Raw genomic sequence first — 62,678 nt, forward strand, 5'->3', positions numbered from 1 at the left:
CTTTGGAACTGAAAAAGAATAGTTACAAAAGGCTTAAATAAGTAACAATGTTACAAAGAAAAATTGTACAGATATTGCTGTTAAGAATATTTATTTATTTTAACAAGACAAGACGTGAATGAAACAGTGTCGGAAGTGCTACCAGGTATCTTTTATTCATAAATCCCATTTTACATTGTACATTTAGGCACTTTGTTGCTAGCAGCCTATCACAAAAATACATAAATTGTTCCCATTTCTTTAAAATAAAAAAGGTATCGCGTAAAGCAGGCAAAGTGATTCCTAAAACTCGGCAATGCCAACACTCTCAGTCATGGATTGGCTGCCCCAGAACCTGGACATCAACATAATTGAAGCAGTGTGGGTTCCTCTTGACAGAAAACGGAACAAAAGACAGCCAACATCCAAAGAAGAGCTTTGAATGTCCTTCAAGAAGCCTGGAGAACTATTCCCAAAGACTAATTAAAGAAATTATAATGTTTCCCTAAGAGTGTTCCGGCTGTGTTGAAGAATAAGGGTGGTCATACTAAATATTGACTCAATTTTTTTGTATAACCTCCTTTTCTATTTAAAAGTGTTAGATAAAAATATGAAACTACATTGTTGAAGAATGGGAGACCCCATTTTTAGATTCCTCCATTTCCAGATGCTTGTTAAAGTCCCCCACTGCTTACGCAATTGTTTCGTCAAGTTCAAAAAACACACGAAGCTTTGAAGCTGGCAGATTCCTCGGCTGCACAGAATAATTTCTGAAGGTTAATGCTCAAATAATGCTAATTCTTGAATAGAATCGGAAAACTGTATTTTAAATGTTAGGTTAACTGCAAGATAAGTAATGTAATAAAAAAAAGAAAAGATTTACATTTCACATCGCACATAGAAGAGTTCATATGATAGCATAGAAAAGCTATAAAAGAATGTAACTACCATGAATTGTAAATTGTAAATAGATTAACAGAACTAATGATGAATATATTTACTGGTTGCATGCAGTGAATGGTCAACATTTTACATTATGAGAATTATTTGTCTTTTTATGGGTCCAAGCAGTAAAGCTGTAGTAACACAAATGTAATTTGTTCATTTTGTGTTATCATTATTATTCTTCAATAAAAGCGCAACAACACTGCAAAGACCTGGAAAGATAAAAGTTTGTGACATTGTGCCAAATTCCCTCCTCAACCTAGAAACCGTAACCATAGCAGGTACTATAATAACCAGGTTCATGCTTTTAGCAGTCATCTTATTAACATCTGCATCTCTTTGCAAGTTTTTCTAGTGTCCTTTTAAAAATACATTTTCTGAGTCCACATCATCTACAGCATTTGCTGAGTGTAAGTTGTTTAAGAAAATGTCAGCAAGCTATTAATCCACATGTCCACAACATCTAGAAATGTGACTACATTTCTAATTCATAATTAGTTTCAAAAAATAAATTTGTACAAAATTTGATAGGAGTATTTTATCATTTAGAGTATATATATATATATATATATATATATATATATATATATATTATTATTATAAATGTCATACATTTATATTTGTAGTCAGTGTATATACACACACATATATATATATATATATACATATATATATATATATATATATATATATATATACATATACACATATATATATATATATATACATATACACATATATATATATATATATGTATATACATATATATATATATATATATATATATATATATATATATATACATATATACACACATAGAATTCAGTCATTTTTAGTTTTTAAGAGATTTCTATAATATTTGTACGTGTGTGTGTGTCTTTTGCATTGTGATATGGGGATAAAGGCACGAATATAATACAATATAACTTTTTTCTCGACTAAATAAAAACGCCCATGTGAACTTGCATATGTACATCTGTAACTTGGACTTGAATGACGCAAACATTATTCACATGAGTCCTATGTGACAGTACCTAAAAACACCAGCAGTGGTCACTGGCAAACTTGGAAGTCCATGGCGCTTGTGATCAGAACATGGCATATGGTGTTTGTCAGTCATCCTGTTACCAGAGCAAGTAAGGACAACACACAGCAGGGGTTGAGTTGGGCATCGCTGGATGTCTGCCTTCTCAACTACATCCCGTTATTGCAGGTCCACACTCCGTTAAATGACGTAGTGCGACTGAAGAGCAGATCAGCATGCTTAGATCAGGGTTTTAATGAGAGGACCTTAGGGTTTTCCGCTGAGTATAGCCCTATATGCCTAGGCCCTTTTCATCTTTAACCACCAGCTGCTCTGCTGCACTCAGGCCTCAAACACAGGTAAGGAAGTTTCTCTGTATTCCCTCAAGATTTTCACTGTTAAAATTTATGTGTATAATAACCAGGATGAAAATAAAGTGTGGGCAGAATCTATAATTCAACCCATCTACTGTGCCAAGGAGCCTGGCACAAGGCCGAGAGGGATAGAGGAGTGGCGGACCCGATAGAGTGTTCTGCCAATGCTGTAATGTCTGGCACAGGTGCATTGTTAAAGACACTGTTAAAATGATTTATTTTCAATCCAATAATCTGCAGTACATTATATGATGTCCACAAAAGGTCTATATAGTTTCTAAATGACTGCTAAATATGTTTTTCACCTTGAAACAGAAGCTGAACTTCAAACGTGCAAGAATATCCATCACAAATAGGATTTAACTAATATCACTTCTGTAATACTGGACAAATCATCTCCACTCTTGAGCACTGTAACTGCTAAGCTGGACGGCAAGGTGTGGGCTGACCTTGAGGATACACTGACAGTATCCACATTGGTGATTCTGGGGCATATTCTTTCTAGCTTTGATGGGGCCATCATAAAATCTGGCTCAACTGGGGATAAAAGTAAAGCAAACGGACTGAGAACAAAATCAATTTTCAATCTACTTCAACAGAGGCTGTGCAGAAATAACATTAGGCTCAACTTTGGGTGACTGAAATCTAAAAAAAAACTAAAAAGGAAAAAAAAATATACCTATGAAACTTAGAACATTACAAAAATATTACATTTTTGGGGATGATTTTCTATTTAGAAAAAGATTATCACTATATGTTGCATTAGCCTTGTGAAAAACAGAGTGAAGACCAAGTGCGTCATCAAGATGTAACATTTCAAATGATCCTCTTTTCTCAAACACTGAAAATTTGGAGAATACGACAACTCTTCCACAGATCTTGTTTTTCAAATGGCATTTCCATCAAAGAATGCAGTATTAGCTTTTCCCCCCCTCTCTCTCCTTTCTAAATTTTGAGTTGGGGTATTGCCACGTGCCTCATCTTTGCAGCTATTAGGTAGAATCTCACAAGAAGTTATTAACAGAAAATGCCAGGAAAAGTCATCATTCGGCATCACTTCATGCTCTTTCACTCCTCCAAACCTTCAGGCATTATGTATTAATAACTGAATTCACTTTTACACTTTTCTTTGAAACCCAACACAATAAAAATCTGAATAGCTTTCAAATGTTTGTGTATGAAGTCCTCTTTTTTGTCCTTTGTTCAAGCGGTCTCCCTCGTATGGCCAGGGTATCATGGGCAGTGTCCATGCTGTTACTGCTGATGCTCTGCTCTCCAGGGGGGTCTTCGGTCCCCCTCAAGCATCTGTGTGGTTCCCACCTGGTGGACACCCTCTACTTTGTGTGTGGAGAAAGGGGCTTTTTCTACAATCCGAGCCGGACCCACAAGCGTGATGTGGAACATCTGCTCGGTAAGACCACCGTTCTGCTTCTCTTTTTTTTTGACTTGTGTAAAATAAGCTCTAATTGTCCCCTTGATGGTGGGAGTTCAGAAAGGAACAGCATGACATCACCCCAAGACCCCAGTGGTGCTTTGTGTGTCTAGTCTCTGAACACAGTGTTCAAAGTTCAGACTCAGTCTAATGAAAATGCCAAATTGGATGCTAGCTGGAAGAAAAATGTTTAGGGACAACATGCTGAAAACTTTACAGAACTATATCAATGTATTGAGTCATCATTAGTGTGCAAAGCCTAACTCCAGGCTCCTCTGAGTTCAGTGGTGTAGCCAGGCTTGTGGTTTGTAGCTTTCAACATCTATGCTGTGACAAAACCAGTTGATCAAAATTGTGAAATCGCTAAATTATTCATTATGTTATTTCTAGAAACTTTTTTGGATCTTCCGCATCAAACGCTCTATTGATGTTTCAACGTTAACATTAGGGGTGTAAGCTATGATATGCCTCCATTAGCGCTCCATCATATCTCCTACAGACTAACAAGATTAAATGGATTGGGGAGATCAGATTAACTAGCCATTAAGTCTCCGTTAAAGTGTGAACAGTAAATGGTATTTTGCGGAACTGGAGATTTGCACAGCAGCATCAGGACTTAACACAGGGCTGTGGAAACTTTCTCCACTTCAAAGGGTTCCTGTCTAAAAGGGCCAGACAGGACCAGCGACTGTGGAGGGCTTTGTCGGGCCGCGACGAGCCCAAAGTGAAGAGAGGGATCGTGGAACAGTGCTGCCATAAGCCGTGCAGCATTTACCACCTGGAGGGCTACTGCGACTGACTCGCCACTTCAGGAGCACCACTCATAGCCTGTAAAAAGGTCCTGAAGTCAATTTCTGGCCTGATACTTGCTGGCTATGTCTTATCAACTGAAGGAAATAAAGCTTCCTGACCCATAACCCAAGGCTCTTCTCTGCAAAGATGTGAATTTGTGTTTTTTTTGTCGCTCATATATAGTGCAGCTGAAACATGGGCTGTGGTAGCCTTTTGCTGTACTCCAACCTGTGGCTGCAGTCCTAGAGTGCTCTCTTCTGGCTAAGGATAGACATGGCCAAAATGATCCAAATGAGAGAAAAGAAAAAAGCTCCTTATAAAGCATTTCTACACCTAGCATGTGAATAGGTCTCAAGAACGATTGGGCACAAGAAGAGTATTAAAATTTGTCTTTATTTACAGAATAAGACAGAGCTTTTCCCCATGAGATAATTACTACAACCCTAAGATTAATGAAAAAGATTAAAATTCAGTTAGCAAAATGCACCTTGGATTTTTAGCCAGTTATACTTTTGATCTCCAATTGTTAGCATCTAAGACTTTATTCCATCTTTTACCTCATTAAGTTTAAACAGTTTTTGTTAAAAAAAAAAAAAAAAAAAAAAAAAAATCCAAACAAAATGTACACACTAAAACAAAAGGCTGTAAAACCTCAGTTTACACTCTCATAACCCACAGATACTAGATCTCAGAAAAGTCTCTTGGCAGCACTGCTAGCAGAGTCCTAAAGCCCATAATGGTTTCCTAACAAAACAAACAGAGAATCAGAGTTTTAAAAACACTTTAGGAGTTACATAAAAATGAGACTCATCCACAAAAAAAATGTCATAGTTCATCTCATCATTCCTTCAAGGTTCTGGCCAGATGAAAGTGCTTACCGTCTTTAAGCGGCTCAGACATTTCAGTTTGCCTGTTCTCCTTATCATGTTGGAAAGCTTTGCTGGGGTCAAACCTGCGGCGAGGCGCACCGGGGAGCTTTGACTTCACTTGCTCCAGATCAGTCTTTAGCCAGCTCACCTGAGAGCGAAGCTTAGACACCTCCTACACACACACGAAAAAAAAAGGGAAAATAAATAAATAAAAAGAAGGTGGGGAGGGTGTAGTGTAGAGGCATGTTAGCTTGAAATGATGTCTGCGTTTTGGAAGGCAGGCAATTCTGCATCACGTTTTACCTGTTTCAGAGAGATGTTCTCATCCTTCAGCTTCACCACGTGTTTGATCTTCTGCTTCTGGTTCTGGTGTCCCAAGAGGCGAGCGTAAGCGTCAGCCAGTTTGTTTAATTCCTCCTGGTTTGCCCCGTTCTCATTAAGTAGTGCATTTCGCTCTGCTGCAAAGGCATTGAGCTGTTCCTGCAGACACACATTAATTAGTTTTCACTATTATTCTGATAACTGTGTGTTCACAGAAATGTTATGACATCAACATTCATTTTGATTTGACCACTTGATGAATACACATCTCCACTCTTCAAATCTTCACCAACTTCTGGGAAAAAAAAAAAAAAAAGTCTTGCCTTTTAGTTGCTTAAAAGCACTTCAATCGGTAAGACTAGAAAAGTACTGTGCAAGTACTGCTCCATTCACTGCTAAAAACCTCCACTTTTTTCCTCTCAATCACCTTCTTCACCAACTGTGTCTGTGAGCCATTTGATGCTGGGTGAATAGAGTAAATTGGGATTATTAGAACTCTGGAGCTCCAAAGAGAGTGTGTAGAAGTACTGAAGCTGTTAATTGAGCTGAAGACAACTAAAAGACAGCCTGAACAGCAGAGGTGGGTGAGAAATATCTGCGGGTTCATATGTGGCAGTTTTATTTTGCTGGTAAGATAAACATAAAGTGCATGCACCCTGTCAACTAAACCAATTAAACAAGGAGGGGTTTTGCTGTTATTAATCTAAAAATACTAATTAGTCCAACTTTAATGAAAACGTGTGTGGGTTTCTATGAGTTGTCATAAAAATAAATCACAGACCTGGAAGGGCTTGACTTTGGCAAACAGCTCCTCATATTGTTTCTTCCAGTGCTCGGTCTCTGAACTTGAAGAACTTAAAAGAAAGTATATGATGAGTTAAAAAATGCACAAATTGTAACAGCAAAAACCTCCGGAGGACACACAAAGATCAACCTCTCTCACCTCTTCTCTTGTGCTTCAGTTATTTGTCTTTGCAGTTCCTGCCGCTGCTCCTCCAACTCCCACTGCAGCGTAACCTTCTCCTGAGTCAGTACTTTTACCTGCTCTCTTATAGCTCGTCCGTCTTGTCGCACCTCATCCAACACGAGCTGCAGAGCTTGTGTTTTCTCTTCTGCGAGGCCTAATTGGGCCCGGAAGCTCTCGGTTTCTTGTTCAACCTCATCCAGGTGAGACTGAAGCAGATTTCTGGCCTGCTCGGCCGTGCTAAGTTGATTTTCAAGATCCACCTTAGATTGGTCTCTGAGCTCTACCTGAGACAGTAGACCTTTCCTTTCCTCCTTTAATCTCTCGAGCTCAGTCTGTAGTATGATCACCTCTGACCTTAGCTGCTGGTGGTCTTTCCTTTCAACCTCACATGCTTCCTTCTCCTCCTGAAGGGCGATCTGAATTTTAACCTTCTCCTCTCTTTCTTGTTTGAGCTGTGTCGTCATTTCCTCCTTTTCCCCACTGATTTCCTCCAGCAGTTTCTGGGCTTTTTCCCTCTCTTTTTGGAACTGAGCTACACTCTGACCTCTCTCTTCCCCCAGTTGTCCCAGTGCGTCTTCTTTCTCCTTTTTCTGCAGCTGTACCTCCTGCTGTAGCTGACTGATCTGAACAGCGTGGCTCGCCTCCGCGGCCTTCATCTCATCATCTTTTTGTGCAAGGCAAGCCTGCACCTCCAGCAACATTCTACAAAGTCAAAGAGAAAGGTAGAAAAGTGACAACTTTAGCAAAGGTAGAAATTTTGTTTTAAAAAAAAAAATAAAAAATTTTTTTTTTTAGGATACCTCAAAATCTGCTCGCTGGCTTTCACTCCAGCTAACTGTATCGCCTGCTGCTCTTTTAACCATTCCCTGACTCTCTTGATCTCCTCCTCCTTCTGTTGAAACCCTGTGAGGATCACCTCCTTAATTTCAAGTTCTAGCTCTCTCTGCCTTTCCTTTGCTTCCTTTAAAGCCTCTCTGGTACTGAAAATTAAAACGAGCATCCCGTGAAGCCCACGCTCTGGCAGAAATCCACATTTAAAGCAAGCACAAATCAAACTGGCTTTTCAAGAGACACATCCAAGAACTACAGACGCTTGAGCGCTCACCTTTCCAGCTCCGTGACAGTTTCTGCCATCTTGCTCAGGGACTTTGTGTGCGCCTCTTCAAGCACTCTCACAGCAGCTAAATGCTCCTCTTTCACAGCTGCCATGTCATTGCTTTTACTTAAAAAAAAAAAAAATAATAATAATAATAATAAGACACATTGTCAGTTTACGTTCCTAAAACACCCAATTCACTATAACAATTGACAGAAGTATCAAAAAATATACAAAATCAAATAGCAGTGGTCACATAATGCATCAAGTAACACTGCATTTAGAAAAACAGATGAGACAGTTTTTCAAACTTTTTCTTCCTCAACTTCCTAAAAACATTAATAAATTACTGTATCTTTGGGTTTGGATTTTTTTTAAAAACACATAAATAAATAAATAAATAAATAATATTGGAAGATATAGTGGAATAACTGTGCTCGCAACAACAGCAGGGGTTGTTGCGAGCACACATCTACGGTCTACGTAACGAGGTGATCTGGGGTGAATACTTCAACTTTCATAAACTATTCGCTTCATGTTGCCTTGTGAAAACCCGTCCACTGGGATTTCCTCCTGATGCCACTGACTATCACAACTGGAGGAAGAGCTTACTGATGCTATTTGAAGAAAACTGGAGCTCTATGGTTTAACTTCACTTTTATGTAGTGTTAACGGAGTGAACTTGTACAAATGTAAGTGGAATAATAGGACTTTCTGTTTTCTCATGAAACTGCTCCCTTAATTTCATTCCAATTACCTTGTCGGCTGCAGCGAATATTCTCGTGTTGCCAAACTTTTATTTGTGTTTGGTGCGAACAAACCATAAGAGAATTAGTCTATGGTATGGAATAACCTTGAGTCGTAATAAAATCTTCGCTTGCAGCCCTAGCTACAAGGTGCACATCATCAATATTAAAGTGATGTGGCCCTCCAAACCTCTTACATTTACCAGACTCTCAAAAAGAGAAAAGAAAGAAAACATGGTCACCAAGTGCCCTCCTTTCTTTATACACCAAGGATGAAGTCAGTACATTTGGAAACTTTAAATTGGTCTAAAACAGAGACAGTGACCCACTGACTCCGTCATGCTTGTGATGGACTGATGCACAGCAATTATTTTCTCCCCGCTTTATTTACAGTGCATGCCAGGACATGCTGCCAGTCTAGTGGGTCAAAAATAGTAACACATGGGCAGTGACACCCATCAGTTTGCTTGCCCTTTGGTTGCTCACCTCTCCAAAAGTGCTTCTGTATCACTCAGCTGTCTCTCCAGCTGCCTTTGGAGGGTCTCCCGACTCTCTGTCATTTCCTGATTATTCTGCTCCTGTTCTTCCATAAGGGCAAGCTCTCCCAGGACCTCCTCCATCTCTTCCTTTAGCTGTCTGAACCGATTCTCAGAATCCTCTCGCACCTGCTCCACTAGCACAGATAGGGAGTCCACTAATGACTGCAGGGAGAGGTGAAAAGACAAAAAAAAGAAACAATAAGTTACAGCTTAAAAGTTATTGCACTGAGTTTTGGTTAACAAAAAACAACAGCAAACCCAACAGACAAGAAAAAGTTTGTCTCACCCTTTCCTTTGCCAGTTCCTCAGTAAGCTTGGCATGTTCTTCCTGGAGCTCAGTGCATCTCTTTGTCTCCTCTTTTTTAGCCTCCTTTAGCAAGCCCAGCTCCTTCTTCAACTCTTCCACCCTCCTTAGTCCCTCCTCCTGAGTCTTGCCTAAGATATATAAAAACAAGAACTTCACAAACCTGGAATTATTTTCTGTACCTTGAATAGCCAAAGCCACTGGCTCAGGATGAACATACTTCTCTCTTCCTCGGAAAACAGACACCTCTGTTCAAGATGCGCCACTCGCTCATCCAGCTCCTTCTCCGTTCTCCGGAGCACCTCCCTCAGTCTAGAAAGCTCTGCTTCCTGCTGGCCTACTGTCACTTGAGATTCTTGAACATCTTGGTTGGCTAACTTTATTTGTTCCTCCATGGCACTCATAGAAGACTTCAGCTCCTGCTCTTGTTCCTCCAACTTCTTTTCCATTTCCCATAAAGCATCCTTTGTTGACTGCAGCTCTTGCTGGAGTTTGCGTACCACCTCCTCTTTTTGCCGCAGCGCATCTTGAGTGGTTTCAAGCTCAGAAACACACCGCTCTAGTTCGGACTCCAGCTGCCTGTGGAAAAATGACAAATGAACATATAAGACACGCAGGAAGGATAAATTTAATTAGATATACATTAAGCGTTTGCTCACTTTAGTTTCTCCACTTGGGAACCAGCAACAGTGTTCTGTGTCTTCTCTTGAATCTTCAAGCGGAGCTCCTATGGCCACAAAGATGGATTAAACATGACTTTCACAATTTATGAATAAAAGATGGGGGAAGACAAATTAATAAATACATATTTGCAGCATGTGGTAATGTAAATCTAGTTTATACCTGGTTTTCATCATTGGTTGCATCCAGGTATCCCTGCACTACACGGATCTCCCCCCTGAGCTCCCGTATCACAGCTGGCAGAGAATGCAACCATTAAAAAGAAACACAGTAAAGGTGATGCTACTTGCTTACTAATGTTATTCCCAAGTCAAAGATGGTGAAAATGTTCATTTGCCTTCCAGTTCAACTCAACAGACTTTGTGAAAAATCCAAAAGAAAACTCACCATGTAATCGAGCATTTTCGTTTTCCAGATCTTCATTCTGACTTTTTGTCACCTGATGGAGGTCCTCTAGAGAAAGATAGCATCCCTAATTAGTTCACCTACACATTCTGCATATGTAATAGATAGATATATAGTCTTAAATCTTACCCAAGTCTTTATTCCTGTCCTTTAAAGCTGCGAGTGTAGCCCTTGCAGCTTGTAGGTCAGTTTCTAAAACTTTTATTTGGCCTTCAGTGTTAATCTGAAGTACACTAAATTCCTGAATTAAAAAAAAAAAGACAATTTATTACTGCACATGGGTTAATATTAAGGTAGGATTTAACAAACTGAATGAATCATACCTGGTTTTTCACATCCAAAGTGTTCCTAGCTTCCATCAACTCCATGGTAAGGGAATTGATTCTCTTTTTTGTTGTATCAGCAGACACCTTGAAAAAAATAAAAAAATAAAAAACACCCACCATTCAAGTCCAAACACACTCATGACGGTATTTCTAAATACAAGTAGAGCCTAGATATCATCATACCTTGTTTTTTAGGAACTCGTTGACTTTCTTGAGTTCAGCTCGCTGTCTCTCAAGTGTGGTAACACTGGCAGTGAGCCCGGTCCTTTCCCTGATTGCAGCCAACAGCTTGGCCTCTACCTTCTTTAGCTCTTCTTCCAGGGCGAGTACCCGACGATCCTGCTCCCCACGCTGTTGCACCAGGGACCGGATCTGGGAAGAATCAAAGCTCAAACTATCTTTCTGGTACAGGCACCAACAGGATGAACAGCAGCTTGAACACTTACTGGTGCACCAGTTCCACAGTAATAACTAAGGACACAAGCTACTGATTACAGAGGACTATCAATCTTTGAGGTGTACCTCCTTCTCCAGTAGTTTCTGCTGCTTCCTCTCCGCAGTCATGCCATTCCTGTCTTTCTTTGCACTTGACCCTTCAGGCTAGTTTTTGACAAGGGAAAGACAAAGGAAACAAATATTGTATATCTCAAGCAACTCTATGATCAGCAGGCTCTGCAGAGTGGCGTTAACAATAACATTAAACTCACAAGGACATCAAGCGACAGAGTCCTGCGGACAGGAGAAACTAAGGCATTTCTGGAAGGCGATGGTGGTGGCGGCAGCATAGCAGCTCCATCAGCTGAAGACACAAAAGAAAAACAGTGGTACTAACGTTGTGTTACCAGTTACACCATTTCCTGTAGCATTACATGTAGCAGAGCCACTCACCCGCTTTAGGAGGTTTGAATCGATCAGATTTGTCAAAGGATGCCACTCCTCTCAGGTCCCCAGGTTTAACCTCATAGGACCCCGGAGGAGGGGCGCAACCTTCGAACAACAAGAAGACGTTAGCTGTAATGTCGATCACCGCAATCAACAGTGGTATCATAAACACCATCAGGCCTTTGTTATGTAAACAAATAACCACCCGTGTCTATGTTTTATTAATTTATATACGTTAAACAAGAAACCCCGCTAACCAAATGTGCCTTAACGCTTGCTTAGCTTTAGCCAGCGAACATAAGCCATTTAACGTTAAGTGGTTGAATTTGGCAGCATGCTACAGCCGTTAGCTTTTACTTACCTACGTGTTCGTTGAATCTCCTCAAAGGAGCTCGTGAAAAAGACATTTTATCCCACTGTATGTGACTAACTTTGAATTTCTAGAAGTGTCGCAAAGGCTGTAGTGCAACTCTCACTGACAAGCAACGCTTCGCCGCTGAAATTTCAAAATAACGTCATGCGTAGATTTATCTGCCCGTAGCCAATAGGAATCCAGTCTCCATGACGCAGTTCCGGATATCGCGAGCGTCTTCTTTTCACAACAAATTCAAATAGCCCTCAAGTTTACTTAGAAAGTGTAGTTTCGGATTTTGTTTAAATCCGTAACTGTAGAAATTATATATTTTACTTATTTTATACACCCATTGATGTACACCTGTACAGACTTAACATACTCGTTTTCGATTTGATTTGTTTTTTGGGGGAGGGGCTTCCCCAGGTCTTTTTAAATGGCTTACCATGGACGCTTTCTCCCATTGAAAAATAAAATACCATCCATAGCTCGATTTTTTTAAATAACTAAAAATCCAAAAATAATTAAAAACAGTTTAATTGGCATAAATTGCTAAGTAAAATAATTCTGTTTAATAGAATAGCAAAAGTCTACAAAGTCCAGTTTGGTCTTTGGTCGCTAACCCAGTTAATTTTTAAATACAATGCATTCAGAAAGCATTCCAACCTTTGTTATATTGCAGTTTATCTCAAAATGATTTTTTCCCTTTAATATGTACAGATGTGCTCCACAGTGAGACAAAAAAATTTTTAAATGCTTGGTATCTATTTTTACTATAGTTCTGCAATATGATAATAGTATTAGGCAAGGCAAGGCAAGTTTATTTGTATAGCACAATTCAACAACAAGGTGATTCAAAGTGCTTTACAGAGACATTAGAAACAAGAACAAATAAAAAGCATGATTTAAAATTGATTAAAACAAGCAAATAAACTAACTAACTAATTAACAAACAAACAACAAACAACAGTATATAAAATCAAAACAGATAAAATCAGAACAGTAGATAAAATCAGTAGTTAAATGTAAGTTTTGAAATTTAAGCTTAAAGTGTGGATTTGGTGCTTTATTCAAATGCAGCTGAGAACAGGTGAGTCTTCAACCTGGATTTAAATAAACTGAGTGTTTCAGCTGATCTGAGGCTTTCTGGGAGTTTGTTCCAGATATAAGGAGCATAAAAGCTGAATGCAGCTTCTCCGTGTCTGGTTCTGACTCTGGGAACTGATAAAAGACCGGATCCAGATGACCTGAGGGATCTGGATGGTTCATACTGGGTCAGGAGGTCATTGATGTATTTTGGTCCTAAACCATTCAGAGCTTTATAGGCCAGCATCAGAACTTTAAAGTCTATCCTCTGACGGACAGGCAGCCAGTGTAAGGACCTCAGAGCTGGACTGATGTGGTCCACTTTTTTGGTCTTAGTGAGGACTCGAGCAGCAGAGTTCTGAATGAGCTGTAGTTGTCTGACTGATTTTTTAGGTAGACCTGTAAAGATGCTGTTACAGTAATCAAGCCTACTAAAGATGAATGCATGGACTAGTTTTTCCAGGTCCTGTTGAGACATCAGATCTTTTATCCTTGATATATTCTTGAGGTGATAGTAAGCTGACTTTGTTATTGTCTTAATGTGTTTTTCTAAGTTTAGGTCTGCATCCATCACTACACCCAAATTTCTCGCCTGGTTTGTGGTTTTTAGATGTATAGATTGAAGTTCTCTGGTGACCTGTAATCGTTTTTCTTTGGCGCCAAAGACTATTACCTCAGTTTTGTTTTTGTTTAGCTGGAGAAAATTGTGGCACAACCAGTCATTGATTTCCTCAATGCATTTACCAAGAGCCTGTACAGGGCCTCGGTCTCCTGGTGACATTGTGATATATATTTGTGTGTCATCTGCATAGCTGTGATAGTTTATTTTGTTGTTGTTTATAATCTGTGCCAGTGGGAGCATGTAGATGTTAAACAGAAGGGGTCCCAAGATGGAACCTTGGGGAACTCCACATGTGATACTTGTCTGCTCAGATGTGAAGTTACCTATTGATACAAAGTATTTCCTGTTTTCTACGTATGTTTTGAACCAGTTTAGTACAGTTCCTGAAAGACCTGTCCAGTTCTCCAGTCGTTTGAGTAATATGTTGTGGTCAACTGTATCAAATGCTGCACTGAGATCCAGTAAAACTAAGACTGACATTTTTCCACTGTCTGTATTCAGACATATGTCATTAAACACTTTGGTCAGAGCGGTTTCAGTGCTGTGGTTCTGTCTAAAACCTGACTGGAAGGCATCGTAGCAATTATTCTGTTTTAAGAAGTAACTGAGCTGTTGAGAAACTGCTTTTTCAATGATCTTACTTAAAAACGGGAGATTTGAGATCGGCCTGTAGTTGTTCATTTGTGTCTTGTCAAGATTGTCCTTTTTCAGTATAGGTTTGATTACAGCAGTTTTTAGTGATTCTGGAAACACACCTGATAATAAAGAAAAGTTGACGATCTGTAACAGGTCTGACTCTAAAGTCTTTGAGACCTTTTTGAAAAAACTTGTTGGCAGGACATCTAAACAGCAGGAGGAGGAGTTCAGTTGACCTAAGATGTCCTCCAGGTCTTTGCTGTTAATAGGTTGAAACTGTTTCATGGTGTTTAAACAGTTTTTTGGTGGACACAGTAGACCTGGATCTGCTGTTGATGTACCAATTGCTTGTCTAATCTTTTGGATTTTTTCAGTGAAGAATTTGGCAAAGTCATTGCAGGCCATGGTCGAATGAAGTTCAGCTGCCACTGACACAGGAGGGTTTGTTAGCCTGTCAACTGTAGAAAATAAGACCCGAGCATTATGGCTGTTTTTAGTGATGATGTCAGAGAAGTAGGAACTCCTTGCATTCCTCAGTTGTAAATTATAATTGTGAAGTTTCTCTTTATAAATGTCATAATGAACCTGGAGGTTTGTTTTTCTCCATCTGCGCTCAGCTTTCCTACACTCTCTTTTTTCATTTTTCACCAGTGTGGAGTTTCTCCAGGGAGACTTTTTCCTTCCAGAGATAACCTTCACCTTAATGGGAGCAATAGTGTCCATTACATTTAACATGTTAGCATTGAAGCTATTGACGAGCTCATTGACTGACCCTCTGGGCAGGTCAGGTGTTAATGGGAAGACCTGGTTAAAAATTGCACTACTGTGTTCAGTTATACACCGTTTTGTGATCACTGTTGTTGATATATTTGTGTGGGCTGAGATTTTACTTTCAAAGAAAACACAGTAATGATCAGACAGGCCCACATCAGACACAGTAACCTTTGAAATGCTCAGGCCTTTGGAGATCAGTAGGTCAAGAGTGTGTCCTCTATTATGTGTGGCCTCTGTTACATGCTGAGTCAGCCCAAAGTTGCCCAGAGTGTTACTCAGGTCTTTAGTCCCTTTGTCCTGAGGGTTGTCCACATGAATGTTAAAATCCCCAGCAATAATTACACAGTCAAAATCAACACAGATCACAGACAGCAGTTCACTAAGGTCATTATTACATAAGTATTCAGAACCATTTACTTAATATTTTGTTCAATCGTCTTGTCTTATGCAGGGGTCTCGAACGCCAGGCATCCAGGGCCGGTGTCCTGCAGGTTTTAGATCTCACCCTGGGTCAACACACCTGAATCAAATGATTAGTTCATTACCAGGCCTCTGGAGAACTTCAAGTCATGTTGAGGAGGTAACTTAGCCATTTAAATCAGCTGTGTTGGATCAAGGACACATCTAAAACCTGCAGGACAGCGGCCCTCGAGGCCTGGAGTTCAAGACCCCTTATAGGTTATGGTCCTACAATATTGACAACATATTATTTTTTTAATTTTCTACCATTCTTGACAGAATCCAACCCAGATAGGGTTGGATGAGAAGAATGGGTGCAAAGACAATTTTTGTTTCATTTTTTTCCAAGATACATTAGGATAAATTCTGGCTAAGGCAGTGCAGCACATTTAATTTTTCAAGTCGCAAAGGTATGATATAACAACATGATTGAGATGCTACATTGATCCAGGTACAACACCAACACGAGGATATGAGAGACCCTTCCTATAGGCCACCTGGCATATGTAACAGATGTAGTATGTACACAAGCTTCATTCTACAAGATTCTCAAAACAAACAAATTTGGAAAACTAAAACCTGAAAACATCCTCAGGTGTAGGTTCAGGTGTAATACGGCATGCTGCAAGTAAATGGTAGAACCCATTGAAAAGCAAACATGCTAAATACAACTTCTTTTTTTTCAGTTAAACATTTTTTATTTCATGGAAATACAACATAATTTCAAATCCTTTGCAGGAACATTGTTGTACATTTTATATTCTTTTTCTCCACTTTTTTTTTTGTACTTCAAAACATGGTCACTTGTACAACAATATCATAAACAAAGCCTCATGTCACAAATGGAGCCATTGATGACAATAAATTACATTTGCCATGCTAAGGTTTCGAGATGACACGCCGGTACCCTTCATTTTGACGAGATCAACCTTTAAATGAACCGCAAGTCAGACTTGAATAAATACGCTAAAAAGACACCGGAGTTACAAAAGAAACTTTCTTCATTCAAAACGGAGCAGAAAAAAGAAGGCTGCTTTGAAGAGGGTTACTTCATTTGTCTTTCTTCATAAGAAAAAAATAGGGACAAAGTTTTTGCATATTTTGATAACACTGCTAAATCTAAAGCAAAGAGTCCCACAATAGTAAATACTGACTATATTTAGGAAACTGCCCTTTAATCATAACTGACATTTTAGTTTATTACTTCTTCTTTTTTTAATTATTTGTTCCTTCGCTGTATGAGGAGAATATTTCATCTTCACCCATTCATACTCAAAACAGGTTAATCTAGTACAGCACTGTCTTTATACAACCTAGAGGTATTTTCTAATCTTTTTGTTCCTTTTTAACTCTTGAAAAAGCAAACACATTTACTCAGATGACTGTGTGTCTTTTTGCAAACTGTAAATAATATCACTGTATTCATATACAGAATATAAAAATCTTTCCAACAGACAAAAGAGGAGGAGGGGACAAAACAAAATAAAAAATAAATAAATAAAAAAAAAAACTACCGATGAGGTTTTCCAGTCAATAGAAGAGAGGCAAGTATGCAAAGGATGGTTAAATTAAAATATTAATAATTAAAAACAAAGAACAATTACGACACTCAACACTTCACTTTGTTCAACGGTGAAATTTACAGTGGAACTGGTTACCGAGTAAAAGCGTGTCAGGAGGCCGACGAAAAACCAGGTAAACTGAAGGCAAATCAAAGATGCAGTGTACCTCCGCTCCTCTGAAAAGCAGGCCGTGTGTGAGAGTAATGAAAAGTATATAAACGCGTCATGACAGACGCCTTGTATCATGGACAGTGGGTAGATTATTATACAGATGCATCACGATAAACAAGTTTGGGTCTTAATAGAGGACACGCGTAGAGATCGCACAGGTGTACTGGTGCCTGTGCGAGTACTGTTGGGAGACGTCGGATCACGTAAGAGCACCATGTTGGACTTAAATATATTTATATATATCTATATCTATATAATTTGGAAAATTTGTTATTTGTTGCGCCGTTTCATATCACATTTTTTAAAATCAGATAGTCTAATTTTTGTCTCTTTTGGCATTTGTATCAGTGGTCCAGCGAACAGGTAAGCAACTGAAGGAGTAAGAGAAGGCATGCACGAGTCTTGAGTGGAAGCCACACAAACGAGGAAATAAAAAGAAGAGACGTGACTATACACTTCTACCTCTGGGGTGCTCCGCTTCTCGTAAGAACCCAAAGACACTCATTTGTATTAAATAGAGGAACAGTTTGAGGAGACGTGTCTTTGGATTCTTACAGCCAATGGGGAGCTATTGTGGTACCTTACACCTCACAAAGAGCAGTAAGAGGCAGAAATTAGCATCACAGCTAAGGGGAATGTGTCTTCACTTGTGTGTGTGTGTACAATTTTCAAAGGTCTTTTCAGCAAGTGGTAGCCAGGGATTGGTGTATAGGAGGCTGGAAACAGCGAACATGCTCCACAGTGGAACTGTCCGTCTCCACTGCCTTCATGTACTTGTTCAGGATGGCAAATATCTCATTGTTGAGGATCTGGTACTTCCTGATGCGATCTGCCATCTTCTTCAGCGGCTACGGAAGAAAAGAAGGGATGTATTTTTTGGACTTATAATTGCAAGTCTTCAGCAACAAGGCAAAATTGAGGATACGCAGCAGATAACGTGTACCCACCACATTTTTGATGATCTCGTCCTTGCCATCCTGCCTTTGGACTTTGAGCAGGTGGTAGCAGAAGTCGAAGAGGTCAAAGCGACGCTGCTGTCCCAGCAGCACGATGATGGCACAGCCGGCCCAGTTCAGCCCATCCCCAAAGCACTGCCTGTAAGGACGAGCACAAACAACACGGGGAGGGGGCGGAGGGGTGCGCTTTCATTATGTGATGCACAACTCGAGATGTGACAAGTCTGCAAAACAATGATGCAACAACGCTCTAATGTTTCCAGCTGCTCTGGCGACACAAGGGAGCAACGCGCCATGGAAAAATCCTCCCTTTGTCTGGGTCCAAACTGCTGTCACATATACACAGCCCGCCCCTTTCAACTTATTTTCAGCAATCTTATTCAAGGAGGGTGATGTAAAGGGTGTGTAGCACAGTGATAGAAAAAAAATTAATTAAGGGGAAGAAACTAAAGAAGTCACATAGTGTGTATTGAAAAAGTTTCTCCCAAAACTTTTCCACCCCTTTAACTTCTCTTCTGATTTGCCAACTTTAACCTTTTTATCAGAAGAGAAAAATACTGCTGGACCTGTCATATCAACATCTGCACCAAAATGGACCCAAAGAATAAAACAAAGCAGGTCAAATTTAGCTTAAAAAAGGAAAATACATCAACAGCCATCAGAAGCCATCAACACATGGCTGTGGGGAATTTAATTTTCACCATAAAGCAGCCGAGGTCAACAGACACTCTTGGAATCTACCATTAGTTTGCTGATAACTGCAGACTTCCCTTGAATGACTTTTCTACTGTCGCTTGCTGCTGTGCTTTGCAAGTAATGACTTTCTTTGCCAGGTGTCACTTACTCTGCCGTGAACTCGTGCGTGCCCACGGGGATGCAGTAGACGAACTGCATGGCACTCCACAGGCGGTGGAACTCCATACATTCGTCGACATGCATCACACCGTTGGTGGGCGGAGGACCGCGCCACACCGGATCCTGCAGGAAGCTGCGGATTCGCGTTAGGATGACCTCGAACATGGAAAGGCCACAGCACAGGCGCTCTTTGGTCAGCAGGTCTCCCTCCCGCGCAATGGCAATTTGCTGGTAAAAAAGAAAACAGGCAGAATGCTCAAGGATGAAAATCTAAAAGAGAAATCAGACCATTCACTTCCTAGAGAATTTGCCAGGGGATTTTTGCCACTGCTATCCTCCTCTGTCGCTTGCTGCTAGAAACTTAAAGCTGATTACTCAGCTTTTTCTTTCCTCCTCTGAAAATCCGCAGGCTTCTAGTGTAAGTCAGTCAGCTTAAAGGATAATGCTAGGAGAGAGAAGAGAAACTTTCCCTCCAAAAGTCTAAAAAGTCTTTAGAGAATTTAGAAAATTGTGGGAAAGATTGGCAGCTTAAAGAGAAAATTTTTTGAAGACCAGCTATGAAAATTGTGCAAATTCCCTTGAATTATTTATTTATAATCAATAAATAGTTAACAATGAAACACGCCTGAGAAAAGCAGGAGGAAGGGGTCGCATGATTAAGCTGCAAGACTATAAATATGTCCTTTCAGGTCTGCTTTCATGCCCATCAGAGCGGATGTTGAACTCACTTGCGGGGTTCCCAGCCTCTCAATTAGAGGCACGAGGTGGAGAGGGGCATACTTCGCCTCCAGCCGCTTCATCCTCACCTCCAGACGCTCTCCCTCTGTGCGGCACACAAATACCAACAGTTGCGGACGTATTTCAAAAGAAAAATGCTTCTCAGATCATCCCAAACTTCAAACTGTGAGTAATGTAATTTGCACCCGTCTGCTTTTTAATTCACCGCTTCCAAACTTGTTGTATACCTTTGATGTAGACTCTGGGAAGAATGTTCTGGAAGGGAGCGGCGTGAAGCAGGTCACACACTTCCTCCTGGGACTGAGATTTAAGCACAACACAGACAAACAGCTCATTTTAATCCAGGAAGTCGCCCGCTGTTATTCTCTACGGATGCCCTGACAAAGCATGCAGACAGCCATGAGGCGGCTTTTTGCTGAACTTCTTAATTTAAGTGTTTTAAGACATATTTTTGAATGCCTAACACGAGCTCCGAACCACAGGTCTGTGCTGACAGATTAGTCAACACAATGTCAGGCTTAGGGAGAGTGGGGAGATAAGATAACTGAATTAGAGTTTGGCTGTGTGGATAATGATGCTACGATTATCAAGCAATGATGACAGGCCAATTTTAAAAGGATTATAATTTGTAACACTTTAAGCACAAAATCCCATCTAGTCGGGTTTAGCGGCTCGAGGTCAAGTTTACAAACATCTTAATGAATCGAAAATGTCACGTGGCTCAGTGCGTGGTTTTTTGTTTGTTTTTTTGCCATTAGAGACTAAGGAGCAATTTCAAGCGGTCAGAGCGATCGTGGTGGTGACTGTTTGTCAAGACGACAAGGTACAAATCAAAGAAAGAGCAGAGGAGCAGCACCTCGAGACCTCGGCTAAAAAAAACAAAAGAAAGAAAAGGGACCGGCTAGAAGAAAAAGCCATGCAACACGCACTCGAATGAACGCACACTTAAGAGACAAACAACACACAACTAGGCTTTTAGTAGACGCACAAGCAAGTGCAGCCAGACAGAAATGGTAAAAAAAAAAAGAAGAAAAAAAAAAAAAAAAGAGTGAGATCTGGGCAGCGTACAGGCATTACAAGTGCCCAGAAGTAAAAGACAGTCATGGAGGCAAAAGTGCAGAGTTTAGCACAAGAATGTGCGATCACCTTCTAAAATAGTTATGATTCAATGTAAAAAACATTTCCTGTGACAATTGCAGCTTGATTGTCTGTCTCACTGATTTCCTGCAAGATTACTGAAAGCTTGCAATGTGAATATCGTGAAACGTGTCGGAGAGGTGAAGCAGAAGCAACAAATTGTTGCATACGTCTTAGGTGCACTCTTCAAACACTCTTTTAGTTTCACCTCATTCTTTTTAAAAAAATGAAAGATGTCTCAGTGCTTTTGCTTCCATGGCTAATTGAAGGTAAACTGCGTGTGTGTCAAACTAACACGGAAAAAAAGAGAAACAACAGAAAACAGCAGCCCAAACCAACAAGAGATAAAAGAGCAAACATATTTGGTCATGCTGTCATTTTCTGGTAGCCAATAGGAAGACCTGAATCCTTACCACCTGTGGTAGTTGCCAGCGTGTAATGAAAAACAGAATTGTATTTCAGAAACGTAAAAAACCCTCACACACAATCAGAGATTAAACACTTTGGGGCGTGTGGACTGGGAGCCTGATGGCTTCTGACCGTGGTGTTTGATTTAGCGAGTGAATCAACACCACAAATTGGGTGGAAACCTTCAGGCACCCAGGTTTGTTGGTCACCCACATTAAAACAAGGCAGTCAAGAGAACTTCATTTCAGTGGTCCTGTTTACTGAGCGTGCTCGGAGACCACAGACAGAGCTATCAGAGGAATCTTTGAGAAAGCAGTAGTAACAAAACAAAAAAAAAAAAAAAGAGAGAGGGGGGGTGTGCAATAATCACATTAAAGCATTATGGGATTTTGACACTTGTAAAGAGAAAAGTCCTACCAGAGCTTGCTCGATGAGCAGGCAGAAGAGGATGGCGTTTCCCACCTCCCTTAAGCTCTGGAAGACATCCGTCTTTAGCTCAGCATACTCAATGATATCCTTAAGCTGGTGGTGGAAGAACTCCAGGATGCCTGGAATGGCAGATGGAGAAAAAGACAGGTGTGATACGGCGCTCCATCTGCATTTTTAAAGATACGCTGATAACATCTATACTCTCCTACAGTCTAGGAAGCAAGCGCCTGCTAATATCTCGTTATGTCATTGATAATCTCTTGCTAGCGGGATGAAATGCGGTGATGTCAGTGGGTCCACGCGGCCTCTCTGACCCACATTTGGTCTGAGCATCGGAGCCTCGCAGCAGAGGACAAGAGGATCATTAACTGCTGTCAGTGAGATCACAGGCAGTAAGCCAGGTACAGACCTCAGGGTACAGAACATCAGTAATCTACAGATTACTAAGCCCTCCTCTTAGGGATATTCCATCTGACTGCCTCTAATCTGCAACCACAGCTCTAGAGTCAAAATGCATTAAGGCAGGTCACGGAGTGCACAAAGATGTAAAAGAATTAGGCAGGTAGAGGATTTTTTGTGGTTTAATTGGACATTGTGCACAACCCAAATGGCTGAGAACAGTCGTGTTCCTAACTGTATTTTGTAGTGGTTCATATGTTGTTATCTAGAATTGTACTGCTTTCTCCAAGTTATGGCTGAATCTTATTCCAGTACTGTTGAATGCTTCCAAGATCTGACTGAAGCCAGAGAGGCAGTCTGTGCAGGACTTTCTCCAATAGTGAGCGGCGATATCTGAACCTGGAGGAAAATGTGACTTAAACTGCTGTGCTATGCATCAAATAAATAAAATATCTGTACCTATAACCAGCTATAAATAGTTAGTGCACATTTGTTACAGCACTTTTGTTTCATATTTCTTCATTATGTAAAGAATACTGTGCAAAAGCCTTGAGCCATGCATTGTTTATTTATATTTTGCTCGAAAAATAGGAAAATAAGTGCAGTGATTAACTGAAACATGTAAAAACATAAATGAAAATTTACTATGTGAGGCAAAAACACAGTGTATAGAACTCTAACAAGCTTGAAAGCCAATTTTTGGTTTGACCACCTTCTTCAACAGTAGATGACTCAACTGAAAGGCCAGACGCATGCTCTCAGCTGCAGTGTCAGGTCTGGTTGCTGGATTTTTCTCCACTTTTCTAGTTTCCTCATTTTTTTAACCACACACCATGTTAAGATATAACAAGTTTTTGGATAAGAGCTCTTTGGAAATCAGTTAATTTGTGCAAAAAACACTATTTTATGCCTGTCAAACTGTGTTCTCTTTGGCAACTTGACTAGACTCAGCTATGAAAGTGTCTTTTTGCCTTTTTGTGACAGGCAGGTAACAAAGCACCTAAAGATACAGTTTAAAATTGGTTCTCTGCTAAGTTCTCTGTTTTGCGCCTTTTATATTGTTGAAAGTGGCTCAAAAAACAAACAAAACATGTCCAACGTTCAAAGCAAAACTCTGATGCATCCTCAAAAAGCGTGCAGAACAATTGCTCAAGAAAGTAAAGCAAAGCATTTTTTTTTAAATGAGGGGCTTTTGCACAGTACTGTAAGTGCATTAAAGTAGTGTGAAGTTATTCTGACGCTGTGGTTTTCAGGCTAAATGATCTGCGATGATAAAAATCTCATATTGAATGTGCTAATCCGCAGCCCGTTTATCATACTTGACATATAAACTCGTGCTTGGTACACAGCTTGATGAGAATGGCATTAATTTTGCAGATATATTTCAACTAAAATTGTGGTATGCTGGTGGTACAAAATTTCACAGCAATCAATCAGGTATTGCTCAAATTTCAAGTTTATGTCGGTCAAAGCACCAACCAATATGCAGACCATTTAGTTTCTTTTTCTCTGATTGCCCCCTTATTCAAAAACGGCTTAATTTGACTTACCTGAAGTCAAATAAAGAATCATATTTAAGCAAAGCGAACAAAGACAGCTCATGTGGAAATGTTAACGCAACAAAATGTGCTCCATTCATTGTAATTTTGGGGAACTCACCTGGGGAGCCGTACTCGTGGCGCGGTAGGCGGCAGATCTTGGGCATGACTTCTATCAGGGTTTTTACATACTGCAGTATGGTGCCCTGTAACTGTAAAGTGACAGAGAAGATGGATAGTTCACAGCAGGCGAGGGGAAGAGAGGGCACAAAAAGGAAGGAGAATAATAACTGTGAGGATCCAGCACACTGAGGGGGAGGACAGCATGCTTTTCAGGATGGAAAATGAAGATAAATACCAGGCTCTTGACAATCTTAAGCAGCTCCTCCATCACCACAGCGATGCCTTGGTAACCAAGGAGGTGGCAGATGGTCTTGAAGTGAGGCGGGCCAACAAAGTTTCTGTAGGAGCTGTATATGTGGGAGTATGCAATGTTGAGAGGCTGAGAGGGAAAGAAGAAACAGACACAATGTTATTCTGAAGCAAGAGGAAGTTTGCTTTACACAAAAAATTACAAGTCTTTACTATAATATCACAGATGGTACCGCACCTTAGACCCATACAGGTAGTAAGGCTGTACGTTGGCTGGCTTGTCTCTTTGAGGCTCCTGGGTGAAGGGAATAGCCGTCCGTACAAAGCTGAACAGAGGGAGGCGAAAAAAAGGTAAAGAAAAAACACAAAAGGTAAAAGCAAATAAAATATATTCCTGCAAAACAACAGCGTGAAACTGACCGGTTCGTGGACCCGTTGTAGCAGTAGTTGGGGAGGAAATCAAAGTTGAGTTCCCAGAAGACGTGGAGAGTGATTCGTCCATAGGGGGCGGAGACATTGTGGTTAGCCTCGCGGAACATGGCGTCAAAGCTGTCCAGCGTCATGTGCTTGGACAGGAGGCGGTGGGTTAGCCTGTTAACCTCCAGCAGCCATTCCAACTCCTGTCCAGACATGCAGTGTGAGAAGGATGATGCGCACAGGACACAAAAATAGATTGACGATTTTCACTAGTTTCCCTGATGTTTGAGCTCACCACTATAGAGGTAAGATCCTCGCTCTCAAAGCGGCTGATGGCGTGGTCCAGGGACTTGTACATTGCTGCAGAGATCCTCTGGGTAATCAGACGGTTCAGGTCAATCGAGCGACCCAACAGCTGCGTGAGACAACAGGGATTGATGAAAAATACAGTGTGAAAGTCAGACTGGTGGTTAAATAAATACAGATACAGCAGATGTGTTTTCATGTTTCTGCTACCTGCACGTGTCTCTGTTTGAGCAGCGTCTCGTAGCGGTTTGATGGAGGATACGGGATGATTACGCCGTAATTTTTACACTCAGCTCTGAAGCGCTTGTCTAGGAGGACACTGAAGAACACATGGCATATGAGTTTGTAAAGTCTGCAAAGAGCGCTTAAATATCTGCCAATAACTCTAAAATACTAAAGTCACATTTTCTTTTTTTACCTTCCAGCCATTGCTTTGTAGTAGGCAAATATCTGATCTGCTAGCTTGTAGACAAACTGATCAAAGCAGAGGTTTACCTGAGAACAAAGCAAAGAAAATGGTTATTAGATTCAATTCAAAGTATTTATTGTCATGTGTCACGAGAGAAAAAGGCATTTCTCTGTGCAATGAACACCCACAGATGCTGATAAATATATACGATAGAAATAGAACATATAAATACAAATAATACAAATAAATGAAGACAGAAAAGGAGACAGAATATGGAGATTTGAAACAGAGATGTGTGCAAAAGAGCTATAGCTTAATATGCTGGCTTAATATGCAAGATGGCCTGATGTGCAAAAAAATATATACCGTATTTCCCGGACTACAAAGCGCACCTGAATATTAGCCGCACAAGCTAAAATCAGGGGAAAATCCTGTTTTGTACATACATTAGCCGCACCTGACCAAAAGCCGCAGGTGTTTCAATATTGACTTATCATATGTAAGAGAATATGCACAAAGCGAATTGTCAGGAAAGAGATGGCTGTTTGGAGACACACCCCTTTTATTAATATTTTGAAAATCAAGTTATGGGTACATATTTGCACATGTAGTACATAACAGTAACCTACAGCACACCAGAAAAATAGATTCGGACTACCTTTTAGGCTCAGGTGCAGTGACACGGCTTTAACAAGAAGAAAAGTCAGTCATTCACCACCATCTTCCTGCGCACTAAAACCACCAAAGTCCTCTTCTCCAGTGTCGGATACGAACAGGCTCAGGATGGCTTCGTCATCCACTCTCAGCTTCTTTCCTTCGTTGTCACTTTCAAAACCAAAGATAATCCTCATTGTCATTGTCAGTGTCGGAGTCGAACACCCTCTGAAGGGCCGTGGCGGTGTCCTCCTCTTCATCATGCAGCAGTCCAGCCCTTCGAAATCCGTTGGTGATCGTGGATGTTTGCACACTTTTCCACGCTGTCAGAATCCACCGGTAGAGTTGAGCACAACTTGCTTTTCGCAAGTTTATCGCCGCTCATCATCCACGCCTCCCGCTGAATGCGTAGCGCTACTTTGAAGTTTGTTTTTCGCGCTACTTGTACGGCACTATGTTGCCTGGCGGATGGACATGTGACCAACATACCACCCTTGAACCCCGATCCTTCCGCCAGGCAACGTAGTGCCGTACAACAGCGGAACAAACAAAACAAATCGTCTTATGATATCACAAAAATCATGGACAATCTATAGAAAAGCCGCACCTGACTAAAAGCCGCAGGGTTCAAAGCTTGTGCAAAAAGTAGCGGCTTATAGCCCGACAATTACGGTATATTATTACTGTTCAAAAATGGGTCAGCAGTTCAAGAGTCTGATGGCAGTGGGGAAGGAGTTGTTGAGTCTGGATGTTCTGGATTTCACATTTCTGAACCTCCGCCCAGAGGGCAGAAGTGTGAACAGTCCGTGTTGGGGGTGTGTGGGGTCTTTGAGGATTATTAGATTAGATTTATCCCTTTAAATTTCCATGGGAATACTCCTAATGGTGGCTATTAGAACTTACCTCAGCCTCGATTTCATCATAAAGGAACTGTTTCTTGAACTTGGTGAGAGCGTAGTAGCCACTGTCATTATACAAATCTAGAGGGTACAGCACATACCTGAGAAGAGATAGTGGGAGTTAAAATACTGCTCTTTTTTAAAGTCATAATCAATGAGTGTTTAACTGATCTACTTCTTACTCCATCATGGAAGGCTCCTTGGTCTCCAGGATGTGGTCAGTGAGGATCCACGGCATGGACATCTCAATGGGGAACTGGATTCTGCGGCCCATGGTGAGCTCCAGGAAGAATTCTCTGAACCAGAGCTGAGACAAGTCACAGCACTGCTGCAGGGCCTCTGTGTGACAGGACAGTGGCAGGAAGAAGGAAAGAAATGGCAGAAAAGATTGGCAAGCATTAGCAATGTTTGCTCTCATTGCTCTTCCTCTGCCTCACAAAGGAAGCAAGAGTAAAAGCTGTTAATAATGTTAGCTGATGCTGTGGAGTATTCATTCACTTCTCTTCTGGTTTTTCCTTTGACAACTTGGTCTGTTTGAACTTTCAGAATTCCAGCTTACCACTAAAGTTGAGCAAATGTGTGAAGAAGAAGGACTGCTTGTGGAAGTCTTCTATGGCTGTGACTATGGGTCCATCAAGGCTGCTCCGCAGAGTCTTCTTGGATCCACTCTTGTCTGCTATTAGGGATTCCAGCATGGTGCGTACCATGTACAGCTGTGGAGGAGAGAGACAAAGGTTAAAATATAAAAAAGTGGAAACCTCCTTTTTACCAAGCAGCAACCTGGGTGAAAAATGAAGCCAGTATAGAAGTGTAAAAAGGAGCCACTTCCACAGGCACTAATGTACAAACAGATGAAACAGAGATGCAGGCTTTAGAGCCGAGCGCTGATAACAAGCCAGATGGTGTCTCTCCTCTTTAGTCTGGAGGACGCGGTGTGCGTGTTTTCCAAAAAGAATTAAAAACTTCGATTAATCTGACCACAAAACCTTTATTCGGTGATTATGAATGACTTTTGGCCTAGAGAACATGCTTCTGGATCGTGCTCTTTTTTGCATGATTGCACTCTAACCTGCAGATAGCAGGTTGCAGATAGTAACTGTGCTCACAGACAGTCATTTCTGGAAGTGTTCCTGGGCCCATACGGTGATTTCCATGACAGAATCATTCCTGTTTTTAATGCAGTGCCACTCAGGGGCCCAAAGATCATGGGCACCCAAGAGCAGATGGTCTGCCATTTTTGAGACTGGTGATGGCATCACATTCAAAATATGCTAAATTTTTTATGAAATAATAAAATGTTTCCATTTAAACAACTGATATGCTTAAACAGTAGTGTATATAACTTTTACACTCATTGCATCAGACGAATATGAGTGGACAAAAGCTCATGTGACAGACCATTATTACTCATTTGAAACCTTTATGAAACACGACTGTCAGCTGCAAGAGAATTCAATATTAATGAATCAATGGTACGGAAGTAGAGGAAGCAAGAAGAATGAGTTGAGTAAAGTTTGACTTATCTGACTGTCTTGTTTCACTTAATGCGCCTTATAATCCAAAAAATACAGTTACTTCTACCTTCCTTTAGCATGTCCAGAAGTATAACGTTTTGTGCGATGGTTAGCATCTTCCACTGCCTTTGACGTTGCAAAATGGTTTGTCAACATTTTTGCGTTTGTTGGGGATAAACTTACAAACATACAGTGCAGCACTTCAGAGTCACACTGCTAGCGATCAAAGATTTATGTAAATTTGACAAGCTGAACGCATTCTGTACTGTACAGGAGAGACGGCACGGAGGAGACTGATTGACAGTAGTCTAGAGCCAATCGGGAAACAGAACACAATGCACTGTTAAAAAAAAAAAAAGCATGCAAAATTGCACAAAGAAATTCCCGAAACAGCAAGGCCGCGAAAGGTGAACCTCGTTATAGCGAGGGACCACTGTAACTTGAGAGAAAGCTTCATTTCTAATTTAAAGATAACACCTTTACTCAAACCCACACCCCAAATCTATGTATTTTAAAAAGTCATAACCTTCATGAAAATGTATCAGACTCCAAACAGTGTCAGTTTCTTTTAAATGGGAACACCGTGCAGCATAACTCACGCAACTCTCACACCACATGTACATTTTCAGGTTTTGCAACTGCTAATAGGAAGTTAAGCTACTTTAAAAATCTCAGTAGTTTCAAAGATAATACATGCAGATCTAAATGCTTTCACTACAGACTGAACACCATTCTTTAAGCACCCTGGTCCGTTTCACGTCTCACCTGTGTGCTGGAGGGTCCGACGGCTCTACGAGGCACCTTGATATCAAAACCGCCTTTCGGGTCCTTCTCACCCCTCAGACAGGGGTCATTTGGAGGTTCCCTGGCTCCTTCCCAGTCACAGACAGTTTTTCGAATGGCCTGGAGAACGCTGCAGAAAAATGTAAAAATACTTCGTCTGTTGTTTAGTCTGAAACAAAAGAAACGGATGCATTTGTGATTGCATCATTTTTGTACCTGATGAGAACGTTCTTCTTTTTGCGTACAGCCTGGCGCAGAGGTTCTCTAAGGGTCATTTGGGCAAAATCCTGCAGAGCTGCGTAGATGGTATTCCTAATGGCCTGGTTAAACACAGACTCCATTCGGCCCATCAGAACCTTTGGGACACATAACATCGTTTATTGCATCACCTAATTTTAATGCCGCTTTAATGTCAATTGTGCAAGTTGCATTTTTGGAAATAAACTAGTGAAAACTATGCTTGTGTCAAACCATGCACTCAGCTGAAGTGCAAAAAAATATCCAGATAGTGAACATCAGTGAGAGTGCTACTCATATTTCAATAATCTTTTACCTGCAGCCCTTTGATCATGGCAATGACCTCCACCAGGGCAAACTTCTCTTCACTGGTGTAGTTGTAACGTGTGGCTCGCTCATACTCCTCCGCCGTGCCTGGACAGTCCTTATTACAGAATTTATCCGTGGGATGTACCAGTTTCCATGAGTACTGAAACAAAGGAGAGCTATAATTAGATCAAAGCCAGAACAATAAATAGCAAAAAAACAACCCACATCATACGTCCAAAACCCACTCATATTCACACTGACGGCCCCACAAAGCATTTTCCCTACCCACACAGGGATGCAATCAATCCCACGCTTTACTCACAACTTCCATGACATGCGTGCTCCACTTAGACAGCAGCTGCAGACCCCTCAGAGCCAGGTCGAACAGCTCCCTGTACTCCTCGTCTGACTTCTGGCTGTCCAGGCCCGAGCCGGTCACCACTTCGCTGTTGCTGTAGCGCGCTAGCTCGGAGATGAAACGGATGTGGTCATCCCTGATCTGCACCATCTGCTCGCACAGGTTGTACTGCGGAGAGATGCTGCTCTGAGTGCACGTCCACCTGGGCACAGATGGGAAAAGAGGGTTGGGAGGGAGTGTGTGGGAGTTTGGTCATCAAGGAATTTTACTTCGGCCTGTAGTTGTAGTGGTGGAAAAAAAAAGAAGAGTAACATCCAGATTTCTGTAAATTACACCGGTGGATGGGTTTGCTCACTTGGACTTGTTTTCTTCATAGTGTGCGCTCGTCTCAATGTAGCGTGACAACTCGATCTGCATGTCTCCAAACAGCGGCACCACTTGCAGCTGAGAAACAAGAGTGAATGCCTCACTTCGTGGGATAAACACAACAAAGCGTGTAATGGGAAAAAGAAAACGCTTAAAAGCCCTTACTTTGAAGAACTTGTCGATCTTGCTCAGGTTGATCCTCTTTTTGGCATCTAGTTTATAGATATTACTCACATTCCCATCCATCAGGTACAGACCAAAGCCCATAACCTGTCAAAAAGAAACGGAAGGGGAAAAGACAAATTGGCAAAAAGACGCCAGAAAGAGATAGTTTCGAAATGTTGCGAGCTGGCGGCAGATAACGATGTCAAACGCGCGCTTACCTTAAGCAGCATGTGTTTCTCGCTAGGCGTCAAATACATTTTGTTCTCATAATAGTCTACACAGATGTTGACAATGTCTGCCAAAAGCTCCTCGTAGCCGGGAATCACCTCCAACTGTTGATGCAGGCACTGCACGGAAAAAGCGCGACACAACAAGTCACCTTTAGATAAACAGTAATGCACTGACAACACAAGAAAGGAGGACTCACTGTACCCTGTGCGTACGTGGGATTAAGCATCAACAACAACACAAATAAAATAAGATCGAACACAATTCAAGAGGACCAAAAACCAGCAATACACTGAGCCGTAACCCCGGCAGCTGTTAAATCTTAATAAGCAGACTTTCAATGAGAAACTTCCTGTCGGGTCAGCGTTCAGCAAGTTAAAGGCTGATTTAGGTGAGAACAGCCACACTAATTACATAACAGCTCCTCTGCTCTGACTAACATTCAGGCAGCAGCTCTGTGACACCTTGAGTACAGCTGTGAGTCATTCATTCGCTCAAGTCATTATCCTGGAGCAATCCAAGTCACCTGCTGTACTATCACCAGGATATTTAATTGTATTTGCAATAAACCCCCAATTAAAATGTCTATTTTCACAAAGATGCACTAAAAAAAACAAAAGAAAGATGGAACCTAAGTCATAGTCTTTTATTAGCCACGCATAATCCCCGCACTGACCTGAGTGATCCTGTTGTGGTTCGCTAAAAACATGGAGAGATTCTGAGACTCCTGGATGGACTGGGGATCAGCCATCTTCCTCAAGAACTGAGCTGCCCTAGAGGTAGGAGAGGAGAGGAAAGTTAGTTTGGCTCTGCAGCGTGAGAAAAAAACAAAACAAAAAACGTACATTTGAATCTCTTTACTTAGGGTTCACTACCGTTTGTAGGCAGAGTGATCGTTTTTGACGCTACACTTCATATTCTTCAGTTCGTCCAGCACTGCGAACATGTTGATGAATTTGCCCAGAGTGAGCAGATAGGCCTCAGACACGAAGTCTTTCCTCCTCTCGGCGTGGCACAGACGCTTCACTTCGCTGCAGAAGCGTTCTATGGCTTTCCTCTGATAAAAAACAAACACAAAACCAACTGATTATCAACAGCTCTATTAATAATGAATACATATGCATAAAAAATGTTTAAAAACCCTCCTTTGTCTCTATAAACATAAACATACGTTGGTCTGTTTAGTGCTTTATCATAGAGTTTCATTGATCTAGTTTATGTAATCTTAAAGTAGGATCTTACCTGGAAGTACATGAACTTCATGAGCTTGGTCACTTCGGGCTCTAGCACTTCCACCGTTTTCTCGTAGATCTCCACTCGGTTGGGCTGCTCGTTGCATTTCACCTAGCAGACACAAGATGGTGCCATCACACAGCCTGATCTCACAGCAACAATGCACCACATATACTTTCCCCCAGGTAACATATTAGCTGCTCCGATCCCCCACGACCCCACCCCACTCCCATCTTTTTGCTCCGTTTTCCCAAAAATCGCGATTACTAAACATTTTCGTTTAAAACTGTAAACGTCAGTTTTGGGGAACTTTGTTACATGTAACAATAAAATCATTAAGGTCACACTGCAGACCTGCGGGGTGTACTAGGAAACAAGATTAGTGAGGTATGCTCAGTTTAAAGTTAGAGTTCTTTCTCTCTCTCTTTTTAACCCGTCTACATCGCCATGGCAACTAACACTGAACGCTGAGCAGGTCCAGCTTGCGTGGTCCTAATTTGCTGCTCAGTCCAGCAGCTGACAGGACAAAGATGAGTGAATCGATCGGCCAATTTGTAGACTTTTAATGCTTAAGAATATCCAATGTGTGAAATTGATTTCACTCTCATCTGGCCACAATTTCCACATCTTCAGAATACAGGACAGAGTAAGTCCTGACTGTAGCGAGAGCGACTTAGCCATAAACAGCATCAATGAGGGCACACTGAGTAGGACAATATGAACATACAAGTTCGCTACATTTGAATGATTTTTTACAGCATCCTCCCACCTTGATTTATTTGCAGTGTTTGAAGTTTGACTTTCTTTTAATAGTCTTTATATTTCCTTTTCTCACATGTTCCTCTGGGAGTTAAGTGGGCAGCACTTGAGGGTCAGTTTATGTGAGCGTGCACAGAGAAAGTCTGAACAAACAGAAAAAGCCGACAACCACCCGCTGCAATGCCTCTGACTGGGGTTTAAGGTTTCGTTGAGCCAGCTAATGTAAAAAAGCCTGACTGTGTTGAACTTGTGACTGCACCCCTTTGTTAAGGCAAATGCTTTGCAGTCTAATTCGGTTTGAATTTTTTACGTAACAGGGTGGTTTCTGATTTTTTTCCCCCCCTTTTTATTTATAGCTAAAAATACAGCTGTCAGTGAACCAGAAGCTCAGCTGCAGGCAGTGTTGTTTCTGCTCTGTAGAATCACCACCGCCTGCAGCTGAGCTTCTGGTTCAGTGGCAAAACGGTGCAAAGTTAGGCAACCCAACTACCAACCCACAACTCAAGCCTGGCAACATCTGCCTTTCATACGGCCTTTTTGAGTAATTGTTCCTTACAGTGAAAAGACAGTGTGACAGCTTGAATAAAACTCTGTTATGATGGTTTAGCATTAGATCTAAAGGTTAAGATGTGAGGACATGAAGGAAGTGATCATTAACCTGGGGAATGGCTCTGGAACAGCTTCTCCATGTGTAAAGCATCACAGCATATTCATGTCCTTCCTCCAGCATCTCATTCTGTAGAAATAAACAGAACAAAGACATTTAATTCCTCATGCACAGCTGAAGTCACGCCAGAACTAGATACCTCAACAAGCTCAAGATTATATCTACATTGCTGTGAAAAAGTATTTCCCATCTTCTTTTTTGCACATGCCACATTTTTTTTGTTTCAGATGATCAAACTAATTATTTTATTAGACAAAAACCTGAGTAAATGCAAAATAAATTTTTTTAAATGATGATTTTATTCATTAAAACAGTAAAAATAAAAATGACCCAACCGTACCCGGCCCTCTGTGAAAACCTCCCCTCCCCCATTAACTGTTAACTCATTAATTAACTGTGAATTCAATTTCACATGCCACACCCAGGCCTGATTACTGCCAGCTCTTTCGAATCAACAAAACACTTAACTATAACCTCTCTAACAAACTGAAGCAGGCTACAAAAATCTCATCTAGCAACTCATCAAGCTTTGATCTCTAATAAAATGAAGAACAGATGTAAAACACTGAAGTCTGGACGGGTTACCACGTCATCTGTAAAGGTTTGGGACTCCAGTGAATCACAGTGAGAGCCATTATCCACAAATGGAGACAAAACTTTAAACCAGGCAACCAAAATTACTCCAAAAGCGCATCGATCACTCATCTAGGAGGTCACCAAAGAACCCAGAACAACACCTGAAGAACTGCAGGCCTCACTTGTCTTGGTTAAGGTCGGTGATCATGATTTAAAATTCAACAAGAGGAGACTGGGCAAGAATGTCACCTGTGAGAGAGTTCCAAGGTGAAAAGCACTGCTGACCACAAAGAACACAAAGGCTCGTCTTACATTTGCCAAAAAAAAGCCTGGAGCACTGTACCCAAAATCATTTCCCCTAGGGATCAATAATGTATTCTGATTCTGATTGATGATCTCCGAGACTTTCGAGGCGAAAATCTTTTGTGGGCTGGCAAGAAGAGAGCTGAACTTTGTGGAATCTTTGAGTGCCGTTACATCTGGTGTAAAATCAAAGAGAGAATTTCATATAAAGAACATCACACCACCAGTCAAACGCAGTGGTGGAGGTAGTGTGATGGACTGAGGCTGCTTTCTTCTTCAGGATCTGGATGACTTCAACCCATGAATTCTTCTCTCTACCAGAAAATCCTGAAGGAGAATGTCCAGCCATCAATCTGTGCACATTTGGGATACACAGCAGGACAATGATCCAAAACACGCCGTAAGAGCACCTCTGGGTGGCTCAAAAAAACCAAAAACCAAATAAAGGTGTTGGAGTGGCCTAATCACTTAAACCCAATTGAAATGCTCTGGCATGGCCTTAAACAGGCCGTTCATGCTTGAAAACCCTCTGATGTACCTGATTTAAAACAGCTCTCTAAAATTCCTCCACATTGAGGTGAAAGATTCACTGCCAGTTATTGCATACACTTGATTGCAGTTCTTGCTGTGGCACAGTTAGGGGAAGTTTAGGAGAACTGCTTCTAACACAGGGTCAGGTAGGTTTAGATAGCTTCTTCTTCCCTAAAAAACTGCAGTTGGTATTGACTCAGGTTATCTTTGTCTAACATTAACATCTGTTTGAAGTGTGACAAATAAGCAAAAAAATAAAATAAAAGATATCTAAAAAGATATCTGGAAGGGGGTGAATACCTTTACACGGTACTATATCTTAGTAACAGACATTCTGCAAAGCTACTAAACACATCACACATCTCAGATTAAACCCACATTGCAGGACTTGATAAATATTTTAGCAGGGAAACATTTCATCCTCTCAGAAATAGGAAAGACAGATTCCTCCATCCCTGCGGCTAAAGGACGAGTGCCCCCAAATAGCCTGGCCTCAACCTGAATGTGACTTCCTCGTTGAACCGGTTAAATAAAGCTCTCACTTCCCCTCTTCGACAGTCACATCACATTCTCTGTTCATTCACAATCAGGGGAGGGATGTTTAGTGCTCGGCTGCCTCTCTGATTCACCAGCGTGTGAGTGGAATTTGTGTCTGCAAGAGTGTGCGTGCGTTATTTTTATGTGTGTCCCGCCACAGGCCGAGCCAAATGATAATCAATTCACATGAAACGAGGCTCTCTTTAAGGGCACGAGGCTGCTTCCCACAGTCTGCTTTGATTTTACTGAAAGAGGAACAAAAACTACTGAGTTGAGACCACAAAAGACTGAATTTCACTAGTTAGCTATTAAAGGAAAAAAAAAACAGTGGAATGGAGAGCAATCCCGTGATGTTTATTTTAGTAACCAGCGCCGCAGGTCTCACCATGCTGGAGTGGACTGTGGCTTGCTCGATGTAACGGGCGATGCCAGTCACAAAAGCATTCCTGTCTTCAAAGTTGGTGTCAAAATTTGCCTGCCGAAGGAGAGACAAAAAGGGGTCAAAAGACTGTACACTGAAAAGGACCAATCAGCTGGGGACGATGGTAGGTGGCAGCGGTGGCGGCACTGTGAACCAGTGCGTACCTGGTACATAATAGAGGAGGGAGGGGGTTCAATGCACGGCTGCTGGTCCGGGAGCGGCAGCTCCTCCAGCAGGTCCACGTTGGACAGAGCATCCTCCAGGGTCACGTGGGTCGTCATGGTAACGAGGTGTCACTCAAACAACGCCCCAGGCTGACATAGAAAGAGAAAACAGAAGGAAAGATAGGAGTTAAAGAGGCACCGCAAAAAGGAGGAAAAGTGCTTTTGTGATTCCCAAAACAGAAGGTCTCACACGAGTACTTCCTACTGCAGTTTTACACATATATGTCGGCAAACGGGTCAAAAAGTTACAGGTGAAAATGACTTGGTCAGTCACGACACAATACTTTTTGCAATCCGGTCGTTAAGTCTGACGTCACTAGCCGTGTCTGGGCCTAAACTCCGCTGCAGGTCCATATATCAAACGATCACTATGGCATTACTGAGAGTTGAAAAACTGTCTAAAGTCTTTCATCTTTAATAAAATGATCAGCGTTCTGCTCTACCAGGTGTAACAATTGAGTTTAACATCCAGGCATCCATGAAAACGGAATTTATGACATTTAACGGAGTTAGAAGTTAGCAGGAAGTTAGCTCGCTAGCTTCCATCTAAATACAATATAGCATTCCTGACTGCGGGGTTTTGGAAACAAATTAAAACGTACAGCTCTGCTATCACTTCCAGCATAAATGAAGACAGAAAACTAAACAGCAGTGACGTTTGTAGGGTTACTGAAGTTTGGCTAGCTGGTATATAATGATGTGCTACGTGACCGCTAGTGACACAGCTATGTTAGCATAATATAAACAAGCTAACTTTTTTTCCACTCGATAAAAGTTAACGTGAGTGTTCTCGGTGGTCAGGAACAAATGTAATCGCATGGCAGGATGCTGTAAAAGGACCAAACTTCAGCCAGGAGAACAACTGAGATAATCCATCCACAATACGAGGTTAGTCATTCATATACTGCTGCATGGGCTGGGCTGTAGTTACATCCTAAGGTTTTAAAAACTGAGCTTAAATAAATGATTAGCGGTAATAAAAGCCGAGGGAGGTCAACAGTGATTACTGACTGTTTTAGGAGCTTTTTGAGATTAAATAGAAGAAAATACATAACATTAAACATGTTAACAACACAAAAGCCATATTAAACGCAGACTACTTTAGGTCCGGAAGTAGGATTCGTCACGTCATCACTTAACAATCGGATAGGCTCTGTATTGCACTGACATGTACTGCAATTTGGGGTGGCTGTAGCTCTCATCTACTGATGGGAAGGTTGGTGGTTCGATCTCTGATCTTTGCTCCGCCAGTCTGCATGCCAAATATCCTTGGGCACGATACTAACCCCAAGTTGCTCTCTGGCGCATCAAAGCACTTACATAGAAAGAGCTTAGAAAAAAGTGCTTGTATAAATGGGTGAATGAGGCATGTTGTATAAAACACTTTAAGCTCTCAGTCCATTTATTACCTTTTTCAATTGTAAATTACATCCTTAAAGTTATATTTTGTGAGTAACCGTTTTTTAAACTGTGAGTAAAACCTGCCATAACACAGAATCAAGTCTGCTATCAGTCTACGGTTGCATGGGGTCAATTATACACTCTGTCAAGCTAAATGTGTCTTTTCTGTTTGGCCTGATTTATTGTAATTTTGCTAAGGTAATATTATATCAGGAGGTGAGCCCTCTTGTTAGTAGAGTAGTATCTCCAGAGTATTTTCATGTATGTGTTTCTTTTCAAATAATAATAATAAAATATCAATATTTGGTGTCCTCGATACAAAAAACCCAAACTGACACGTGATACTGTGCAGCAAAATGAACCTGGGGTGCTTGTCTCAATCGGACAGAAAAGTCAGGGGACAACTGATCAAGAAATTACTGAATAAACAGATAAAAATGAATAAGCAGGTTACACTCTAGCAATTCAAATGCATTCTATAGTCAGATACTGCAGGGTTAAAGGACACATACACCAGACACTGTCTTAGTATGTCTAGACAACTTCATTTCCTCCCATGAAACCCTGTTTTGGTGCAGAAAGTGTGTGCATTCACCCTGCACCTGTATCACTTGGGGGGAAGAAAGGGGAAGAGGCCCCTTGCAGTTTCCTTTTTGGCTTTTTGCTTGACTAGAAGAATATCTGAAGAGCATAATTCATGAAATGCCAAGACCTGGAAAATGCCATTGATCTGGCAAAAAGCAGAAAACGCTTCGAAAAACAGTGAAAGTTCGACAGCAAACACAAAAACGTGTTATCTTGTAAATGCGGCATTGGCAAAATCTGCTTTCCTGTTAAACTCTCAAATTGCTGGCAGCTTTGTACTTTTTTATCAATTCAAATAAATATCAGGTGGTATATATGAATGCATGATTACGATTTCACACTGCAGGATAACGTTAAAAACTACACAGTCACAGCCAGCACAAGCAGAGAGGAAAGTGTGAACACCAAAATACAAGAGAGGGGAAATTGAAAAATAAAATCCTCCAACAGTGGGAAATGGGAAGTAAATGCAGAATCTGCAAAACCGTCATTTTGTGACGAGAAGCCTACATAATGAGTTCGCCGGCTCTTGGTCATCGGTAATGGTCGCATATGCAGGCTTAACCAATGATCACAAATGATCTGAATAGAAAGTGGGTGGGGTTTCCTGTCATATCAGACTGTGACATTTTTTTCACATGGTAGGCCACCAGTCAAACAGCACCGAGTTCTCAGACCTCACCCAGCTTCCAAAATATATGCACACACAGTAAAGATACTTTATATGGGTGCTGCAGCTCTGTATACAGTTTACACTGCAACACAAAATAAAGAAGAAGAAGAAGAAAAAAAAAAAAAAGAATGTGGCACAAGTGGGTAAACGGCCACTTGGCCTCTTTAGTTAGCGCTTGTGGATCAGACCACACGGGCTTTCAAAACTCAACCTTTATTTTGATCTGAACTAAAGACCCATAAAGTTTCGTGAGTGTATGTTGTGGTGTTACAACACCACAAAAGGAAAAAAAAAAAAAAACAACAACTACCAACCTTCTGTCACTATTGCAGTACTTCCAGCTACAGCGGGTCTCATCAATATCAGATTTTACCATGATCAACACACGTAAACACGTACACAGATAAGTATAATGATTACTGGATGCTAAATGTAGGTTGTTCCACTTCCCGTTTCTGCTATTGTGTGAATAACCGCTTCTTTAGTTGATTATCGGTGACATCATTTTCCATTATGGTATAGAGTACCACTCATTTGCTGAGCGCTATCGCCCTTTAACTGCTCTTTTTGTTTCTGTTCCATAATTTTAAGTATGACGTTTAATGTGGACACGGTGGTTGTGAAACAGATAAAAGCCGGCAGTGTATCAAGGATGTTGTGTACCAACTTATACTCTACACGTGTGTGTGTGTGTGTGTGTGTGTGTGTGTGTGTGTGTGTGTGTGTGTGTGTGTGTGTGTGTGTGTGTGTGAGAAACCCCTTTTTTTAAACGTCTGAGGATTTTGTCATCTTGAACAGAGTGTTTCCTGTATTCTTTACACTGCTGTGCTGCTTTACAACCTGGATGCGCACACTGCCTGATTCTTTTAAGACCTGGCTGGTTATTTATAACCATTCGGCATACAGAAAATGAAACACGCAGCTCGCTACAGGGGCTTTGTCGGGCAGACAAACGCGCTCAGTGCTGCTAAACTCCCATCTGTGCATGCAAATACAGACGCGCTCTAAAGCCTGGGTTGGCTGAACAAACTTTCCCACCCTATACAGGGCTCTGTTAAACAGTAGGTTTATCTGTCAGTCTCTGTGTGTATGTGCATCTTCGCCCAGCAAAAAGGGCCCCTTCATTCCCTTCTGGGCACTTGGAAACCTAGTAGAACAACCAAAGAGGGACAAATGAGGCAACGAGACAACAACTCGCTTCACAAAACTCACACAGTAATATTCCCTCCCCCCCGCCGAGTTCACGTTATAACTGCAGCCTCTATACATGAAGAGCTCTGGTCTGATGTCTTCGTGACAGCACTAAACAATGAGGTGGTGAGAAGATCCCAGAATATCATGAATAAAGCAGAGGAAAGGAATGAGATGCAGTCAGAACATGGAGCATGATGTAACAGGCAGAAAAAAAAAATAAAAAAAAATATGACCACTCTGCGCTGCTAGGCCTTTGTGTAATACATCTTGCCCGAGAGGAAGACAAAGTGAGAGAAAGTGTGTCAACTCCAGCCTCGCACCACTCCATGGGATCTCCCACCCAAGGCTAGCTTTGTAATACACGCAATAAGACCATATGTGATCAGCATTGAAGGCAGGCACAATACGGATCTCGAGCATTTAGTCACGCATGCGATCATTTAGAAAACGTTCAGCGACACCAACTAACTCTGCGGCTAAATGTGCGTCCCAGCAGCGTCTGTGCAGAGCATCCTGTGCAGGGGACGGTGTGTGGCTGAGGTATTTCACAGGCTGGTTGTCATTTCTGAAAGCAGCACAAGAAGAAGAAGAAGAAAAAAAAAAAAAAACTGCTTTCATCTTATGATTTCTGTGATGTCATGCTTGCAGAGATGAATATAGACTAGGGAAAGAACAAGAGCATGCCTCGCATAACCATCAGCAAGCTTGGAAAGTACAGACAGCAAACGAAAAGTGAACCAGGTGTATCTAGTTGTATTTATGTTGGCAACTTTATGAAAATACATTTGTAAGTGGTGATAATAATAACTTCATCTGACTGCTACAGTTCCACAACAGCTTGCGCTGCTTCCTTTTTCTTTGTCTAGTTCGTTATTTATATCTAGACTCATTGTCTCGCTGTGTTTCTCAAATCAGTCAACTGCAAAATAGTTGTACTTGTACCCTGAATCACTGAGCTGTTTCGGGCAAGTAACAGTTGTGAGGTGGGACCTGCACATATTGTTTTTTCCTCTTTGGATACATCCCACAGGATTTAGATCTCGGAAATCTGAAGGCCTAATCAACAAATCGGACTCTTGCAGAGCAAATTGTTCTGCTAAAGGAGAAAATGTGCTGAATGCTGTTGTCTGCCACAATGTTTAGGTAGGTGATAAGTGGAAAAATGAAACTCACATGAGTGATAATGACCCCGAGGTTTCCTAGCAGAATGCTTTCCTGATGATCACACTGACTTATTCCAATATTCTAGCTTATGGACCTATATAGCTTTCCCAGGTAAACACTGCACACATATAGCCGACCACATGATGATTAATCAGAGCAGCCCACCATTGGCCACTTTAATGCTCACATGCTTCCTGTGAGCACAAACAGGGGTCAGCATCATGGCCAGAATTAAGTTTCCAGCAATTTGTGTTTCAGCTCTTCACACAAGTAAGCCTTTCCTTCCAAAAAAAAGCATTAACGAGCCTTGTTACCTGACAAAGAAACTGCCGTTTCACCAAGTTTTTGGTTGGCACTAACTACTGCACACCAGGAATACCCCACAAAGCCCTCTGTTTAGGAGGTGCCCTTAATTAGTCTTCTAGCTATCACAATTTGGCATTTGCAAGTTCTTACTGTTGACCAGTTTCCTGCTTCCAACACATCTTTCACAACGGACTACTCAGTTGCTCCTTAATATACTGTTTTCTGAAGAACTCTGGAGATATAAGGATGTTTAAATATTAATTTTAACCAATTTAATAGAATGGAACTGGTATGAAAGCAGCACATTGGTATTGTGGTTTCCACTATTGCCTCACTGACAGAATGTCTGGTTTGAACTCCAATCTGGGGCTTTTCTGATTGGTTCTCTCCAGTTACTCCAGCTACCTAACCCTAACCCAAAGGCATGCTTGGGTTTAGGTTAATTGGTGATTCTAAAATGACTGTAGGTGTCTCATGTCAAGAATCAGCCTTAACCTGTTTCTTGCCCTATGACAGCTGGGATAGGCTCCAGCCCCCCTCACTACCCAAAAGCAAAATAGATAATAAGCTAAAGGATATAATTCAATCTTCCCTTTTACGTTAAAGGGAACTGCCTGGTTGCACTCACAGCATAGCTCTTAAAAGGAGAAACGGGGATGAGATGAGTTTATGAGTCAATTTTAACCACTCATGATTTATTCTCAGCAGATGGTTCAAACAGGGATGTTTTAGACAGCTCCATTTCTAGCTGTATACTGGTTTAGACCACATTAGCCTGGCATACAGCTGGTAACTAGCCTTAGCAGTTCAGACATCTCTCTGTGACAATAATAGCGGGATGCTGTGGTGGTGTTTAGATGTGTTTTTTCTTCTAATTTTAAAGCATGACAAACATGACCATGACCGACTTCACAGTAAATGATTTGATGGTTTTTCACTTCAGGTGGCAGTAAGCCAACTTTCGTAGAAACCAACCTTGAATTCACTTCAGTAATGTTAGCACTTGAGTTGCAACTAATTATTATCTTATATAATGATCGTAGCATATGTATGTATTAACCCTCTTAGACACAATTGAATCTGTAACTTACTATGTAAACTGTCTATGTTACCAGGATTATTAACATCTATGTAGCTTTTGGGAACTTTTTTTAATACCAGTCAAATCTTTACAAATTATAAATGTAGGTGAAGTACCTGACCTGAAAAATGAACAACATTATATGTATGTTGTTGACATTTCGTGTATGTTACGTGTATGTGGCTGACATTACGTGTACTTGTTAGTTGTTGACATTAGATGTACACTACATGTACGTTGTTGACATATGTGTATGTTACATGCATGTTGTAGTTTTTGTAAACACATTTTGCTTAACAGATTTTAGTGCCGTGGTACTCTGGGTTCATTGGAATGTATATCTGTAAATAAATGTCAATCAAGCAGTGATGCTACTAATGCCAGTAATTGATTACTTTATCTTATGCAATGAATATGGATTTTGCAAAGAAGACAAACAATAAACCTATGTATTTATCTATTTATATTTTAGTGTATATGAACAATACTTTTTGCCATTTGACTGAATACAGTGCAATCATGAAAAAAAAAAAAAAAAACATCATAAATTAACATATGTGTGTGTGTGTTTTAACACATGAGCGAGGTTAGCAAGCTAATATTAACAATAATACCTGAATTGCAACAAATTATTCTTATTAATACTACTACTTCTACTACTACTGACAACAATAATTGTTATTATTATCAATCTTAGCAAATTACACTTTCAGAGAAACAAGAAACACTCGTTTTAGTCAGTCAAAAATGTGAAGTTTTCCCGTAAAACTATCACAAACCTAAAGAAGACTCTTTTTAAAAAAAACAAAAAAAAAAACAATCCTAATTTTACCTGACTATTAATGGCACCGGGTTTCATTTTCATTGTGGTTTTAATTTTGCAATCCTTAGTGTTAGCAGAAGCAAAGCATCAAGATTCAAGCATTACATCACTGCTTGTGGGTGAGGGTCTGGCATACAGATTTACAGCTCAGAGAGTCTGCAGCAATGGCAGGCTTACATTTCTACCCAAACTGGCAGGTTCGTCTGTAGGAGAGAAATGGAAAGGAAAAACATCTGGGTTTAGACTAAGCCTGTCTGAGACGGAAGTGGGTGAACCTGTCATTTGAGCACAAGTAACGGCCCTGCCTGCCTGCTGGTGTGATAGCTGTGAAACAATCCTGTGCATCTGGCCGTGCTGTGGCCTGTTAGTCGATTGGAAAGAGGGGAGAGGACCTTTAAGGGGGGAAAAAATTAAAAAGCCAGAGCATCGTCGTGAAATCGAGCAATCTGAAACACCAAAACGTTATTTTTCGACATCTTTCTGTGTCTGTGCAGCGAAACGGTTGTTATCAGCTCAGAAAACCGTGGAGCCTTACGTGCTCCATCATTCATCAGTGCACTTGCCACACAGGCACCCTCTCCTCACCCCACCCATCTCAGCGTGAGCTACGATGCCGATGTAAGCTAACGGGGATCCCATTCATGTGCCACAATTATCCACGATAAAGCGGGGCGCTCGATCCCAATCAAGTCCCTCCTATTTACAAGGATCCCCCTATTGTTACATTTGCGCACGGACAGATAAGTAAAGGGAAAGGATGTGAAATGCGAAAAGGAGGCAAAATAAAAAGAAGGGGGGGGAAAAACAGCACTCCAGTCTCCAGCCATCATCACTACCCAAAGCACATCACCAGCCCCGTTCATCTTCTTCGCTGCGTCTGCATCCATCGCTACTTTTTGCCACATACCTGAAAATTGCATGTCCGTCCGGCGACAAACTAAATCGGGCGGACCGTGTCGCGGTCTGCGACGGCGAGCCAATGTTTCCTAGGTTTTTCTTTTCTTTTTTTCCACGTCTTCTATGTCGACTGATGCTCTAGTTTCGCCCAGTACCAACCCGGTGCTAATCCACCCCACACAAAGAGCAGAAAATGGCTGCAAGTGCATTTTCTTAAAGAGACAGTCACAGTGGAGCACAGGCGATGATGAGAGGAGCCCCGACATGTTGATTCGCTTCATTTGAGCTAGTTTTCTGCTTAAAAATACTTTGGGTACGGATAAATACACAATGCGTTTCAGGCTTTTAAATTGACAACATCAAAAGCTGTGGGTATATGTTGTATGTATAGGGAAACTGAGGGTAACCTCATTTAAAGGAGGCGGTGGTAAATTCTTAGTTCTCTGTATGAATTCTAATTACATGATAAATAGGATATAGAAAAAAGTAAAGGGCCCTACTTCACCCACCTTGTACCACTATTTATAATTATGAATTCAAGTTGCATGTAGTAGCATGTAGTTAAATATTATTGTTTATTATTTCAAACGTATGTGTTGAATACAGTACTTTATAATGACAACATGCTATAACCTTGATTCCAGAAAACTTGGAATGTTGTGTGAACTGCTTAAAGACCACAGAAATCCCATTTTCACTTGCAGATCTTATAAACCTATTTTTTATTCACACAACAACATAGAAAACATATAACATGCTTAATTTGAGAAAATTGCTCATTTTAAGCAAAGAAATCACAAAAAATGAACGATACAGGATTGTAGTTGCTCGACATTCCTGGGTTTGATTTGTAGTATTTTCCATTTCATTTGACGCCAGATGTTTTCATATGGAGAAACGTCTGTACTGGCCAGTTCTGCACCCGGACTCCTCTACCATATGTAGCCATATGTTGTAATTGAGTTGCCTTGTGTTGTGTTCAGTATTGGCTTGATGAAATATGCGAGGCCTTCTTTGAAAAAAAATGCTGTGCAGAGTCTTTAGTCATTCTTGATTTCTTGACTTTCTTGTAACCTCTTAATGTGGTCTTGAGTGATAGTTCTTCAGGCTTTCTGAAGGTCTTTCAAAGTTTTTCTTTATACATTGGCTGCTTTAACACTTCAAGCATTTAAAAGCCACCAAGGCACTCAAACAATGAACCAACATTCATTCTATCTGCAAATAACACACAATTTAGCAACAAATCAGTTTTAAATTGTATCTTTAGAACCTGAGAGATGTGCCTGACCCTTCAGCTGATCCATCTACTTTGGTGTCAAGAAGACATCCTTAGGGAAGGGAAATGGAAAGAAAAGGCTGAGGTATGCCAAATTACACTGGATTTCCATTCTCTGCACCTTTTTTCCATTTTCCTATAATGGATATTAAAAAATGAGCGGTGGCTCAAGACTTTTGCACATTGCTCTATGTCCCAGCAGGAAACTGCAATTCCACGTCTTGCCACTATCGTCAGAAGAGAATGCGTTGGCTGACATGGCACCAAGAGAAGATCACATATCACTCCAGTCTTGGCCTCCCTTCACTGGTTGCCTGTAAATTTTAGGTTTCATTTTAAAATTTTAGTTCTAACCTTTAGGGCCCTACATGGTCAGGCTCCTCAATATTTATCTGACCTGCTGAAACCACATACATCTTCTCGGGCTTTAAGGTCATTAGATCAGAGACTGCTGGTGGCACCGCACACTCGTTTTAAAACTCGTGGTGATCGGGCCTTTCAGACTGTGGCACCCACGGTTGTGGAATTCTCTCCCACTGTCTCTTCGCTGCACGGACTCCATTGATTCTTTTAAGAAACAGCTGAAGACATTTTTATTTAGAAAAGCATTTGATTAATTTCTTCTTATGCTGTTTTTATAGTTTTATTGTTTTACATTGTTTTATTTACTGTTATATTGTTTTTATATTCCCATTTTCTGTGTTGTAAAGCACTTTGTGATTTTTATCTGTGAAAAGCACTATATAAATAAATTTTACTTACTTACTTACTTACATGATACAAGAGAATTATTGATCATTTGATATGGGAAAAAAGTTACTGTGCCTGTACCAGAAACTGCAGTTCTTTGACTGGCCACTGGAGTCTGGCTCCAAAAGTGAGTCATTCCAATAACGTATGGCTTATTTGACTGAAAAATTGATGTGGGTATAGACCAGCGGTCCTCAACCTTTTTTACGCCACAACCCGGTTTAATGTCAGACAATATTTTAACTGACCAGCCTTTAAGGTGTTGCGGATAAATACAACAACAACAACAACAAAAAAAGATACGACCAAGACAAAAACTGTGGTATTTTGTAAATATAATAAACGTGAATTCACTGTGTAATTGTGTAAGTTAATTAGCAGCGTCCTCCTGAAATGCACCAACAACATTGAGAGTAACATCCTCCTCTCTGCCTCTTAATGCTCTCTGGTCGCTATGGTAATGTGTAAATATTTCTTTCAAAAAAAGACACGCAACTACAACACGGGAAAAGACCCAGGGAAACCGAGTTAACGATACAAACCCTGAAAACCATAAATTTCACACCCGAGGCTCAACTCTCGTGGCCCGGTACCAAATGACCGGTCCGTGGCCCGGGGGTGGGGGGCTGCTGGTATAGACAGCTGTAGAAGTTAGAGTCACACAGTTGAAATCGACCAACCTTGTTCATGGTGTGGGTGCGATATGGAGCATTTTTTTGTTAAATATAATTTCACAAAAACATGACTTCATCTCTGGATAATTGTAGTAATAGTCTAATCAAGAAGACTGTGCTCCACCTTTAGCACAGTTTCAATGACTCATATTACTTACCACATATTACGATGTATCCGAGCAATGAGTAATAAATCTATCTTGACCAAATGTGGTCACCTGTGACTCCAAAATTAATTCATAAAAAAAAAACCAAAACATGACTCATGACTTTGTTGTAGCTATGTCCATCTTTTATATACAGTATATGGATGATCATCAAAAATATGACTGTTGTGGCTAATGTCAGTGAGCTCCATAAAACAGGAAAGCCTTTCTAATTTCTAAATATATATAACATCTGGCAACTTCAATAATTTCTTCATATAGAAACAAAAATATTTCTTATGCCAAGATTTCATTATTGTAGTGGAGGAAACTAAGACAGTGAGAAGTGACAAGATGTAAAACATTCAGTTTAATGACAGTCAGCTGACTGAAAAGCAAACATCTCACTTTTATATGGCTTATAGAATTACTCAGACCTTTACATGATTCTGCAGGAAGCACCAGTAGCTGTGTGAATGGACTGTGTGAGCCCTCTCAGGGGATACTTACAAAGCTACGAAAGAGATAAAGTGCAAAATCCAGGATATAAAATTGCTTTGGAATAATCTAACTTTACAAATGACAAGCAACTGGTTACAGTAAATAAATAAAATAAATATTATATATAAAAAAAATCACAAATCACATGTTGGTTCAGGCGTCTGAAAGGGAGGCCAGCTCGTGAAAGAGGAGCCCAAATGTTGGGCGATCGTCTGGTTTCTGGGAACAGAACAGAAAACAAACGACAGTTAATCGTTTGCTCATTTTATGATCAGCAGAAGTTCTGCTTGAAAAAAGGGTAATGTCCTCACCTCCTTCCAACACCACTCCATGAGTAGGTGGACAGAGTCCGGGGCCAAGCGTGGCTTCAGGAGCCTCAGGCCTGCGTTCAGGGAGTCCACCACTTCTGCATTAGTGCGGTTCTCATAGGGGAGTCGGCCTTCGTTGTACACCTCCCACATGAGCACACCTGAAGAGGGACACGGAGACAGCACTTGTTAAACAATATGGAAGCATTTTAGTCCATATTGTATCGTTCGTTTAACAGTGAGCTACTCTAGTCCAGTGCAGTGTGTTTTTATTTATTTATTTTTTTAATATAACTGAAACATATTTATTTTTAGCCTCATTTGAGAGTAATTTACTACAGATCAGAATTGGCCAAAATTGTTGCTACCCAATAAAAAAAATACACACACCTACACATGAGACACACACACACCTAAAATTTGCTCTGCTGTAAGTTCTTACTTTAAAAGTAATTCATCTCGCTTTCATTCAATACAACAAATATAGTCGTCTGCCTAAAGTATTTGATCCTTAATTGTAATATTGTGCAGCTGAGCAGTTTTTGTGATTCTTCACAAGAGGACGCCCACCTCCCTTTCACCCACTTACCTACCCCCACACACACCTACACACAAACACTCACACATCTCTGTAGGTTGTTTGACTCTTCATGTTCAAACCGCTGCGGTTCATTCAGGTTTGATGAACACGTTTTCCCCCCACTGTGAGTTTCAGCTTTTTCCACACTCGGCTCAAATGATTTTGTTTCAGTCCATCTTGTTGGAAGTATGTTTCAGATCTTTATACTGTTGGAAGAAGCAGCGTTGGCCTGTGACTGGCACAGAGCTCTGGCACAGGTACATAAATGTATTTCACTCCAGATTATCTTGATGAAATCCGTCGTCCCCAGCGTTCTTTTCTTCAAAAGCTTCTTTTTTTCGGCAAACTTGGAAACTAGTTTTAAATCCCAAACTTCATCCAACAAGAACCACTTTGACTTGTCTATTTGTATTTTATCAAACACAAGTTTAAGGGTTTTTTTTTATAATCCTCTTTCAAAAGCGGGGTCTCTTTTTTCAACCTTCATTCAGAAACCAACGTATGGTGTCGACAGACGCTTTTGCACTTTGATCCTTTAAATCAGCTCTGTTTAGTCTGGAGTTAATGTTCCTCTGGTAGCCTCATCCACTGAAGCCGGCATGAAAGAATCCAATGAAAGAGTTTCCTAATATTCTTAGCAGCTGCAGTCTCAAGAACTTCACACAGCCTGTAGATGGTCTCTTTTAGTTTTAAACCGTTATTTAACCAGGAAGTAAAAATCTTGACATAAAGAATCTTTTGAAAGACGCCTCAGACAAACTTTTCCCCTCTTTCTCCTGCCCATCATCAGTGTAACAATGATACTATACAGCTGAATTATTACTCTTTTACCATTTCAATGCATAGAATCATGATTGAAAACACTTGTGTTACCAATGAAAAGCAATAGCCTGCTTAAACTGTCACTGCAGTTCATTTGTTTTTCACGATTTCTAAGGGACGTCAGTAATTGGATCCAGACCTTTTTAGAATAGGTCATAATTCAAATCTGTTTAGAAATAGAAATAATAACCCCTATTGTAGAAGTTATAATATGTTTTATTTTTACTTAGTTTTAGCACATCCGTTTTACACAAGAAAATCATAGATTCATAATACAGAATCTTTTTTTTCCCCCAAAGATGACGTCAAGCTAAAAGCTTTCTGTCTGTTTAATCTCCTTTCAAACCTCGGTAATTGTCTGAGCTTATTGTGCATCCACTAATTGTCACTGAATCATGAAAATGGCTAGCTTTTAGACTATTTTATATAAAAATGTACCAAAAAAAATGGCTTTGTCACGGATAACTGCAGTAATAGTCTGCCCAAGAAAACTGTGCTCCAGTTTGAGCACAGTTTTTTTTTTCACAGGATAAAAAGAATTGTTTAATATATAACGTCTAAACCACTGCAGTGTTATTTAACTACAGTTGAGCACATGTGCCATCAGGAAAACAAATATGATTTAATCTGCTCTCACCCAACCTGCAAAACTTGCCAGACGAGTGAATCAGAAATGCAAACCAAACAGCTGAATGGCAGACAAGCGCCCAAACTCACCGAATGACCAGACGTCAGACTTGGTGCTGAATTTGCAGTATCTGATGACCTCTGGGGCTGACCACTTGACAGGGAACTTGGAGCACTGTGAGCTCGTGTACTGATCATCAAGAACAAATCTAGGGTATGGAGAGTGGACACAGACCATAAGCTGTGACTCACTGTGACATTAATGTTATGTAATAATTTAAAAAACTGATCTTCACGAACATACCTGGTCATTCCAAAGTCCGATACCTTCACCTCGTTGTTCTTTGAGACGAGACAGTTCCTGGCAGCCTTTGGAAGGAAGAAAGGAAGGATAAAGTCCTCTAACAAAGCAGGGATATGAAAGTGTATCGTGAAAGAGCACTTTATTTATTTACCAGATCTCTGTGGATGAAGTTGGACATCTCTAGATAAGCCATCCCTTCGCTGACATCCAGACACATCCCCAACAATATATCCTGAGACAACGAGCCTTTCCTTTCTCGCAGGTAGTCCGTCAGGCAGCCGTTTTCCATGTACTCAAACACGAGGCAGATAGGAGAATGTTGTGTGCACACGCCATACAGCTGTACCAGCTTAGAGTGAGAGAGTCTCCTGTTAAAACACAAATGCACAGATAAACTGAGTGGTTTCAAACTCGTTTTACAGATCTCCACCGTGAACTGTACTTACATCATAATCCGTGCCTCTTCTTTAAATTCGTCGTCTGACATGCACTCTTCTCTTACCATCTTCACCGCTACCTTGAGATCCCTCCAGCTGCCTTCCAGCACCAGTCCAAACTGGCCGCTGCCTATCTCCTGACCCAGTATCAGCTCCTCAGGGTCCACTTCCCACTGATCTGTTAACCAGCAAACCAGCAGTGAACCAAGGCATCCACACTATAGCTCAGTTATATAACCATAGAGTTAAACTTCTTCATGCAAGTTTCACAAATAAAAAAGGACTTTTTTTTTCTCATTTTCACTTGCTTTTTTTCAGCAAAGATTAATTTGTATTACATTGGTTTATATTAAAAGACAAAAGGGTGGAGTTACTTAACAGCCCTGAAGTGTAATTCTGTGCAACCCACCAGAGGTCAGCAAAAACAAGATTCACAGCAATAAATTAGGACTGCTTGGAGCTTTAGTTCAACAAACTTCGGGCATCACAAAAAGACTTAAACCTTTTGTGATATCAGTAGAATCCTGGGAACAGCATCGACCTTGAGAGACGGGGTGTCTCAGCCGTGTTATTAGCCCTGCACAAAGAGAAAGAGACAACGGGAAATTTAAAAAGCAGGACCAAGAATTTAGCCGTTTCATAAGATGAACTTCATTTATCCTTTGAACTTTTTGAAATAATGCTGTTGCATGAGAAAAGCTGGCACACTTACCTGCAGCATTGTGCTGGTGGTAATATATGAGCTCAGGAATGGTGCTAAACAGGTACTTCTCTGCCAGGTAAAAAGAAGCTGGGCTCGTTTCGGTTTGTCTGATTTGGTAATGCTTCACTCTCGGATTCTTCTCCCCATTAGACCTGATGAGAATATATGCTTAACTTAACAAACATTTTTAAAGCAAATGTTTGCCTGAGCAGATGATTACACATAAACATTGGAAGATCAGAAAAATATCACAAGATTACACTAATCTTATACTTAATTCTCATTGGTTACATCTTTAACGGTCACTTAAAATGATTGAAATCCTATGAGCCATCAATTTTTTTTCATGATATAAGTAACCATATATGACTGTTTTAATTATAGAGTTGTTTGATAGATATTTTTTAAGTAAATTCATAAGAACACTATAAATAACATTTACCCTGGTGCTTTGGTGAAAACAGACACTGTGTACACTCCCGCCTGTCTTGAGTCCCGCACAATGAATGCACCTTCCTTACCCTAAAGACAGAATAACGAGATCACATAAGATTTCCCACGTTCGGCGGTGCATTCTGTAACACGTCTGGCGGCCGTTTTAATTCAAAGACGACGATGGATAACCATTTTCCCTTCCTGCTTGCAAAACTTAGCAAAGCAGGAAATTCAACATTGGAGGAAACTTTGTGGTTGTGAGAAATTTTTTTTTTCATGTTCTATGTCAAGTCGAATTGTCGTTGTGCAGGTGCATATGCAGCGATTTTGCAAATGCAACGTTGCTGTTGGCGGCACAGTCGCATCAAAATGCACTGTGTCATACAGGGGCTAAATCTTGCCTGTCATCATCATATCAAAATCATTATTTGAAATTTTATTGCCAAACAGAACTGAGTTTTTGTTTTTACCTCTTTCATTAGCAATTCTTCTGCTTGCGCTCTGCTAATGTTTTTGTTGTACCATCTGTTGAGAACACATTAAACATTTAACACAACAATTAAATCAGTTTTGGAGGGAAAACATGGTAATTCATTAGCAGCAATAAACACTGCAAATTAAAAGCTCGAGTAAAAGAAATGAATTCAAACTCACTCAAATCTTTCAAAGTTGTTGATGGATTTTTCAGCTACGTATGTACTGGGCACAAAACCCGAGTTCCTAATGGGTGACAGGAAAAGGGATTTAGCTAATGGTTCTTCTTTTGAAATGTACTGCTATTTTTTAATGTAAACAGTTCAAATGAATTTGGCATTGGCTGTAATGCGCTTTACCCTCTCTCATCCTGTACAAGCCACCAGGTGGAATGGGAATTCTTAACCAGGAGATACTCCTGATCTTTCTGAAGAGGTAAGTCATTGTCTCCCTGTGGCGTGTAGTTTTGCAAAGCGATGACCTTCTGTTGCCCCGAATCTTCCAGCTCCATCTGGAAAGGGAGGAAAAAATCTGATTTAAAAACCATTTGTACAGGTATGTACAAAATTTTGGGTTATTACCTCTAAATTTCGACATACTATCATAAACTTCCGAGATGAGATGAGAAAATAACTCGAGATTTAGAATCATGAAGCTGAAGTTTTGCAATAAGAACCCCAAATTTTGAATTTAGCTCTGCCAATCAGGAAAATGTTTTTTAAGTGGTGGAAATAACCTGGTACAAATTATTGAGAGGTCTGAGTGAACTCTTCCCAAAAAGTTCATACACAAATACGAAATCCAGAGGTTTCAAATAAAATTACATTTTCATAGTGCCAAAGGAAAAAGTATCAACAAGGATTTTCATTTGACAAACTTTAATGTACTTCTATTTCTTCTACTATCTATCTATTTAAGTAAACACTCAAACACATGTGCGCTGAAACAACTACAGAGCTGCTGCCTGAACACACAAAATCAAACCACAGAAACAGTGGTTAAAAACCAATGCATGACCTAATTATTAAATATGTAGAGAGAAACTGTGTTTAAAAGTATTGCAGACAAACATGACAGGCATTAAAACTGAAAAAGTGATTTGGTCTCCCTCGCTTCATTGGAATATCAGTAATAACCACAATAACATTTCAAAAGCTTGTGTCGTTTGTGTTTTAGATGGTGGTACCTCTGGCTCCGGGAGGCTGGGAAGCGGCTTTTTAGAGGCTGTAGGGGAAACAGAAATGTTAAATTGGAGAGCTATTTGGCCCATCTAAACTCACAAAGCAACAACGGTATGAACTGGATTAGGCAAAACGAAAGCATTTAGTTCAAGTTTACTCTAACCATATGTGCGAAAGCCATACAAATATCTTAATTCAAATGGAATCGCTACCACAAATCATTGGATTCACGAAGTAGAAGAGAAGGAAAAAGAAATGCTACAAACCATAGCCCACTGGGTCGTACACGTTGCACCCAGTCGCCAGTTTCTCTGTTTGCTGGCAGCATCTCCATTTTCCATCCATCCAGAAGTTTGGGTGGTATTTTGGAACTAAGTTGTTATTCTTTGTCTCTACATCAGACAGAACAAGGGAAATATTGTTTGAAATATCCATCCGTATGTGTTTGCAGTTCATACAATCAGCGGTTTATCATCGACTTGTCATAGTACTATTATTATTATTTGACTGGTGATATATGGTAATGGCTTACCCTCTTTAAGAGCTCTGACCCATTTCTGACGGCAGTCATTGTCTGGTGCAAATATGTAGAGGTAATAACTTTCATGAAAAACCTGCAGAAGAATTGAGATTTTAAAGAAAGGTTATATGCGTTGTCATTTTCAGTCATACTTCACCATACACTGTATATAGGGTGTATGTCGCAGTGTTTAGTAGATTTTAATGCGGTGACAATTGAGTTGGTCTCTAGGAAATGATGAATCTTACCTGAAAAGGGTACTTAAAGCTGCATGGTATGGGCACATCAGTACACACAATCTCCACGCACTTAATTCTGGACAGCTCGATGCAACCTTTCAGCAAAGGCTTTTTCTGCAACAAAACAGCTTAGATTACAGCAAACAGCCAAGAGTCTGCATTCCTGAAACAGCTCTACAGATTAACCGCACATACTGTACTTACCCCGGGACGACGTTCAGAATACTTCAGGTCTTGGGTATCCAACACAAAAAATCGCTCTTTATAGTTACAGGGTGACACTCGCTTCTTCTGTTGAGATTTTTTGATCAGAGTTCCCTTCAAAATCACCCTGGGGAACATTTTACCAGCTATGAGAAGCGCAATGAGAAATACTGCCTTGTTTTGTCATACCAAGAGAGGCGGCATTGCCTACAGCATGCAGAGACAGAGTAGCAGTGAGTGTACAAGAAAAAAAAATTGAGGATGATAAGTTGATAGATGTCGTAGAGTTTCCGGCATAGGGTTGTTGCACAGTAAACCACATCCTACGGCAACAAATGCGTTGTGCAAGCGAAATACACGCGTGCGCGCACATACACACCGTTCAGGGTGCTCGCAGGCACTTTCACTCACTTAGTGCACGTTGCAGTCAGCCACTATGAGTAGTGCGATCCCCAGAAAAAGGATGACTCGTTAACCTTTACATTTTTCAACGCTTTCCATCAACATTCACTTCAAAGGTCACGGATGTGTCCCACTACTACAGTGAGGTTGGGTTATAATGTCAGCATTGGGCAAAGGGGGGTTCAATCTAAGAGGGCAAAAAATGGCATAAATGATTTTAACTTGAAACAAGAAAGTAATAGGGGAAAAAACAAAAGTTTTTACTGAGATTGTGAGATTGCAAGAAACACACACACAAAAGAATCTGTTTTTTTCCCCTGCCATAATTAATACATTTAGAGTTTGGTGTTACGTGTTCATGATGTCTTTTAGGATTTGCCCTGTTTTTTCTCCATCACTGCTTTTTTCTCCCTTATATTTTACTTGGTTTTTGGGGGGTTTGTGCAGGAAAAGAAGGTTAATAATAATAATACAGGTTATAATATAGTAACAATAATATTGTAACAGTAATGATATGGTAATAAGAATATGGTTGGGCTCCATTAATGATTTTAAAGTGACCGAAAAATTTCAAACTGCTGAGGTAGTGCTGTCAACTTACAATGGAAGAAAATGTAGTTAAAGTTAAAATCTGAAAATATTTTTACAGTCACACCGAATGAAAGATTTAAAGGATACTACAGCACCACCACCAGGAAAGAGTTCCAACAGATTGGTGTGGATTGAATGAGTTGGGATTGCCATTTAATTTAATTTAATTTAATTTAATTTAATTTAATTTAATTTAATTTAATTTAATTTAATTTAATTTAATTTAATTTAATTATTGTCAAAAAACAACAACAACAAAACAGATCCAAAAAGCCAAAATTACAAAATCGGCTTTGACTGTATATTTTTATACAGTTTGAACTGTGTAAATGTCAAAATTCAAGGCTCTTTCTTCTTTTGTCAATTAAAAACATTTCCAGAAAATACCTGAATTTAACATTTTTAGGAGTTAACGTGCTGTTGAATGGGAAATGTTCAGCAATTTTGTTCCATATGAGTATTTAATAAAAGAGAACATTTGTCATGCTGTATGTAAATAAGTGCAAATAAGTATAAAATAAGTGTAAAAGTAGATGTGAAGGACCGTGTGACACTAAATAATTTATTTTCTAAATCTAAAGCTCCAAACTAAAAATGTGGAAAGTTTTCATTTGTTTTAAAGATGTGACAGAATCAGAAGGGTGAACTTAAGATGCTCAATACACTATAGTGTTTAAAAGCATTCAACTGTATTTTATTCTTCTTGTTGTTTTAAGCCATATATAAGTGATAAATTGGGGGAAAAGAAAAAAAACAAAGGAAAGTTTAGAAAATTGTCTTATACTGACACAACGTTAAGGATAGATCCTTGAATTTTTAAGCTTTTGTCTCTTGTATTCGTAATAGTTTATATCTATTGTAATTTTCTTCCACATTTTATTTACCTCTTACCTGCTGCTGACCTTCTACCGCTCGTCCATTGAGAGCCTGCTAACCTACTGCATCACGGTATGGTATGGCAGCTGCACCAAGGTGGATAGAGTGAGGCTCCAGAGTGTGGTCAAGACAGCACAAAAGATCATTGGCTGCCCTCTCCCCTCCCTGATGGACATTTATTCCTCCCGCTGCCTCAGCAGAGCAGCAAACATTATCAAGGACAGCTCCCATCCTGGTTTCAACATGTTCAGCCTGCTTCCCTCAGGGAAGCGCTACAGGTGCATCAGCACAAAAACCCACAGACTCAAATACAGTTTCTTCCCCAAAGCCATAACCACCCTGAACTCACACATGCACCGATAACACAGCCCCCCCCTCCCCCCAATTTTTTACATATTACTTTTTTTTTTAAAAAACGTACATGTTTGTACAAAATGTGTATGTATATATATATATATATATATATATATATATATATATATATATATATATATATATATATATATATATATATATATATCTTTTTCCCTATGTTAATACTGTCTATATGTATATAGCGCTGCAGAACTGTACCCCCCCGAGCATGTTTACACTGAGTACGAGGTGCTCTGTATCTCATTGTACAACTGTATAGTGACAATAAAGGCATTCTATTCTATTCTTTTCTATTCTATTCTAAAAGTATTGGTGGCGTTGTAAACTGCTGGTTTGCTTTGACTAGAAAAATATTTGACATTACCAAATGATAACAGGTGCTGGAGATGGTCACTATTGTAAAAAGACATCAGTCCTGTACAAAATAAGCTTCAAATTAAGCACTTTCGTATCAAAAACTACAAGATCAAGCGTGGTATCCTCACACCCAATCGGTGTTTAGTTTGTTCCATTGCTATCGTCCAATCCGCGGGACAAAAACCAATGACGTCGAGCCTTAGGGACTGAAACGAAAATCTTGTTAGTGTGGAATGGAAGGAGCTAAACTAGCTACAAGCTAATGGTCGGAACTAACGGACGTCTATATCTAGCGTCTTATATCTTCAGCGACTAAAGAGTTATTTGAAAGGTGTGTATAAATATCATAAGTCTTCCCCCTTTTAACGGTATTGTGGGTTAGCATTATATTTGGTGTAGCGATTTAACTCGTTAGCGGAGGTTAGCAGTTAGTCAGTCAGCAGGTAAGCTAACGACTGCAGTTAGTTGGAGAGTAAAGGGCTAACATGTTGATAAAACAAACAAAGGTTTGCGACAGTAAATGGTAGTCTTCACTCAACTCTATTCCCATGCAGACAGCGTTTAACATAAGTTATATGCAGATATTTACCGTACAGACAACTGGCTGGGCAGTTTGTGTTAGCATAGGCCTCTTAGCACATCTTTCGAAGCGATGGTCTCAAACAAACACTGAATTTGTTTGGAGTTAGTGCAAGCAAACTATTTAGACACGGCTAACGTCTCTGCAATTAAAAAGCTATGCCGTCTTTTTGCGGCAAACATCCTGCTTCTTGTCTACCTGTGCCCCCAATAGTGAAGTGAGAGAGACACCTTTTCACTTCTGTTATATTTAGGCACATAGCCTAAATTAATGTGTTTATGTTCAACTACTGTGAACTGTAAACACTTTTTTTTAATTAAGATACTAAATTGCAAAACCTAATGTATGTTGCTTTCCTTTTTATATATATTGACACGGATTCTTGTGCTTTCAGGTCGGTATCATGGGTGAACCACAGCAGGTCAGCGCCCTGCCTCCTCCACCGATGCAGTACATCAAAGAGTACACAGATGAAAACATCCGCAAGGGTCTGGCCCCTAAGCCACCTCCACCCATCAGAGATAATTACATGATGTTTGGCAACCATTTTCAGTGTGATGACCTCATCATCCGGCCTCTCGAAAGCCAAGGCATTGAGAGGCTTCACCCTATGCAGTTTGACCACAAACGGGAGCTCAAGAAACTGAACATGTCCATTCTTGTGAACTTTTTGGACCTTCTGGACATCCTTATCAAGAGCCCTGGTAGTATAAAGCGTGAAGAAAAGCTGGAAGACATAAAGCTTCTGTTTGTCCATATGCACCATCTGATAAATGAGTACAGACCGCATCAAGCCAGGGAGACGCTAAGGGTGATGATGGAGGTCCAGAAAAGACAGAGGCTAGAGACAGCAGAGAGGTTCCAGAAACATCTGGAGAGGGTGGTGGAGATGATCCAGGGGTGCCTTGCCTCCCTGCCTGATGACTTGCCTCAAGTGGAAGGTCAGGATGGTGCTTGTGATGGGACAAAGAGTGCGCCTCCTGCAGCTAGTGTTGGCTGTTCATCTGGGCAGGCCACCAGGCTGAAAACAGAACCTATGGATATAGAGGAAGCAGCTGCCAGCTGCATGGCAACGAGTCAGCAGGAGAAGAGCATCCCTACTTCAAGAAGTGACAAATGGGACAAGGATGCTGCCATGTGCAGCATTATTGATGAACTAGCATAGTTTAATATTATGTTCTTTCTTTTTTGTCGTTTCTTTGCTGAACTCTGTGTAAATATGGCACTTTCGTACATGGTATACACAGAATATTTTTGTTCTTTTTATTTTATAACTGGTTATGTCACTGGTCTTTGCTCCACAAGTCTTTAACATGACTGCATTCTGCTATTGAGTTATACGTATATGGTTGTAATACATCTCTGTTCTCATGGTTTCATGCACGAGAGTGATTTAGAGAGTGAACATGTTATACCTGTGGTTTTTGCCATACACATAAAAAATGTGTGCCTGGGGCCTCAAGAATTATCAGCATTAAATCAAGTGTAACCACACTGTACAACAGTGATGCTCGGTAACCTCTCTTCTGACTTGGGAACTTTCAAAACACATCATCGACGAATGTTTCTTACTGCTAGCATGAAACAGCTGGTGAGATAAAATGTTGGGCGCAACATTTTATCTCATTTCATCTTTGCTGTTTATGGCTTTCTCAACTGCATCGGTTCTCAAAGTTTTTCTAGTACGTTTAATTTAAATCCCCAAACTCCACAGTTTTTATCCAACCACTAAGAAAAAAAGTTTTACTTAAAGGTCACATTAAGAAAAAATCCACTCAAGTTTCACTTCACCTTGTTGATTATACTGCACCAGTGTTTCCCGCCATGCAGGTAGTGTGAGAACTGCTGCTCTAATAAGATGAGCACTCCAGCAAGAGAAATGCACAGTCATGCTTTTGTCCATGTGTGTCAGTTAATGTGACTTTATCATTCACGTTTGTGTTGTTTTACTAGGTACCACACAGTAAGGCTGATGCCTAAACCTTTATTTAGAAGTGACCAGTGTACTCGTTCACCCACGAAACTTGAAACTATGACAATAAATGCTGTCACATTAACGGGAAGCTGTGAATGTCAGAAATGGACATTTGAGGGTGCTAGCTGTGTTTTCAAGGGCCCCATTGAATGTTGTTTTTATTTAAAATGTAGAAATTCTGACTAATTCCGGAAAACATATTCCCAGAATAGAAATTTTTAACATAGATCAGGTGGGGGTGCTAAGTTTGCATAATTGTAATAAACCCAATAAACAAATTTGCAGTCAGAGTGCAGTCATCTCACAGAAACATAGAGGGCTTTATTAGACCCGTCAGAGCAGAGTCGCATGAAAACTCATGTAAATGCTGGACTGCCTTTATGTTTGCAATGCATGATTCTTGTCACTGATTTGCAGATTGTGTAATCCATGGAGAGTCGTCACAAAAAAAGTCGTCATGTATATTATGTAAAATGTCAAATAATTCTGACCCCCTTCCCTCTTTTATAGGTTTTCATAAGCATACCTAACAGTATAACCAATTTTGTGTTGCCTTGCAGCAGATTGCTCTTACACAACTGTTCAGGGAAAGAAATGTGAGCCTTTCAACTGGTTGCTTGTAAAGCAAGTCAAGTGCACATGTTTGGTTGTTGAAACTGAAAATACACCTCAGGCTGGTGATTGCAGCGCAGATTTCACTACTTGCGTTTCTGTGATGTTAGCTGAGGTGTCTATGTAACTTGCATAAGTTCAATAAATCAGTGCGTGATACACAAGATGTGTTTTGGCCCAGTTTTTCTTTTATTTGAAAAGACAACCCAAGGTTGTTTCTCTGAGAATTCATCAAGGATTTCTGTTCTAATGTCTGTGCAAAAAGTGTGCTGTTTTTGTATGGCGTTATTTTTGTGCCACTATTCTGAGCGCACGTAAAAAAGGTTTGCAGGTGCAAGTGTTGCATTTTGAGGAGAAATTTATTTTGAGCGAAGAAAAGCTGAATTTGAGTGAACAAAATTCATTGCTGCATGCAAAAAATGTATATCCGTGTTTGCTATTATCCATATACACACGCACAATAGCAGCCCCTCTCGCTCAGTTTTTGTATTTGCGCTCGCAATGTGTCGCTCACGCTCTCAACATTTCTGCCCGTGCACGCTCAACTCTTTCTGTACACCGTTATATTTGTGCCACAAAACCAGCCAATCACAGACTTGGATGCAAAAAAATCTGATTGGCTGTTTTTGTCTCCAATCAGCTCGAAAGGACGAAATGCAATATCCCAGAATCCATTTCGTCCAAAACTCAAACCAGGCAGTGGCGGAGGAACACAGAGTGGCGGAGTTTGAAATATTACTCTTTCTGGGACACAAAATAAACTTTTAAGATATTTTCATGTTAGAATGTAGCTGTGTGAACTTCAAATATCTGCTCGATTTATCAAGACATCACATATTTGCATAAGTGCTCCAACGTTTTCGGAGATGCCTGTTACCCACCAGCTGACCGGGTGGGAACTCGGGTTAAACATAATATATAAGGCTGAACTGACAAAAAAATCACCGACTACACCACCAGGTATTATTGGAAAAACCATAAAGCCTTTGAACGAAAACAAACGCTGTTGTGACAGTGATGTACACTGTTTTGTTGGTATATATGTATGATTTGTATCACCTTCATGTTTCCAGCTTTACAGCTGTGGCTCCAGCAAACATCAGCTGATACTAGAAATTAATTTTAAATAAATTCTAACAACAGCTGATCAATTTTGAACGTGCTGCTGTTGTTGTTTAGCGCAACATCCGCTGGTTTCCTGTTTCTGGCGCAAAGTGGGAGATAAACAAACAAGAGAGACGATCAGCTGATCATTGATCAGTTTCATGATTGAAGTAGCAACAGGAGAGGGAGGGAGAATGAGGAGAGAAGAGGCAGCTAAGACACTGAATAACTCCAGCTTTGTGTCTTTTTTATTCTCGCTGAAGTCTTTTCCCCTCAATACGGATGTATTGTAATTGGTCCAGCCCAGAGTTGATTATTACCAGTTGGCTACTCCACCACCTTTCATTGTTTATACCATTACAAAAACAAACAAACTAACATAAAAATGAAAAATCACCATTGGCCCACCGGGCAAATGCCGGGTAAATGCCCAATGGCCAGTCCAGGTATTCGGTCAGCTGGTGGGTAACAGGCATCTCCAAAAACGTTAGAGCACTTATGCAAATATGTGATGCCTTGATAAATCGAGCAGATATTAGAAGTTTACACAGCACCATTCTCGCATGAAAATATCTTAAAAGTTTATTTTGTGACCCACAAAGAGTAATATTTCAAACTCCGCCACTCTGTGTTCCTCCGCCACTGCCTCGTTTGAGTTTTGGACGAAATGGATTCTGGGATATTGCATTTCGTCATTTCGAGCTGGTTGGAGACGAAAACAGCCAATCAGATTTTTTTTGCATCCAAGTCTGTGATTGGCTGGTTTTGTGGCACAAATATAACGGTGTACAGAACGAGTTGAGCGCGCACGGGCTGAAATGTTGAGAGCGCGAGCGACACATTGCGAGCGAGCGCAAGTGCAAAAACTGAGCGAGAGGGGCTGCTATTGTGTGTGTGGATAATAGCAAACACTGAAATACATTTTTTGCATGCAGCAATGAATTTTGTTCACTCAAATTCAGCTTTTCTTCGCTCAAAATAAATTTCTCCTCAAAATGCAACACTTGCACCTGCAAATTTTTTTTACGTGCGCTCAGAATAGTGGCACAAAAATAACGCCATATTTTTGAAGCAGGCAGGAGTCATGATGTGTGTCGCTCTGAGACATAAAGAGTATGTGTATTTGGCCAGTTGCAAATTCCAGCTTTATTTCATTGACCTAGAGTAAATGCTCTGCAGCACACTGCATTTTATGTAATGATGTAATGGCACAAACTGTATGCACATTTTTAGCTGTGCATAGACGTTAAGCTGTGTTTGTGTTGACCTTTTGTTTTAAACGACAAACAGGATGGACAGAACCAGGTAATATGCACTGATCCTTTCACCGCACCCCCTCGGAAGTTATTACCCTTAGCTGGAATTCCCTGCTTTGAGGCAAGGTAGTTTCCATAATTTTCTCCACCCTTGGATTTATCATATCCACCAT

The 62,678-nt window shown here is 40.5% G+C and overlaps 5 protein-coding genes across 8 annotated transcripts; 2 read left to right on the forward strand and 3 right to left on the reverse strand.

Moving 5' to 3' along the window:
- The first annotated feature begins 3,540 nt into the window (after positions 1-3,540).
- On the forward strand, positions 3,541-4,553 carry insb (preproinsulin b). The gene is made up of 2 exons (XM_085381716.1): positions 3,541-3,733; positions 4,408-4,553. The coding sequence occupies exons 1-2, from the start codon at positions 3,544-3,546 to the stop codon at positions 4,551-4,553; spliced, it is 336 nt and encodes a 111-aa protein (XP_085237842.1). The 5' UTR covers positions 3,541-3,543.
- A 579-nt stretch (positions 4,554-5,132) lies between these two features.
- Positions 5,133-12,201, reverse strand: hmmr (hyaluronan-mediated motility receptor (RHAMM)). Of its 3 annotated transcripts, none has more exons than XM_085420876.1 (19): positions 12,044-12,201; positions 11,689-11,787; positions 11,508-11,599; positions 11,323-11,400; positions 10,984-11,172; positions 10,798-10,884; positions 10,604-10,715; positions 10,457-10,522; positions 10,232-10,305; positions 10,048-10,115; positions 9,609-9,967; positions 9,371-9,519; positions 9,032-9,246; positions 7,809-7,925; positions 6,680-7,405; positions 6,518-6,590; positions 5,719-5,895; positions 5,425-5,587; positions 5,133-5,290 (listed from the first exon to the last, which is right to left on the reverse strand). In XM_085420876.1, exons 1-19 carry the CDS (start codon positions 12,087-12,089, stop codon positions 5,271-5,273), a joined length of 2,910 nt encoding a protein of 969 aa, XP_085277002.1. In that variant the 5' UTR covers positions 12,090-12,201; the 3' UTR covers positions 5,133-5,270. The 3 variants fall into 3 exon arrangements, with proteins under 3 accessions (XP_085277002.1, XP_085277010.1, XP_085276994.1); XM_085420884.1 differs by lacking the exon at positions 5,133-5,290 and adding an exon at positions 7,504-7,683 and having other exon boundaries at positions 5,387-5,587; XM_085420868.1 differs by lacking the exon at positions 5,133-5,290 and having other exon boundaries at positions 5,387-5,587.
- Positions 12,202-17,085: 4,884 nt separating this feature from the next.
- cyfip2 (cytoplasmic FMR1 interacting protein 2) lies at positions 17,086-44,377 on the reverse strand. Of its 2 annotated transcripts, XM_085420896.1 has the most exons (30): positions 44,207-44,377; positions 36,013-36,162; positions 35,813-35,902; positions 33,472-33,549; positions 32,064-32,165; positions 31,697-31,878; positions 31,498-31,594; positions 30,812-30,940; positions 30,594-30,698; positions 30,418-30,506; positions 30,027-30,264; positions 29,712-29,864; positions 29,375-29,514; positions 29,141-29,288; positions 27,421-27,574; positions 27,044-27,200; positions 26,866-26,962; positions 25,318-25,394; positions 25,110-25,218; positions 24,889-25,008; positions 24,597-24,796; positions 24,415-24,502; positions 24,163-24,306; positions 23,926-24,016; positions 21,856-21,986; positions 20,121-20,193; positions 19,884-19,978; positions 19,145-19,383; positions 18,292-18,439; positions 17,086-18,192 (listed from the first exon to the last, which is right to left on the reverse strand). In XM_085420896.1, the coding sequence occupies exons 2-30, from the start codon at positions 36,127-36,129 to the stop codon at positions 18,025-18,027; spliced, it is 3,759 nt and encodes a 1,252-aa protein (XP_085277022.1). In that variant the 5' UTR covers positions 36,130-36,162; positions 44,207-44,377; the 3' UTR covers positions 17,086-18,024. The 2 variants fall into 2 exon arrangements, with proteins under 2 accessions (XP_085277022.1, XP_085277031.1); XM_085420905.1 differs by lacking the exons at positions 17,086-18,192; positions 18,292-18,439; positions 19,145-19,383; positions 19,884-19,978; positions 20,121-20,193 and adding an exon at positions 20,201-21,446.
- Positions 44,378-47,369: 2,992 nt separating this feature from the next.
- Positions 47,370-56,022, reverse strand: itk (IL2 inducible T cell kinase). Its single transcript, XM_085381728.1, has 17 exons — positions 54,378-56,022; positions 54,183-54,287; positions 53,947-54,028; positions 53,681-53,806; positions 53,420-53,457; positions 52,593-52,744; positions 52,414-52,479; positions 52,230-52,284; positions 51,767-51,846; positions 51,334-51,476; positions 51,124-51,198; positions 50,631-50,799; positions 50,336-50,552; positions 50,185-50,249; positions 49,971-50,089; positions 47,855-48,012; positions 47,370-47,762 (listed from the first exon to the last, which is right to left on the reverse strand). The coding sequence occupies exons 1-17, from the start codon at positions 54,513-54,515 to the stop codon at positions 47,697-47,699; spliced, it is 1,854 nt and encodes a 617-aa protein (XP_085237854.1). The 5' UTR covers positions 54,516-56,022; the 3' UTR covers positions 47,370-47,696.
- Positions 56,023-57,152: 1,130 nt separating this feature from the next.
- med7 (mediator complex subunit 7) lies at positions 57,153-59,997 on the forward strand. Its single transcript, XM_085420916.1, has 2 exons — positions 57,153-57,309; positions 57,953-59,997. The coding sequence occupies exon 2, from the start codon at positions 57,962-57,964 to the stop codon at positions 58,721-58,723; it is 762 nt and encodes a 253-aa protein (XP_085277042.1). The 5' UTR covers positions 57,153-57,309; positions 57,953-57,961; the 3' UTR covers positions 58,724-59,997.
- The last annotated feature ends 2,681 nt before the right edge of the window (positions 59,998-62,678 follow it).

Source organism: Rhamphochromis longiceps, linkage group LG2 (assembly GCF_057381845.1).
Source record: "Rhamphochromis longiceps isolate RC_006_pf linkage group LG2, R_longiceps_female_GT1.1, whole genome shotgun sequence".
In the NCBI taxonomy this organism is placed as follows: Eukaryota; Metazoa; Chordata; class Actinopteri; order Cichliformes; family Cichlidae; genus Rhamphochromis; species Rhamphochromis longiceps.

Excerpts from the sequence above, each read along its gene's own strand:
- insb (XM_085381716.1), top strand. The coding sequence starts at position 3,544 with ATGGCCAGGGTATCATGGGCAGTGTCCATGCTGTTACTGCTGATGCTC. Across the intron at positions 3,734-4,407 it reads TGATGTGGAACATCTGCTCG|GGTTCCTGTCTAAAAGGGCC; the intron begins GTAAGACCACCG and ends TCCACTTCAAAG.
- hmmr (XM_085420884.1), bottom strand. The coding sequence starts at position 12,089 with ATGTCTTTTTCACGAGCTCCTTTGAGGAGATTCAACGAACACGTAG. Across the intron at positions 6,591-6,679 it reads ACTGAAGCACAAGAGAAGAG|TTCTTCAAGTTCAGAGACCG; the intron begins GTGAGAGAGGTT and ends CTTTCTTTTAAG. Across the intron at positions 5,588-5,718 it reads AGAACATCTCTCTGAAACAG|GAGGTGTCTAAGCTTCGCTC; the intron begins GTAAAACGTGAT and ends GTGTGTGTGTAG.
- cyfip2 (XM_085420896.1), bottom strand. The coding sequence starts at position 36,129 with ATGACGACCCACGTGACCCTGGAGGATGCTCTGTCCAACGTGGACCTG. Across the intron at positions 29,865-30,026 it reads GCACGCATGTCATGGAAGTT|TACTCATGGAAACTGGTACA; the intron begins GTGAGTAAAGCG and ends CCTTTGTTTCAG. Across the intron at positions 20,194-21,855 it reads TGCTCATCGAGCAAGCTCTG|TCCCAGGAGGAAGTGTGTGA; the intron begins GTAGGACTTTTC and ends CTTAAATCTCAG.
- itk (XM_085381728.1), bottom strand. The coding sequence starts at position 54,515 with ATGTTCCCCAGGGTGATTTTGAAGGGAACTCTGATCAAAAAATCTCAA. Across the intron at positions 53,807-53,946 it reads GGTCAGAGCTCTTAAAGAGG|AGACAAAGAATAACAACTTA; the intron begins GTAAGCCATTAC and ends TGTCTGATGTAG. Across the intron at positions 50,090-50,184 it reads TCGGACTTTGGAATGACCAG|ATTTGTTCTTGATGATCAGT; the intron begins GTATGTTCGTGA and ends TCCATACCCTAG.
- med7 (XM_085420916.1), top strand. The coding sequence starts at position 57,962 with ATGGGTGAACCACAGCAGGTCAGCGCCCTGCCTCCTCCACCGATGCAG.